The following is a 72089-nucleotide window of genomic DNA, read 5'->3' on the forward strand; positions in this document are numbered from 1 at the left end:
AAAATAAAAAAAGAACACAAAAAAATCCAAACCCAAAAACTCTCTTCTTTGTTTACAACTTATGAGCCCTTTATACTCAAATAAGCTCAAATCTTGGCCCAACTACCCCCAAGTCAAAACCCTTGAAAGTCAAAACCCTAGAAAATATTTAGGGAATAAAAGAAATAAAAAAAGAAAAACAATTAACATAATAGAAATGGGAGATGTGTGGTGTGGATTAAGAGGTAAGAAAAAGATTATAAAAAAAAGGTAGGGTTTGTGGTTTCATTTGGTCTTATATAAAAGCAAAAGAGAGGAAAAACCAAAGGGGGAGCCGCACAACAAGAGGAAGGAGGGGAAAAAAAAGAAAAAAAGTGAGAAAGAAGAAAAAACAGAGAGAGAAGTCGGACAATAAAGAAAAGGAAAGAGAAAGCATAATCGGGGGGAGAAAAGAGCAGAACCAGAGGGAAAAAGAAAATAGAGAGGAGGCATCGGACAGAGGAGAAAGGAAAAGAGAAGAAGAGGGTTTCGTTCTCTCCAGTTCTATTTTTCTGAGAGGGTAATGATTTGCTCATACTCTACATCTCTCTAGTTCTACTTCTCTGTTTATATTTCTCTGGTTCTATCTCTGCATCCCCTGGTTCTATTTCTAAGAAGGCAATAATGTACATTCTCTAGTTGATGTCTGGTTTTAACATACTGTGTTGATGTCTGGTTATTCATATCTGGTTAATATGCAGTGTTAATATACTGTATATATCTGGTTAATATATTGTGTTGATATATGGTTTTTCATATTTGGTTTTGATGTTTGACCTTGATACATCCGTTTGTTCTCTGTGTTAATAGTTGGCTTTGATATCCTTATTTGCTCACTGTATGGACATCTGGTTTTGATTATCTGGTATTTGCTCACTGTGTGGAACCCCATTCGATCAATCGAATCGTGTTTATGAAATTTTTACCCGAGACCATTTCCGATCGATCGGACGTCATCCCGATTGATCAGCCAGATCTGTATTGGAGTATGAATTTCACATTTTGTGATGGTTCAAATTTGATTTGAAAAGTTATGTTTATATGTAACATGAAAAATTGTGTTTATATGTGTGAATCTCTTAATGTGGGCTTGATTTGATTTGAATCTTGATTTACATTTTGAGCATCCAGTTTTACCCTTTCCTTTTGTTTTGATTTTTGATTAGGACCGGGCTGGACTACATTTGGGCCGGAGTGTACATTTGGAAGTTGGCTCGAAATTGAGCAACCGATGGGCTCCATGGGTTGGATTGGTCCAATTTCGTTTTAGTATCTAAAATTTAGATTTTTATGTACAATATTTGTATTTCTCTTCTTCTTATATTTTTTAGAATTTTATGATTTGATATGTATATATCTTTGTAAAAATGTAAACCATGTAAGAGGATAGTGAAAAATAGTGGAAAGTAGTGTAAAGTAGTTAATTAATTTTAGGATAATGCTTGAGACCCCCAAAAGACCCCCATTTAATGTGAAGTGTTGGATGTGAATTGGGGTCTACATGTGTGTTTTTAATCAACGGTTATTTTAATGCCACATAGATTTGGGGGACTTTTGGGGGTGATATTTTGGGGGTCTTTAGCATTATCCTTAATTTTATTTAGGGTGTTAGATGATTTAGATGCATGTTAAGATTGTTTGTATATTGCTTGTCATACGTCATGAAAACAAAAATGCAACACGCTAGTTTTCGGATTAATCCAAGCCTTCAAACCTTAATAAATACACTAAGACTAATTATGGAATCCTTGTATTCTGTTTAAATACCAAGGAACCTTCAAGATATTGGGATTCCATTGCGCGATTCATTCAGAATATTTGGTTTTCGTGGAACCAAAACACAAACATGTTTTCAGGGATTAGGAGAATTTATTTGGCGTCCCAAAGGTGGGTTTAAAGATATTTGACTCATCCAATGGATCCTAAATGAATTTTTTTTTTCTCATAAAGAACATGGTTGTAAGTATGTCTTAAAATGAATGTCTTCATTGATTGTGAATTCCTTTGGTGCACCAACAAAGTCTCCAAATTTCATGTTAATACATCCTTTTTCAAAATCATCAAAAACCACTCCAAGTGGAATTTTTCATCCATTTCAAAATATTTTTGGTCAAGCCGGGAATGGTCACGGTGATCCCGTGCACCCTTTTCAAAACCCACTTCAAGTGGGATTTTCCATCAAATTCTAAACAAACATTTTTGGCCAAGCCGGGAATGGTCACAATGATCCCGTGCATCTTTTTCAAAACTCACTCCAAGTGGGATTTTTCATCAAATTCTAAACAAATATTTTTGGCCAAGCCGGGAATGACTACAGTGATCCCGTGCATCATTTTTATCAAAAACCACTCCAAGTGGGATTTTTCATTGGAATGACCACAATGATCTCGTGCACCACTTTTTTCAAAATCCAATTGCCACACCATTAATGGGCCAAGCCCCACTCAATTGAAATATTGACTTTTAACAAATATAGAAGCTCATTAAAATAATTGAGACATACAATCATTTTCTTAAAACAAATTAGAACCAAATAGGAAAACATTTTTAAGGTAACCTTTTTCGGGAGTCGTGGGGTGCCTAGCACTTTTCCCATGCTCAATAGACCCCTTATCCATTTCGTTTTTCGTAGACCAGAATGAGTATCCAATTGGATCCTAAAAATCAATTGGTGGTGACTTCATCTTTCGTGCCGGTTACTTTAATGACAGTGTAAAAGACATTGTACCAAAGGGACATTGCTTTATTACACTGTTTTGATGTGGCGCAGACTCTAATGACATTGTTTAAATGTGGAACAATCCTTTACTACATTGTTTTGATGTTGCACGTACTCTAATTACATTGTTTAAATTTGGCACAGTTCATAATTACATTGTTTTGATATAACACAGTCCTTTATTACATTGTTATGAGGTGGTATGGTAGTTATTACATTATTTTTCAATGTAGTTACGAATAATCATTAAATAATTTAATAAGAATGCATAAAATAATCAAAGGTCTAGTTTGATAAAGCATTTTCAAAGTAACAGATATGCTAGCATAAATGGTGGTACCAAAAATGCTGAACAATTTTAATAGCAGATATGCTGCATGAATGTTTGGTAGCATATTGTGATAAATGACGTACAGGGGTATTATACATTTTAGTTGTACCAGAGACATATAAATGTATTTATACATAAAAATTAATTCATAAAAAAAAGATAATTTATTAATTTATTAAAAGTAAAGATAATTTATTAATTTATTAAATAAATGTAATTAATTAATTTATAAAATAAATATTATTAATTAATTTATAATTGAAACGGGAACAAAATAGACATTAATATCAAAATGTAACAAAAATGCTTCAAAATGATAGCATTTGGAAAAGACAATTTTATGCGACTAAAACCTTTCAGAGTACGTGCGTCGTTATGCTCGTTTGGTTGGCATGTAGCTTTATGCTCAAAACTAGCATAAATGCTAGCAGAAATGCTTTATCAAACATGGCCAAAATAAAATTTCATAAATTTCTCACAATAAATTGTGTTAACAATTAATAATTGTTCTCAACGTGTCATGTAGGGTGATTCGCATTCTTATGAGACCTGACAAAGTGTAATGGGAATATTGAAATAGCTAGCATTTTCCTTAGTGTCTTCATCAAATATTCAAAGTTTGCATCCATGAGCTACAATATTAGGACAACACAATAAATTGAAAGGTGGAATATCAAATTAAATGTTTATAACAAAAAAAATTATTTGCATAAAAACTTACATTGCTCGATATTGTATCATTATTTATGAGAGATAACATATCACTCCACAGGATGAAATTATCACCACTCCAAGCCATTGTACTAAAAACACATCACAAGTTGATTATGTGCATTTGTAATAATAAGTTAATTTTGTTGAAAAGTATTAAAATATTTGATGTGATGTTGAAATGGTGTATGTGTTTGTAGTTATGTTAGAAAATTGATTATCTAAAATAGGATTTCACTTTAAAATAGAAGAATTGTGTACCCAAAATGTAGTACAGTGTTGGACATGCTCTAACAACCTATTTTTATGTATTAAAAAAAGACTATAACATCTGTTAATAAGCTAAACAAGAAAATGAATGTTAAACATTTTTATCATATCACTTTCTTTTTTGATAAAACCCAAGATGATTTGTCCTTCATTATTTTACAGAATTAATTAGTCATATCATATTTGTTATTGGCCTTCAAACTGGACGACAAGTGGGGAAAACAAAAATAAAGTGTGGAGATGTTACCATACTTATTATATTCTGAACTTTTTTTAATGGCACCTAGAACTCACACACATGCAGTACACACTCACACACACATGCAACAACGCACTCACAAATATGCTACTCGCAAGATTTGAACCCTGCACCATGGGAAGAAATACACAAGAGTATGCCAGCTCAACTAGCACCGACGTATTATTCTGGACTTGTTAGTATGCTCATAAAGTTTAATTTTTAATTTTTTTTGAAAATGTCAAACACTTGTATGTTATTCATGCACCAAAATTTGGGCTTGTAAATCTTGAGGCCATAGAAGGGACTTGTGCCACCAGAAAAACAGCTTTATGTTTCTCTTTAGACGACTTCGTCTTTCAATACAAGCTAACCATCTGCTCTTTTAAGACATTATTAGTAGCTGACCCATAGTTTATACTTCGTGGATCAAATCCCCTCTCATTGGGATCACCCGATCTCTCTCCAGATGTGGTCGCTTTGCTTCCACTAATAACATAATCTCTGAATAAGCTTATTTTATTCAAACTCGAAACTCCGAATCATGAAAAGATAGCTTCACTGATGCAACCCAGCATCCAAGGCCCAACCCGCGCCCACATACACATGGACGGGCTGTAACCAAGGCCCAGGTCCAAGCCCAATCTCTAGGCTGGCCCGAAAACCTTGGCTATTGGAGTGAGGCAAGCCCCGCGCATATATGGCACAAAGCTTGCTCCCACTCTTCCGATGTGGGATAAGGGAGGTCTCTGCATTCACTGCATCATTCCCTCCGTCTTCACGACAACACGTGTCCCACGTGTTGGTCTCCGAGGGTACACATGCACCCACACACGGAAGCGAGCCTTAGCTCCGATACCAAATTGATGCAACCCAGCATCCAAGGCCCAACCCGCGCCCACATACACATGGACGGGCTGTAACCAAGGCCCAGGTCCAAGCCCAATCTCTAGGCTGGCCCGAAAACCTTGGCTATTGGAGTGAGGCAAGCCCCGCGCATATATGGCACAAAGCTTGCTCCCACTCTTCCGCTGTGGGATAAGGGAGGTCTCTACATTCACTGCATCATTCCCTCCGTCTTCACGACAACACGTGTCCCACGTGTTGGTCTCCGAGGGTACACATGCACCCACACACGGAAGCGAGCCTTAGCTCCGATACCAAATTGATGCAACCCAGCATCCAAGGCCCAACCCGCGCCCACATACACATGGACGGGCTGTAACCAAGGCCCAGGTCCAAGCCCAATCTCTAGGCTGGCCCGAAAACCTTGGCTATTGGAGTGAGGCAAGCCCCGCGCATATATGGCACAAAGCTTGCTCCCACTCTTCCGCTGTGGGATAAGGGAGGTCTCTGCATTCACTGCATCATTCCCTCCGTCTTCACGACAACACGTGTCCCACGTGTTGGTCTCCGAGGGTACACATGCACCCACACACGGAAGCGAGCCTTAGCTCCGATACCAAATTGATGCAACCCAGCATCCAAGGCCCAACCCGCGCCCACATACACATGGACGGGCTGTAACCAAGGCCCAGGTCCAAGCCCAATCTCTAGGCTGGCCCGAAAACCTTGGCTATTGGAGTGAGGCAAGCCCCGCGCATATATGGCACAAAGCTTGCTCCCACTCTTCCGCTGTGGGATAAGGGAGGTCTCTGCATTCACTGCATCATTCCCTCCGTCTTCACGACAACACGTGTCCCACGTGTTGGTCTCCGAGGGTACACATGCACCCACACACGGAAGCGAGCCTTAGCTCCGATACCAAATTGATGCAACCCAGCATCCAAGGCCCAACCCGCGCCCACATACACATGGACGGGCTGTAACCAAGGCCCAGGTCCAAGCCCAATCTCTAGGCTGGCCCGAAAACCTTGGCTATTGGAGTGAGGCAAGCCCCGCGCATATATGGCACAAAGCTTGCTCCCACTCTTCCGCTGTGGGATAAGGGAGGTCTCTGCATTCACTGCATCATTAATTGATGCAACCCAGCATCCAAGGCCCAACCCGCGCCCACATACACATGGACGGGCTGTAACCAAGGCCCAGGTCCAAGCCCAATCTCTAGGCTGGCCCGAAAACCTTGGCTATTGGAGTGAGGCAAGCCCCGCGCATATATGGCACAAAGCTTGCTCCCACTCTTCCGATGTGGGATAAGGGAGGTCTCTGCATTCACTGCATCATTCACCAAGTTGTGTGCGATTTTTTTTACATTTCTTTGGACATGTCGTACTGACCAAGCCGAGAAGAACAACAACAGTCAGTGGATCTCTAGTAATAGATAAATACATCTCTTACCTTTATTGACTTTCTACTATAGTAATAGAATCTTCGTTTGATGTTATTTTTGTGAAACACATATCTTTTGCAAGTCAAACCGAATGCAAGACTGCAATCGCTTTCGCTAAAGTTGGCTTTAGTTCTGTACTTTCCATCAAAGTAATTGATGCAAAGACGTCTCCCTTTTCATCCCTGAATATTATGTCAAAACCTGTTTTATTTCCTTGAGATTGTATGGTTGCATCCCAATTTACAAAATTCCTCTCTGGCCCTTTCCAGATTCCTATGCCTGTAATAAAAGTAAATGAGCTAAGGATTGATTCTTTTGCGTGGATTATGCTATAGTCGGTTGTCAAAAGTACACCTTTACTTGCAATCTGATTTAGGTATGTGAAAACACCCTCATGCACAAACTTATTTCGACGGTGCCAAATTAGATGCATGGTAACTATCATAATGGTTATCTCTAAAGGGAAAGGCCAACATAGACCTCCAGCGAAGCTGCAAAAAGGACATTGATGTCAAAGAACCTACTTTTGGATTTTTAATGCTCGCGTGGCAGACATCTATAGTAGCAGGACATACTCATCATACATGTATGATAGTCTCAATCGAAAACTTACAAATGGGGCACTTTGGATCTTTTGCAATATGTTGATTGAAAAGGAAACTTTGTGTGGAGAATGACTTTGTGAATTTTCCTCCATACAAATTTTTTGAGAAATTTTATTTGCACACCATCAAACTACTAAGTTTACACCACTGTCGATGTAATTTTTACACCGAGGAAAAAAGTGATATAAAAAGAAAGAACGTAATAAATAATACAAGAACACAAAGATATACGTGGTTTGACAACTTGTCTAGTTCATGGAGATCTAATATTTTGTTAAAGAAGTGAGTGTGTGTCTGATGTCTAAACAATACAAGTATTTATAATGTTCTGGAGGTTGGATGCGGTTAGGCAAGTATGACGCGGTTGCGCCGGTTGATCCGTCTTAACCTCCTGCAATGCAATAACAGATGTATGAAACTGCTTTCTTTGGAACTGTTGAACTGCCTTATCCCTTTGACACATATGGAAAAATAACCTTATGTACATATGTATCTTTATTGTGTACATATTTTCAAATATTTCCCCCACAACCACCTACTTCAACCTTATAAGTTCACACTAAAATTTTTTAAGTTTACACCCAAAATTTACTTAGTAGCCCAAAATACTCATTACTTGTAAAATATGAAATCGAGATTCCTTCTTTATAAGTTGTTGTCTTTAATTTTATAAGGGATTCCGTCTTCACATCCAAATTCAACCCATGTTTCGACAACTAAGACTTTGGTCTACTCAGAGATGCGGTGTTCTTCCCCAAGTGATCCACCCAAGAATCCGGACTGGTGAGGTAGATTCAAGCTTCTCAACATGAATGAATTGACCCAATTGGACCTTATCACCTACTATTGATTTTGCTAAGCTTGATTTGTATTTTTTGTGTTAAATTGGGTAATTGATGTAATTAGCAAACCATGTCTGTTTTTTTTTACAAAAACGGTTAGTCCTCTAATTTTTTTGTTACAAAATCGGGATGGTGATGTTGATTATCGATAACAAATTAGACGGTCGTGTTGATTATTGAGAACAAAATCGGGATGGTTGTATGGATTTATTTTCATTTAAGGGTATATTAGACATTTCATACAGAGATATAGATGTAAATAAAAAAAATTCTAAAAATGGTTTAAACTTAATACTTTTGTGGTGTGTAAATAAAATTTCTCATTTTTTTCTTGTTAAGGGTAGGACTTTTTAAGTTTCAAGATAATCTTCCATATACGGTTTACCTATTTTTGGTGCATGTATTCCATATATGACTAATAGCAATAAAATTGCCATTAAATTAAAGAATTCAGTCTATTAAAAACCCTTTTAAATTGAAAACCATATTATTATTATTATTATTATCATCTTTAGCTGACATCCTTCGTGGACCAAATAACCTATGTAAGCCGCTCATGTCCATGAGGACACTGGTTTTTAAGGCATTTTGGCATTCTAATTGGATTTTAGATCCACTGAATTGAGATAATTTGCTGCTAGGTATGTTAGGTAAGGCACTCTATAATTGTATAATATACTAATTACAAATTAATATATGTAGGCATCACCTTATTTCACTAGCATGCACCTATTAGCTAGCTAGGCTACGCATTTACATATGTTGATTGTTGAAACATACATACATACATATATATATATATATATATATATATATATATATATATATATATATATATATATGTAAGTCAATAAATTAATTAAGAAGAGTGATAGAGACTTGAACATGAAATAAAATTTCTCATAATCCTAAAAAAATCATAAGATATCTAAGCAAAGCAGGATTCAACATAATAATTCAGAAGTCGTCACCAATTATTGAGTAATCGCGACTTTCATACACATACACGCAATACTTATACAAGGGAGAGGGTATTCTCACCCCCTATTCAGTAATCTCATACTTAAATAATTTATTTGTATTTTTTATATTATTTTATTTTTGATTTGATATTTGATTCTTTTTATTTACGTGTGATTTGACATTAGATTCACATCCCCATAATTGATTTTTCCACTCCCAATAACTAATTAAAATAACTTATTATCTCACATCCATGTAGATTGACGGGTATATTTAATGTATGCTGTAAGTTGTTCACTGTACGGAGTAATTCATTCGTTTGCATAATAATACATGTACTGCACTTGTTGAACCAAAAGTTAAGACAAATACCCATGAACGCCCATCTGTCAAGAAAAAAGTTGACACATCTACTCTCGTGATCCGTCTGCATTCGAGTATATTGAACATGAGTTTATTCATTCACAAGAACCGGGTAGACACAACTGTTCATCTATCCACATCACTCCATCACTTCGTTCAGTTGGCATTGACAGATGATTATCCGATGTCTCCTATTATGATTCAGTGGTTTGGATACAAGTATGATACTGCAAACAAATTGATCACTCCATACAGTGAACAACTTGTAGCATACATTAAATGTATCCATCAATATGCATTGAAGTGATAAGTTACTTTAATTAATTGTTGGGATGAGAAAAATCAATTATGGGGTCGGAAAACCAATTATAAGAATATCAACATAATGTAAAATTGCACGCAAATCAAAAGAATGAAATATCAAATCAAACATAAAATAATATAAAAAAATACAAACCAATTATTTGGGCATGGGATTACTAAATAGAGGGGGTGAGGATACGGTCTCCCCTTATACAAACGTGTACATTTAGTTATGCAAACGTGTACGTTAGATTAAAACACAAGTACATTTCATGTACATTTTCTATACAATTTTGTATATCAATTATAAATATTTGTATAAATGTACAAAGTTAAAAAAAAATGTACATGTGTCAACAGGCCCCCCGCAAGAGGCACAGATCAAGTCCACACAGGGGCAGACTATCAAGCCCACACACCTCCTTATAAATATTCGGAGGAGGTGAGATTAGAACTCATGACCTGAAGTCAGGGACATGCAAAGTCATTGCCACTCAACCAATGGCTCATTTACAAAACTTTCATAGGTTTAATCTGGTGATGTATCGTATATTGTATTTGTACTTATATTAAAAAAAATGTACATGTTATTTTGTGTAATGTACAAGTTACTTAATTTTCAAAACTTTTAAAAGTGAGTATCTAAAAAGATTCATTAAAGTCAAAGCCACTAATTTCACAAAAATTTATGGACGCCAATATTTTTACAGGTCAGTAGGTCCTTTTTTTTAAATATCATTGAGAAATTTGCTTCTCATTTTAATTGAACTTTGGATACGCATATGTCTAACCCAATCAATTGTCAATCGAACCACTTCTCGTTAGTTAAGTCACTAAGCCCTACTTTTTCCTATTTCTATTTGCTCTCGTTGATATGATGTGGTCTAATATTTTTTATACAAAGTGACATTGGCTTATATACATATACATACATACATACATACATATATATGTGTGTAAGTGAATTCTCACATCAATTTTACGCATTTGAAATCCAATGACTATAATAAAGCGCAACAAAAATGGGGACCACACATTTACTATATATATATATATATATATTTGTGTGTGTGCGAATTCTCACATGCACACCAACTTTACGCATTTGAAATCCAATGGTTGTAATAAAATGCCTAAAGTTGATGCGCGTGTGACAAGTCCTTTATACATATATAGGAATTCTCATATAAGGGTCTAATGTACGGGTGTAAAATAAAGATATAACATAAAGAAACTAATATTTTTAATATTTAGTAGACTTACATTTTTTTTCCTTTTCCTTTTGAAACAATGGAGGGGGATTCGAACCTAGTCATCAAGGTGATTCACATCAATTGTATCACTCCAACTAGTGATTGGGTATTAATAGATTTACATTGATCAATCAAACCATATATTCAAGCTACTCTCAAATCTTACTAGTACTTGAATTAATTTAGTTGATTTGTCATAAACAAATCAACATAATTTTTTTTGATATTAGTAATTTACCACATGAAGCATAATATGACTATAAATTAAGCATAAGAAATATTTATCTATAAAAAAGAAGAATAATAACTATTCAAAAAATCATGAATATTTTTCATACACTCTACAATTTTAATAGGCCAACATTGAGTTTGAGTTTACCTAATTTTACCAAACTCATCTATTCATTACTCTTTGAAAAAAAAAAAAAAAGCATCAACCCAATGTAAAACAATATCAACTTCAAAAAAAAACTATAACAAAAAAGAAGATTAAAAGAAAGCACTTCCCCAAGTGCAAAACTTAAAAAAAAGAGTTATTTGGTTCACTTATAAGCAAAGCAATGAACAATTCACAAATTCTGGGAAGAACTTCCCAACCATGTCCGAAACCGGGCATCAAACTCAAAATTCTAGTTATTATCCCTCAGGATCAATCTAAATTCATAAATTAAACTTAGTATTCAACAGAAAAGAACTAACGTACGGCCACCGATACCTAATACCAACTTACCACGACTACACCTGAAGTATGTTACATTATATACAGAGCCGTCGCAGCCACTGTCCATCATTCTCCTACAGAATTCAACTCCTTTCAACAACGAAACATTGTGGCATTGCAGCCACCTTCAGGGCAGGCACAAGTTCAAATTGGCAGAAGGCTCAGCTCCCTCAGTGGATCAAAAATCCCAAAATACACAACGATATTTGCCATTCAATCCACCTGCTGCCGCAACTTTTCCCAGAGAAGCAAATTCAAGAGTTGCCAGGGGTTAAAGCACGATGAGTCGGTCGTGCCAAACCATTAACTGCCTCGTTTATCCTACTGAACACTAATTTCAGAGGTATACAAGTTATAACAGGATCCTTGAGCTTTGCCAACACCGGTTTCCTCTCTTCTTCACTTCTTTGGCCAGTCAGTGATGACAGTTTCCGGATCTTCTTAGACATTAGCCCACCTTTCTTCACTTTGGATGATTTGCTCTGAGAAGAGCGTGGCTTCCGAGACTTATCTTTGGCAGATTTTCTTCCAACCTCAAAATTTCTCTTAACGGCGTAACTGGTTATTTTGGCTTTGAAAGGAGCCAAATGAGTTGTATCATATTCAATGCCACTCATCATACGATCACAATGACCATCATCCAACACCTCAACTGTTAAGGGATGGCCCACAATTGCTCTACTATCTATCTTGCTCACAAGAGAAACCAATGAAACCTGCTGTGGCCGATAGTTGGCTTTCACCTCAAGCTCTACATCATAGAGTTTAGAATCAGTGCAAAAACTTTTGACAGGAAGGTCTGACATCTGATATTTAGGATGAACTGTAAAGCGCGACTGCCGAAAAGGAAGTGATCTTTGAGGGCTCACATAACCATGAGGCAAAACCTTTGTTTCTGCTCTAAAACCTCTCATAGGATGTAGCTGGTAAGATCCGTTCCAACCCCAGAAATCGCCTTCTAAACCGGGTTCAGATGAGGAGTAATTGTACAGAGTTTTGGATCCACCAATGCCATCACAATCAACTTTCTGAACAGCAGCCAGTTGGAGTCCATCCAAGTGCTCTGTACCTGTCAAATAAGCATTGGATACATCATCCGTGCCCACATATTTTCTTGAGTCCTGTATTCTATTTTTACTTAATTTTCTTGCATTCCTCTTTCCTTTTAACAGCCACGTTGTACCTTTCTCCGGATTCTGGCACAAATCATCAGGAACAGCTGCCAAACTGGTCGAAACAAATTCATTAAGGCCCTCGTTTTTCAAAGACATAGCTTCAGCTTGACTACTTAGACTAGATTGCCTCGCCAATGCACCAACCACGGGAGAAAAATCTGATAGGATTCAGATAGTAAATTAGTTTCAAGAGTCAGATTGCAAAAAACTACCACAGACAAAAAAGAGGAACAAGAGGCTAGACAAAGTTTTACATGCTCACAAAGTGAGACAGACTATCGGTCCCAACAAACTTTGCAGTAATGAGGAAAAATGTTTTTAGAATCACAAGTGGAAGACAATAGAAAATAGAATCGATGAACAAGATAAAACATAACAAAAGTTAACCAAAAAAGGACAAACAAAAACAAAATATCAAAGAAGGAAACAAGTCCAATTATGCTAGTCAGCTATCTAATAAACAAAAACTTTTTTAATGACACGTGCATCTATATAACCAAGTACGATTTAAAGCCATTTCCCAACTGGAAGAGGAACTTCAAAGGACTGTGGTTCCCTGCCAGCTGGAAGGCAGCACTTTCTTGATATAATAATCTCAGGTTACCAGTCATAGTTTACGCCCGTTATCAATTGTTTCTCTCGCTTTTCGTTTCTTCAAACTTTCTTCTATTATCATTCCTTCATACTGTCATCCAATCTCTATATTCTTTCCTAGCTTTTTGACACCAAATCTGAAACTCTCATCCTAAGCATAATTGCTACTGTTCTCCAGTAATCTGAAACCAGTAACATTCTCTCAAACCAGAAATTCTCTCACATAAAATTAAGCCCTCAAATCCAAATTTCCTAACCCTAAATAACTCAAACAACTTCCAGGCTAGAAATCCCAAACATGTTATGCATCTCCATTTGTTATAGGAAAGCTTCTGAGGGCCACTGCCCGTTCCACACTAAACACTGTTCGCCCGTACACATTCTTAGAATCTTAGTCATATCAATGTAGATAACTGAAACTCACATCTTCTCTAGCACCCACCACATTACTTTTCTCAGAAACAGACCTAAGCTTTTTCAAATGCATGCAAACCGAGTGAAGGTCTTTTTTTTTTTTTGAAGAGAAGGGAGTCCTTCTTTTCTCGCTATAATTTTCAATAAGCCCGTAACTTCAATGGTGGACAATTGCAGCATAAAACCAAATAGGCTCTTTGAAACCTTTGCTTCAAATCTTAGTCACCACTCATTAAATCTTTCTAAAACTGCTATCTTGTTGCTCAAGCTTGACTCCTCAACATTAATCGCAAGTCCAAATATTTCTTTTTTCGTTTAGATAATTATCATGATATTTGAAATCCTCCACAAGCTGGACATTTTATTAGTTCTCCTACATTATAAGGGAAATCATCCAATTAACTCGTAACCATACTTTATTTGCAGTCAGTGCAAATATGTAGATGCAATGATGCATGTGAGAACAAACAAATTTGAGTCAATCATTCAACTTTCAGTCTGGACCTTAATTATTATTCACTGGGACTTAACAGCTAAGCATTATCAAACCTTCAGTCTAGCTTGTCCTATATATTACTAAAACGTCCAGCTGAGAGGTTCCATTAAACTTAAGTCATTATATTAAGCACACTCGAAGGTCAACTACACTGGACTCCATTAGCAATGGAACTGAGATGGCCATATGGACAGAAAATAACCTAAAAATCCTTAAACAGCTGAATAATGATCACTACTCACTATCAGTCCTACGAGTAAACAATTGAACAGACTAAAATCATTGGATCCACAAAGAACAAATACCTCCATACATGAAAAGTAAGCTTCAAATACTCTAAATTAATATTCCTAAGAAGACCCAAGATGTAGGCCATAATCCAGCTTATTTTATTAGTGAAAAAAAGTGTCAACAAACACCTTGATAAAAACAACCAGAGCTGTAGGAGAATATCCTGGATACACATAACATCCTTCAAAATCTTAATCATTATACACAGCAAATTAGGTCTAATGCAAAGTATACACCTTTACAAGCTTCAAGAAAATATAAACAAACTAAAGGACCAATAAAATGAGGAAGTACCAAGACTCTAACAAACAATTCAATCCAAACTTTTCAGTTAGAAAGTAAAAGAACATTCAATATTATTGAGTTTGGGCTAAACACAGCATTAATAAGAGGATTAGGCGCAAAGGCCCATAAAAGCCATGCAAGAGGAGACAGAGATAGTACCTGCAGAGTGTTTTTCCTCCCCAACAAATGGGACATCAAATAACTTGTCATGAGTATCATTGGCCAAAACTGACATGCTGGAAATCTCATTCTCCTTTGTCTTGTTAATAATAAGTGAAGCATCACATACATTTTCCGAAGCATGTAAAGAGGTCTCACATGATACTCCAGTGCTGTCTGAGTTATTGTTAGTTACCAAGGAAATAATTTTTCTTGACTCATTAGATTCCAATCCCCAAACTTTTGCGTCAGGAAGTCCACACTGAGATGAACCATGTGTACTTGGAAGTTCATCACAAGTAACAGGAATGGGCACCATAGCTGTACTTTCCAAAACCTTAGTCAGTGCGCGGCAACGATTTTTCCTTCTCAATTCATGCACATTTGCTGCTTGGGACCTCCTTCCTTTCAAAGAGGAGTTGTTACCCTTGCTTCCATTGACAGGAGTCCCATAAGACGTGCCATTGCCAGGGTGAGAATCATAAAGTGGACTACAGTCATGTTTAATGAGCTCAACTGCTCCTCCTCCTGAGAGTTTTCTCTTTGATCCAACACATATTCCTAGATCTTCAAGTCCTTTCATTCGCTTTATTACTGCTGTTCCATCATCCTCGGAATCATTTGGGGTTCTTCTTCTCTTTCCTTTCCCAGATTGCACCTTTGAAGCACTGATATGATTTGGCTCTTCAAATGATATGCCAGATTGCGATAATTCCTGCGCTGAACCTGAATCTTCTTCAGAATCACTCTCTTCGTTGATCAGGTCATCATCTTCGCCAGATTGAGATACTGTAGGTGACTCTTGGGCAGAACTACTTTTCTCACGAACCAAATTCTCCATTTCGGAGTAGACATACTGATGATCCTTTCCCTGAAGAACGCTCTCAAGCTCAAGTGCATGGATAATTGCATCTTCCCTACGAGCATATTTCACCGCCTTTCTATTAGGATTGGCTGCAGAGGCCTTTGCCTTCTCAATACATTCATCATAATCCCCGCAACGGAAGGCCTTCACCCTCCTGGATTTCTCAAGATTATACCAATCCCTAAAAAAATAAGGAAAGGGAGTAGGAGATCCTGTCAGTAGCATTATATTATATGCAAGCATAAATCAAATTCTTCAGCCTTAGATCTAAAGATGATGGTATTAAATACTTAAAAGTACAAAATATGTAAGCGTGCAAGTATATTATTGAACTGTGCAAGTATGTTGTTCAACTTCTTTTATGAAAATTTCATAACGACAACTGTAATTCTTTAATCAAAGAACAGTAGATAGAACTTTGCGAGAAGTTGAAACCCACAATTACATCAAGGAAAATAAATGGACAGCCAGAACAAACAAGCTAGATTCCACTATGTAGCTGTGAGTCTGTGACCAAAAGTTAGCTACCAGCTCAAAGTTATCAAGATACATCATCAATCACGATTTTATCCCACACACTGATGTTAAAATATGGTGTTTCTTTCTCAGGATTTTGATACTTCAAATGGATTTCAATACATATCGAAACCACATAAGAATATAATTAAACGTGTCTGCTATAGCATAGCGTGCAATGCATGAATACTGTGGAGGTTGATGTTAGTTCACGCATTCAAATATGCTCTCTTCTTCTTACGGAAAAGGACAAGGAAAATATGAGAAGTTATGAAATAAAACCACAAAATGAAACGAGAAAATCCATTCTCTTAATCAGAAAAGTGATCCTAGACGGCCAAAAAAATTTGGGGGCATACCGGAGTTACATAAAAGGAACCTATCTTGCACAGCCAAACTAGAACAACATTCTTGACAATCCTTCTGAAATGAAAACCTAGACTCAACGGGCAATCCTTTTTATGTTTCCTACTCTCCCAGTCTCACTTGAAAGACATTCCTTGTCTTAACTGCTCTATTTCAACTAGAACTAGCAATGTTAGATTCGAAGTCAGTTTTTATTCCATGATCCTGTATCTAATTGCCACAAGCAATTACAAAAGAGTATATGCACTATGCAGTTTAAGTTTCTTTTTCATTCAACAGGGATCTCCATACAGGAAGTCAATACAATCAAAACTGTTGTGAGTAAACTTGTTTCCTGCTTTCTGCAGTAATCTAACTTGCCATCCATGCTCGACAAAATAGTCGTGGCAAATAGGATTACATACGTGATTTCTGAAATTTTACAGAAGAAGAAATAACGGGAGCTTGCCAATCTCGCTTATAGCCCCTCAGAAGAGATCTGCAACTTCATTGAAATTTTACACTAGCATAAATAACACGTCAAGTGACATACACACGCTACTCAGAACATCTCAGATACTATTTTGTAGCCAAAAAAAAGTAGAATGCCAAGTCCACCTATCAATAGCTAATATACTCTTCTCACAAAATTTGTTTCTCTTAATCATATACCTCACTAGCTTCATTTTTTTTTTCTGAATGACATACTCTTCCCTACCTTGTAACTGGAAACACATGACAGCGATCCTTATACCAAATAGTCACACAACAGAGCCTTTTTTTTTTTGAATGGTAAGCATTTTATCAAGGAACCAAGGCAGTGCAAAGAGAGTTGAAACAAAGCTAAGCTAATAGCCTCAAGAAAGTTGTTACAATTGCCAAAGCACCATAGCTTCAGAATATAGAAATTACCAATGAAGGCATTTACACAAGTTTTTTGTTGTTACTATAGCGATTATTGGCAGAAATTTTTTTACTACTTATTAGGACACGAATACATTAATAACCGTGAAAGCATGAAACTGAAGCAAACACGGTCAAAATCACAATTACTGAATTTCTGATTGATAGAAGCGGGTAATACAGATTTGCAAAACTAACAATTATTTGTATGGGTCACTTTTCCTTCCTGGGGATAGGAGAACCTCTTCGCAGAAGCTGGGGTGCGAGGAGCTAACCACTGAACCAGTGGTGCTCCTCAGATTTAAATAAATCAAGGCAGCCATGACGAGAAAGGGGAGTATCTAAAATAAAATAATTCTCACAATAGGTTTAACGAGTAATTAGATGACGCAGGTTAAAGTAGTGACAGAATTCATGGACGTACCAAGGTAAAATGACTCTATGAGTCAACTTTACTAATCTAGAATTAATACGAGTGATCGCTTCCGACAAAAAAATCTAATAGATCTAAACCCAAATAAAAACATACTTAAACTGACAACGAAATAGAAGTTACAATATGATGCAGTTAGCAAATTACCATAACGAGCAACACACACGACAATAAAAGCGATAACATAATTAATAATGCCACCAAAAACAATATTAAGAACCGATTAATATCTATATGGGTATTTCCAATTTAAGACAACATTACTTTGAGTTAACGATATAACTGGAACAATTGACCTCTATGGTGGAAACAATTCTATACAGCAATACCGCCAAATATTTATAAAATCCATACATGTACATTCTTTTCATCAAAGAAAAACTAGGCAACTTTTCACCAAGCACTGTAACAAATATCTGTATTCAATACATAAGTATTTGGAAACACTGTGCTGTTGCAATATAAATATTCTGTGTCTCTTCTATTTATTCTAATTCATCAGCTGGGCCATTTTATCAAACCCTAAAAACAGCAAGGCTATGAAGAAAAACAGCAATAGTAAATTAGTAATGTTAATATATATAATGCCAATCATGAAGAAATCAAATTGTCTAATAAAGAGAGCAACGGGATCTTACACGCTTGCATCCTCACGACCAAGAAGCTTAACAGGAGTGCCCGATTTCGGAGAGGCCAAGCAGCTATCAGAAATCTCATCCAGAGCCATTATCCGACCAGGCCACCATGACCCATTACGCCTCTGGACCCAAACCAACCCTCCCACAGAAGGGTCAATGCCCCCATTGTCTTTGGGCTCATCCGCTGAGCTCCCCATCTCAAAATCCCAGTAGAGCCCCCAACTTTTCAGATTCTGGAGAAACAAAACCTAGCAAAAAAAACCCTAAAAATCAATATCAATCAAACATTGCAAAATCACCATAAACCTCTCTGCTGTGAGTGTAATACACCTTCAAACAAATAAAAGGACAAATGAATAAACGAACAATAACATGCAATAGGAGACAGCTCAAGAAAAAATCTATAACAAGAAAACAAACACAAATATGCACACGAACCCAGAAAACTTCAAAAAAATAAAGAAAAAAGCAAGAGAAAAACCTAGCTAGATTGAAGGGTTTTCATGGCAGGGGGATCTGAGACCAAGAAATGGAAGATCCGATGTTTTTGTTCTTCCTTTTCATCAAAAACAGCCTTCCGGGAATTCAATATTTTTTCGCAAGAACCAAACAAACAACTTCTGTTCAAATTTCAGTGGCTTAATGAGTTCTAAGACCTCATACTTCCCTTGCCATGAGATTTTGCTTCTCCCCAAGAAAAAAACACAAAGGAAAAAAGGAAAAAAAAATCACTGGGTGCGTGAATTTGAGTGGTTCTATGTGTTCTCAATACTCAAATTGGCTTAAAGCTTGTATCTTTTTCTTTTTTTTTTTATCTTTGCTGTGGAGAACCCTCTTGTATGTGTGGTTCAGCTCTAGTGGAGGGGGTGTGTGTGAGAGAGAGAGAGGGAGAAATGGACTTCTGTTTGGATCGGAAAACCATCAAAATGAGAAAAAAAGGAAAAAGAACGTACCTTTTTGGTTTTCTTTTTGCCTGGACTGAAGATGAGAGAGACAGAGAGCAAATATAATAAAAAAGATTAGTGCATTTTATATACCAAGCTTGCCTGAGATTAGGGTGGCCATGTAAAACCAAATCCTGGCCAGGTGGTGGCTGCTTCCCTATATACACCACAATAATTCCATTTTCGGAAGTTAAATAAAACCTAAAATTTTTAAATAAATACCCTAAAAAAATAAATAATTTGAACAAATGGCATAATAATGTTGAAAAAATTAAATAATTTGAACAACCTTCTCACTATAATATAATTTATATAGTGTGGTTGTTAATTTAGGGTTTATAATGCATGATCGCCTTTAATTTCAATATAAGGCAAGAAAAATATTTGTAGGCCATGTTTGGTTTCCTTATTTCGACTGGGAATTGTGCTGGAATAAATTAGGTTGGATAGGATTGAAGCTATTGGGAAAATTCTATAAATGTAGTTGTTGCATTCGTATAATAAATAGTAGATAAATTCATCATACTATTCTACGTGAGTCTAAAATGTATGATCGCGATATACTCAATAAATCTATTTTTGTATACGTGATTTTTTTTTCATAAGTAAGAAATATATTAAAAGAGTAAATATATAAGATACGATAGGTATACCCATAACGCGGGGGTAAATCTCAACATGAAAAAAATTTCAAATCATAACCCAAAAATAAGAGACAATAGGTAAAATGTACAACATACCCTATAAATATATTTCTTTTTTTTGTATGCGTGACAATAGCATGTGAAAAAAAACAAAAGAGTATATGTAGAACGTGACAATAGGTTAAATGTACAATATACAATATAAATGTCTTGTATACATATATGGTAATTAAACTGTATAGGTACAAGAAGAAAATAATAACATAGGTACCAGGGACCAGCTTGTAGGTCAATGTTATCAAAATCATGTCAGCTCGTCAGTTAGAGTGGTTGAACCGGTATTTTAATCAATTTCAAGCTAGTTCTAATGTCATGCCTGCAAAGACTACGCACGAACCTCGATTTAACTGCAAATTGTTAGTTCTACACGGTTCGTGGGTTAAAGTTGAAAAATTAAATTAAATTAAAAGCAAGGCAAAGTAAAATGTAAACCTGTAAGGCATTTCCATTTTTCTTCAATATTCTCTAGGTCAAGCACAGAGGTAGTCTTATGCGGTTTTCATTCTATAATGCGAAGTTAAACCAACCAAAATCGAAAATTAGATCTTTATGCACAGCCCAAGTGAGATTACAGTTCCATTAGAGGAAGAAACAAATGAAGATAGGCATACCATATCTTGTAGAAATGCATGCACCTAAGAAGTGAGAGAAGAGACGTTTAACACAAAATCAAAGAAGTAAATTCGAAAGAGGTATCAAAGAAGCCCAACCATAAACAACTCAAATTACCTCTTGAACCCCCATAGTCAACACCAATTATGAAAATAAAAGGGCACAAGATTAAAATGATGAAACAACCCCTGCATAAATTGAACTAAAGAAAAGTAGTCAGGCACTGATAACATGTACGTAATTGAATCAAAAGAGTAGGGCAAAACAAAATTTTATACATGTGTTTGATGGATCGTACTTAACACAAGAGGGGGGGTGAATTGTGTCCCCAAATTCCGATAGGAATCTCTTTTTATAATTTAAAAGGAAATCAATGTCAATTAACAATTAGCACACAAATTTGAACTCTAATGATTATCCTAATCAACATTCATTTCAATGCAAGATGTGATACAATATGGTGAATGATCAATTATCAAATAATCAAGGAATTGCAAAAACAGATTTTTTCAAACAACACACTGCACACAGATTTTACAACTCAAATTTCACCTAGCAAATCAAGTCAGAATTCAATGAAATTTGGTATGCAGTATCACAACACCCTAATGAATACTATATCAAAAATTCAGATTAAAATTCAAAGTTTAGCTATGTGAACAGTGCACGGACAGACTAGTGGTTCAGAAAATTCTGCAATCAAAACACTTAATCAATCAACAAGCAAACAATGCAATCAAGAAAGTCCACACAGCAATTTATAGTAGTTCGGAGACTCTTCTCCTACATCTACTACCTAGGTTCACCAACCTAGGATTTTCCAACCTCCACTAAGGATGTGGTTTTCTCAAGAGCTCCACAAAACTCACAAGGGTTTTTAGGTCACCCTTAAAACTGAAGATTTCAAGACAATCTTCAAACTTTACAACCAAGGGTTTCAAGCACTCCCTTAAACTCAACCTCAACAAGGTTTTTGCCCAATGAAGGGACTTTTACAAGTGTTCGGTATAAATGGTTCACTCAAGGTTTGCACTAAGCAAATAGGGTTGAGGAACACTCAAGAATCACAATATCACCTCACGGGTTGGATAGAAAATGAAGAATAATGAGGATTTTCGAATCTGAAAATAAGAAGCCAAATGAGAAGCACTCCCTCTTTGCAAAAGCAAAATAGTGAGGAAGCCTTTAGAGTGGCTTGGGTAGAAGCTTGGATTCAATGGCACAAACTATCTTGAAAGTTTTGAGAGCAAGAATTTCTTCAATGTAATTTTGGCTTCTCCAAGTTGGAATGAGGAAGAACCCCTCTTTATAATTTACCAAGCTCTTGTGATTTCCACCATTGGATCTTTTTCTATCTTCAAATCTCGACCTTCAATTACATGTGCAAATCTTGGCCATTGAATGAATAGATCATTAAATCTCAACCTTGCAATATGTAGCCGTTGCACTTGCATGATTTTCTAAGTCTAGCTTTCCAAGATTTGAGTTGTCATGTGCACTTGCAGCCATCTTTGACAATTTGATCAAACTTGCACCAAATCTTGACCTTGTTATCTCCAACAATTTTGTCATCTTTGATCATTTGATCAAATTTACACCAAATCTTGGCCTTGGTATCTCCAACGATTTCCTACAAAATGTGTAGCAACTTGCAGCCATCTTTGACTCCAAAAATCAAGTAAGATCTTCTTTTAAGTCAAAAGTTTCAAGCAAGAATATGGTCTTATGCACAACCATTGGATTCACCTTTTAAATGGTCATCTTAACCCTTCAAGTCTTGTTGTAATCTGATCCATTCATAATTCAAAACAATTCAATCTCAGCCATAGATTAGTGTACCGTTGGAGCTTGTAGTCTTCAAGAATATCTTCATAATCTAAGTCTTGTCTAGTTGTAAAATATACTTTCTCATCTCTTACAAATTTCAACCATTGCATTTGTCCTTTAGCTTCATCAATTTTCTTCTCACAAAAATCTTATCATTGACCTCAATAAAGGAAGCATGTGCAAGATCTTATTTGATGAAGATAAGAGATCCTTCACATGACCAAACATGTCCCTCCAATCTTGACTTCAAACTCTGAATTTGGCAGCACCAATATATCCATATTATACAGCTCCAAGGCTAATTCCAAACATCAATCAAAATGCCTTAGTGGAAGGTTGATGAACATAGGTTTTTCTTGGTTTTCTAGAGATCCAAGCTCATACTTGAAAACCGGACTTCAATTCACTTGAGCAAACTGAATTCTGAGTGATATAACATCCTCATGATGATTAACCTACAAAGAAATAGGAGGTAGAACTCCCCAATTGCATGTAAGCTCAAAGAGCTTCATATAGAGCGCATAGGTTAATTACATTAGAAAAACAACCCAGAAAATTCGTATTACTGCATGATAAATCATTTTATATATATTAGAATGTCCACATAAAATTTCATAACAATCGGAAATCGTTTGGTCACTCAACCAAGCAAATAAGTCACTAATAGTGAAACCGATAAATTATAAGTGTAAATTCAATGTTATTTTGCAAACTCAGTGTAAATGACCTTTTATCTTGAACTTTACTAAATCAAATATGTTCATAGTGATGAAACTAAGATGCACACGAAATTTCATTTAAATCGGAGTTCATTTGGTTCACCACGTTCTCAAAGAACACATATGCACAAAATTAGGTAGAACCTAGTTTTGGCGGAATTTAAGCATATGACCAAAAATATATGTGATTCACTTAACTTCTCATGATTATAGTCCTAGAACATATATTAAACCTTCATGTGCATGTGATTCAAGTTTCAAGTCATTTGGACCTAAGTAAGATAAATTATGATTATTAGAAGATTAATGTCCTAACTTAGTCCATGTATGTTTGTTTCCAAAACTTAATTTCCAGCACTATCTCAAAAATATATAGATATCAAATTCACATATAGATATACATAAGCCCTCATTTGTATATGCACAATTAAGATATTAAACAATTAACCAAATAACCATTTAAGCATGTTTTCTAGCATTTTAGGATATGTTCAAGTCAAGCATGCTCACACACATTTTAGTATACAATCATACACAATCATCAAAAACACAATGTTGACTAGACACTAAGTCTTGGTCCAACAATCTCTTCATATTCCATTCGTATAAATATTCAAAAGTAAGAATCATCATAAACCAATATCTTTCTCAAGAAATCTTCAAGGATGGATACTCCTAACTCTCCACCTGTAAAAAGGTCTAGAACTGATGAAGGTTCTACTTCTAAAGAAGAAGAAGGTGGAGGTGATCCCAGATTCAACCTCTCCCCTATAAGGGAAGACGTATACGAGGACGATCCCCAGAAAACTATCGAATCTCTACAAGAAGCTTTGAGGGAAACCAAAAGGAGACTTAAAAAAGCAACCGACAAAGTTCAAGACTACAAAAGGCAACTTATGGTTTCAAAGTATGTCATACAAGGTGTTCGATATATGTCATGGGGTAGACAAGCAAGTACTCATGACCCAGATAAATTGCACGAAGCAATCACTGAGATCACAGTACAACTTGGATCTGTTGCAGATGGAATAGACAGTGTTCTTTATACCCTAGAATAAAATTCCTGTCCAACAGTGTTAACTAAAGAAGGCACCTCACTCGTTTTGCTATAGATAGACTAGGTGGAAGGTCTGAGTGTTGCATTTGGTGTTATAATTTTTAGGTGGATAATTTTGCTATTTACGCAGTGATTCGATCACGTTCATTGTCTGTTAATTGAGAAAATATTTTTTTAAGAATAATAGAAAAGTAAAAAAAAAAGAATGTTTATTGAATTAGAAACCATTTTGATCAAGTTTTGACTAAAATAGGTTATAGACGAAGCTTAGAATTGCAAATGAAACAAAATATTAGAGACTTGAAAATGATATGATATGTGGAAAGAGACTGAAGTTTAATACATTCTATATCAATATTTTTCATAATTTGATAAATTTGGAAAGAGTGACTGATTATAAACCCAACGAAGGTGGTAAAATATTGTAAAACCTAAAAACTATAGTATTCCACTAAACGACACTAACTTAGCAAATAATCAAAATATGCTTACCAATTTATGGTAAATTCTTTAAAGATGTAAATATCGTAAGACAATATCAAGAAATAAAATCTAAAAAGAAACCAACTAATCTTGTATACAAAACAAAATGTCATCGATCAAACAACATGAGTGTAGCTAAAATAGCATGTAACTATAAAATAACAAAGAAGTTAACAGATCTCTAATGATGAGATTGTAAACAAAAACATATTTTAGCCACATCAATTGGATCTAGTGAAATGGGAAATCTCAATTGGAATATCAAAATAGAACAATAAGCATGAGGTTGCAAACAAAAAATCAAATTTCAATCACATGATTCAAAAGGATATCCCTCTACAACCTACAAAAGCCAAAAATTTGATCTCCACACAAGAGATGTTTAGGAGAGTGAGGAAGTTGTAGAATTAATCTCACATTAGGTCTCTAACATAAGTGATCCACATATTTAAAGATCATGTACTTATCTTTCCTTAATGGTAGGAATGATATCAAGAGAACAATGTGGCTTAGGTATTGACCTATCTCCATGTATAAAGGTATGTGATTCTCCATCAGTCATGTTTTTGCTTTCATGTGTACATCATTTGATATTGATAACCTTGTATGAATAGGAGATGTCATATTAAAGTTGTTTAGTATTAGTAAGAATAAAGAATTGTCACAACATCTTATAAAACTTTGATATTTTACTTGTATATTATGATACTTCTTATCGTAGTTTATTACTTTGAGTTATTGCTTTATTCATAAAAATGTAATTACTTGAAATGATATAAATTTATTAAGAATAATGAAATTAAGTTTTTAGAAAGAAATTTCCTCAAACCCACAGTTATAGCTTAAATTTTGAAAATTTTATTATTTTTATTAAGAATAAATCTAATGCATATTGCAACCTCTACCTATATTATGGTGTAGATCTATAATTAAATTTGACATTGATCTACCTACATCAACCTCCATCAATTTCTCACTCATCGCCTAATAGTTAGCGACATTGTGTGTGCTAACACAGTAGTTAAGCAACGGATTTAGAAAGAAAATAGAGGGTGGTAACTTGATTTAATTAACCTTTTAAGAGTTAGTAGCAATTATTTATTTTTAGATGATAAAGATTTTATTCGAAATAAGAATGGTTCCTCACAAGGAGATTTAATTCAAATAAATCTATGATTTATCAAGATGATCCCTTCTCATTGTAACAGAAGTTATCCATATGATATTTAAGACAGTAAACAAGTGATAAAACAATTCAATCATGCAGTTTAAATAATCAAGCGTCAAAGCTACATGGAGCTCAATTTGAAGGGAAGAATATAATAAGCTAATACTATATATGCGATTTTCATCTCCCGATCCTTGTGTAGAACATCACGCCTCTATATTCTGACCTCCGTTACTTTGGCCCCCTCATGCTCTTCTTCGGCTCCGACTTTCAACACTATAAATATTTAAGAATTGAAAAAGGAAGGATAGAGAATCATGCATGGCGTACGTAGTGTTGCTTCCACTCTTTCATCAGTTGTTTTGACTCTACATAAATCTCTTCTTCCATCGATGGTGCTCTGTTAAAATCTCTTCTTCCATGATTTGAAGAGAACCATTTGTCATGATGAAATATCTTCTTCCATTATTGAAGCAAGAAACGATGTCTATGAATCCTAACCTGAACCCCCAATTTCATCCCTCCATGAACCCTAACCCCAACCCCCAATTTTATTTCTCTATGAAGAAATCCAAGGGTATGATTTGTGAGCCAGAAAACAAAGAGACATAGCAATCACTTCGATAAAGCCAATATGTATTGGAAGAAACATTGTCATCATTAAAGCAGAGAAGCTTAGCTACTTATTGGAAGACACGCTGCTCTGGTTCTCCTGGGCTAGGATTGAGAGTATGTGGCACTCAAAGGATCAAGGATGGACAATGATTGGTAGGGGATTCGCAGAGATAGCAGAGCCAAAGGGGAGACGATCTTCCGGGCCCTCACGAACTTCTTTAGTTGGCAAAGCCCGGAGAAAGAGTTTGTGAATGCACTGAACGACTATCTCCATGATCTATACACTGACCATCACGGTAATCGTTTGATCTTGCACTAAACGACTATCCCAGGCTTGATGGGAGTCTCTTTCTTGCTATCGCCATTCGAGATCCGATTGATGAAATCTCTTCTATCATTCACGAAATCAACGAGATTCACAAAATTTACGCGATTCTTTTTTTGTTATTAAATGTTTTTTTTTCTTTTTTTGTTATTGAATGTAGTTTTAGTTTAGTTTCTAACTTAATCTGATTTTAATTGTATTAATTAATACTTTTTTCACTTAATTATATAAATCTTTGCCATGTCATCATCGTTTCTCATAGGGTTTGTCATGTCAACAAAACTTAACAGTCAACCTGCCACATGGGCACATTGACTGTCCTAAACTAGGCCAATCTGACCGATTGTGTAATTTGGAACAAATTGAAACTTTGATGTATCAAATTGACACAAAAAATCTTTCGTTGTGCAAATTGAACACGAAAAATCTTTCAGTGATCAAAAGTGTTATTAACCCTTAATTTACCACATTGCCCCGAAGTCTGGACTAGTCAAAAATATTATTTAATCTAGATTATTAATTTATGGAGGTTATACTTTTTGAAGTGCATATATGAATAAATCAATAGAAAAAAAGACAAAAAAAAAGAGAAACGTGATTCGAACTAAAAGAGAAATTGAAGAGAGATTCCGACATCATAAATGAATTCTTGGACATTTTAACAAAATATTTTGTACAAAATACATGCTCATTTTCTAAAAAAATTCAAAATGACAAAAACAAGTTTCGCGTTTTGAGTTCCAAAAAACATTTTAATATGTACAACTCTCTCTTCTTCATTCTTTCATTTTAATCTCAAGCAACCTTATTCAAAAATTCAAAATTTGAAGTTCATCAAATCGCTCATGAATTTGAAATATTTTTTTTTAATTTTTTTTTTTCGGTTCTTATATCTTGTTCAATCTAGAAGAACCCTAGATTGAGATTCCATTTTATTATGGATAGGATAGACAAGTATTGAGTGTGGGATTTGGCAGAAATTTTTTTCACTAAATTTGTGATGATCTCTAAATTATTTGTGATTATCATCAATTCCATTTTACTATAATAGTAAAAAAAAAATAATACAAATGCTTTGCTAGTCTCTAAAAATAATTAAATTTAACGAGAAATAAGATAATAAACAGAAAAACTGAACTGCCATCTCTTGAGTCTTGACCTGATCTCCCTCCATTCCACGGCTCTGTATCTACAACAAATTTATATTTTAAAAAAAAAAGAAAGAAAGAAAAAACCAGAAGAAAATAAATTTGAGCTCAATTCGAGGAAGAAAGTGAGCGAGAAAAGAAAGAAAGAAAAGGATTTGATTGTTTGTTTTGTTTTCTTCGATTTACCCGTTTTAATCTTACTCTCCTTTGCTTTTTCCTCTCACAATCCTCTTTCTTTCAGGCTTTCCTTCTCTGATCCCTAAAAAGATTGTATTTTTATTTTGTTAATGGTTCTTCGGATCAGAGGCTACAATGTGGATGTTTGAAGCGCGAGATTGGATTTGGTAACTGCGATTTTCGATGAAGCCGCGATGAATTGTGCGGGAGAGAAATGGAAATTAGATCTGAGAGTATAAAGGTAAGGTTCGACAAGCTTGCGGGGGCTCCAAGGACACGCTTGCAGGTATGGTTTATACGAGTCTGCGCCAGCATTCTGCTTTGGACCTGTCTGGTACAGCTTGTCGCGGTTGGGGAGCTTTGGCAACCGCGTTTGATATATGGTTTTCTGCGGACTGGGCAGCCTCATCTTCAGGCGGTTGCTCGATCGCCACCGCCTCTGCTTCCCGCGAGTGAGTATTTCCTTTTTGATATATTGTACTGATTTTTTGCTACGTTCTGTTGTGTGATTTTGATGGATACATATATTTTTATAAGTAAGGATAAATCAGAGTACATTTGAGAAAATTCTGTTACAAAATTCAGTTTTTTTGTTGTTGTTGGTTTGGTGATTTTAACTTATTTGTTGAATGCCATGTTCACCAACTCCTTTAAAAGTATGCAACTTTAAGTTGATTTGGTATGCACTGCTTGTAACACTTGCCTCTCAGTTCACATGAAGAAGAAATGAGTGGACATTTAATGGAAGTTCATGGAAACAAGAATGATTCTTCGAGTTTCTTTCAAGTCGCAACATCACTTGAGTCATTTAAAGAATCCAATTAATAATGTAGGATCGTGTTTATATGAAAATGTTGGGTTTGGGATATCACCATGTCAATCTTGAGGGTCTCTAAATCTTGAACTTTCAATACTACTGAATGCATTTGTCTGCTGTTTATAATCTGGGACCTATAAGTTGGGAATTATTATAGTTTATTTGAAGCTGTATCTTCATCAGCTGCAGGAATGCAATTAATGGTTAATGTACCTTTATTAAGACTCATTTTTAGTACTAGTCCTACTTTATTCTGCAATGAAGTCAGACCTTAATAGGTGAAATTTTGCAGGAAACTATACAAGTAATGGTTTTCTAATTGTGTCATGCAATGGTGGCTTGAATCAGATGCGAGCTGCGGTATGTATTTCTTACGCTGCTTTAATTTTCAGTCCTATGTAGAGTTACTCAGCTATTTTGGCTTTTCAGATTTGTGACATGGTGACCATTGCTCGTCATCTAAATTTAACTCTGGTTGTTCCAGAGCTTGACAAGACATCCTTCTGGGCTGACCCTAGGTATATTCTTAACTCTTGGAAAGCTGACTTGAGTTTTTTTTTTGGTGATTGCTCGAAGGCCTTTACTGTTCATATTCCATTCTTCAGTAATTTTGAGGACATCTTTCATTTGAGGCATTTCATTGATTCACTAAGAGACGAAGTTCGAATCATCAAAAGGCTGCCGAAGAAATTTCATCGGAAATATGGGTTCCAGCCCTTTGAAATGCCTCCGGTTAGCTGGTCAAATGAAAAATACTACCAGGAGCAGGTTTGTTCTTTATATAGATATTTTGAATGCTCTAAGTAAAGCTTTATTGAAAGAAAGGCTGGAAGAAAATTCCAGTCAATTAACAGCTTATACAGGACATAAAATAATTATCCAATGACAAACTCTGAACACTAAAGGTAATGTCAATAACAAAAGATTCGTCGACATAATGTATCTCAGTTTCCAAAGACCCGACTAGCACTCAAGAGACACGGACACCATAATGTTTGAAGCGAAATTATAGAGACTTTTCTCCCATCAACAAAGAAGGATAAGATGAGTTGCCTTTCATCCTTTCCAGGAAAGCATCTATGGACTTGATCATTACTTCATTCCCCTTCATTTACGATTTGTCAAAACTCAAAAGTGCTACTTTTGAAGCAATGTTCTGCTTCTTCATTGATTTCCAATGAAAATCTCTTTCCTTCAATCACATTCATTCAGAAGAACACTATTTTGCCCCCACTTTAAACTGCCCTTACTTCTATAGCATTACTTGAAGACTATATTCTGTATTTATTTCTGGAGTTGGTATGTTGATACAAAGTTAATATTAACAACTCCAACTCTCAATCCAAAGCTTCTCTTGTGAACAAGACATTTTAATTTACTACTCCATTTCCAACTCTCATGTTTTCCCCCACTGAAGCTTATTGTCTCCAAATCTACTTAGATGGTGCTAGAAAATTGATGAAATTCTTCCTCATTCTTGCTAAGGCTGCGCCTGTTGGGGAGTTGAATTCCTCTCCTTTCTTAGTTATCTAAGGTGAGAATCTTACCCCAGATGGTTTTCCAAAAGAAAAGGCAAACATATGGGGGAATATTAGCTCTCTCAATAATAAGGTCTGACAGTAAACACTTTATCCTTCAAGAGGGTCCAGTAGAACCCAATCATAAGTATTTATGGGGAAGCCAATGAAATTCCTGGACTAGATTTGCTAAGGTAGTTACTCACTGAAGCATCTTTGTTGACAACTAACCTGAAAAGTCCTGGGAACGGCTTTTTAGAGGTTTATTATCCTACCAAGAACTGTGTCAGAATCTGGTTCTCTTTCTCTTGCCCACCTTGACGGTTGTGAACTTATTCCAATGCTGCCAGCCTTTTGCTAATTTAGTTCCAAAGCTCTGTGCCATATGCCTCTCTTTTGTAGTCAATAATCCCACCGGAGGCCATATTTATCAACTATGAGCCTTCTCCATAGTCCATAAGTGGTCTTCGTTGTGTAAAATTTCCATATCCCTCTATTGCACTTGAGGAGAGAAATAATACCTAATTCTCCAATATTTTTGAGGAGTTTAACAGTTTACCAGTTTTTTTCCTCCATCTTGGTTATCACCCCAAAATTTTTCTTTTGAGTACTCAGTTACTTGCAATAGAAGAAGGCGAGGGAGAAAGGAACATATAGTAAATAGGAAGCTATAGTTAGTGCTTTGAATGATGGTTAGCTGTCTGCCTTTAAGAGCAAATTTTTCTTCTAACCAGCTAATCTTTATCAAATCTCTCCGCCACAGGTTTCCAAATAGAGCTGTCCTTGAACGTAGCTGCTAGAGGAAGACTTGGGTAGCTAGTGGGTAAAGAAGTTGTTCTACCACCCATCAACTAAGTGATTAACATTTTGTTCTTGTCCGAAGGAAATGTTGTGCTTTTGCTGAGGTTGACTTTTAACCCTAGGACAGCTTCAAAACCCCAATAAGATGGTCATGGCCCTAGGATTTATAACTTGATCAAGATCAGCACCACATATTGCCGGGTATCATCTGCATCATATAAAAGATATGAACTTGCTCTTCACCCTGACCTATCTTTGTTCCCTGGAGAAAACCAGCCTCCACATCCTTGTCAATCACTCAATCATGTGGCTGAGAGAGTTCTTCCCCAAAACAAAAAGGATAGGAGATAAAGGGTCTCCTTGAATAATCTATTTCTTGGGTTCAAAAAGAATAGGACATAAGGGGTCTTCTTTGCCTAATCCCTTTCTTGGGTTTGTAGAAGTCTGGGCCTGCACCATGGATAATTGAGAAAGAGGGAGAGGCTACACATCTCTTGATCCAGTTTATTTACTTTTGTCCAAAACTTTTCCTTTCCATACAGTAAACAAGTAGTTCCAATTCATATTAAGAATTGGAGATTTTATAGTTCACAGACTGAAAAGTGTGCATATTATATGAGAAATCAGAGAAATGGGGATATTTTCAAGTCTCTCAGGATTTGTTGTATTGCATGCTGCTGATTTTTGAAAATTTTGTGTGTACGACTTTGGCTACATTTTTGCATTGTGAAACATGTTAACAGAAGACTTGGGAGTTTCAACGTCAATTTTTAGGATAATCAGAACACTCTGATATGAAGAGATGAGTTATCTTGTCTGCGTTTTCGTCTAGAGAAACTGATATTTTGATTTTATTCTTACTGTGCAGATTCTGCCTCTTTTTGACAAGTATAAGGTTTTGCATTTCAACAGAACAGATGCACGCTTGGCAAACAATGGGATTCCCCTATATCTTCAGAAACTGAGGTGCCGTGTTAATTTCCAGGCGCTGAAATTCACTCCTGAGATTGAAACTCTGGGGTATAAATTGGTTCACATTCTTCAAGAAAAGGGCCCTTTTGTCGCTTTGCATCTGAGATACGAGATGGACATGTTGGCTTTCTCAGGTTGTACCCATGGTTGCACGAATGAAGAAGCTGAGGAGCTTAAGAACCTGAGGTATGTCGAAAGATGGCAACCTTCACCAATGCGTTGCAGTGTGTAAGGATCTAAAGCAATCCTCAACCATTTATAATAACACAGTTTGTAAGGATCTGAAGCAATCCTGACCCATTTTAATCTGTCTGTAGGCCACTGTACTTTAGGATTATTTAAAAAAATAATTATTCCAATCTGGTGGATCAAATTATTATTTCTGGCTTCTACCGCCTGCACCTTTGGAAATGATGCCAAATGCTAGATGGTTCAGTGGTTGGTTTGTGGTAGCCCAATAAATCATATAATATCCCATGCAATGGGGGCTTGATTTCTGCCTCTGCTATCTAGGACATATGATGAGTAAAGACATTTGATGGAGGCAATACTTATTATTTCCATGTTCTATTGATCTTGGTGTATGCTTTCTTCTGTCTGGTCTATTATCCACGTGGTTCAAGAAGGCTTGTGCTATACTCTGTTAAATAAAAGTGATTATAATATTCAGCATTTGCTGCTCATTCATACAGGTATGCATATCCATGGTGGAGGGAGAAAGAGATAGTGTCTGAAGAAAGGAGATCACAAGGTTTGTGTCCTTTGACGCCTGAAGAGACGGCACTAGTCTTGCAAGCATTGGGTTTTGACAAGGAAACACAGATTTATATTGCAGCGGGTGAGATATATGGTAACGACGTGAGGCTTGCGGCTCTAAGAGCTGCATTCCCAAATATTGTAAGTTGAGTTATATATGTTTTTTCATTAGCATTTTCATTTATGAATGTTCCTAGTTTGAGATGAGGAGCTTCCTAAAAGCTTTTGGAGATGCTTGTTTCGTCCAAACCTTGGTTATCTGGCACTATTATTAAGGACATAAGAAAACCCTATGTACTTTGTTGTCCTTTATGGCGTATCGGTCATGGTCAGTTATGCCACTTTTGAGTGTCCGCCATGGATGACTCTTGTCAGTTAATTAATGTTAATGCTTATGTTGTTAGGAGATAACATGGTAACATATGCTTTTAAGAATGTCAAATAGCTTGGATTTTGTTTCCATTTTTATGTACCTATTTGGTTTACAGAATCTCATTGAGGCTTTGTTTCGAGTGATTATAAGACTTCAGACCATGCAAGTGCTTGCCAATTGGCCATGAGTATCATTATTTTTTGTATTCACTATAAGCTCCATTGTGGTAGCTTCTTGTTATCTTGCATGGTGTTTGGTTGATTGCATTGTTTTTAAACATCTCAGAACCAATCAAAATTTCAGGTGAAAAAGGAAATGCTGTTAGAACCAGATGAACTGAAGCAATTTCAGAATCATTCATCTCAAATGGCTGCTTTGGATTTTATGGTTTCAATAGCAAGCAACACTTTCATTCCTACATACGATGGAAACATGGCAAAACTTGTGGAAGGTCACCGTAGGTATTTTCACCCACTCCACTCTTAATAGAAGGAATTGTAATCTTACTATCTCATAAAGAAAAGAAAACTATTCCTATCGGAAATGTGTTCAAAATACTGGTGATCTCATGCAGGTATTCGGGTTTCAAAAAAACTGTCCTACTGGACCGAAAGCGACTTGTAGAGTTGTTGGATTTGTATCAGAATGGGACCTATTCGTTGAATGAGTTCTCTGTTGCTGTTCGACTGGCACACGAGAAAAGGATGGGACAGCCAACTCGTCGAAAGATCATTGCAGAGAAGCCAAAGGAAGAAGATTACTTTTATGCCAATCCTGAGGAGTGCCTTTGTGAGGGAATGAACTGTGATGACTTATTGGGCCCTGGTAACTTAAGTTCTGTTGTAGCGAGCAATCATAGCTAATCATGGCTTGAAGCGGTGTTCAACATGCAAGTTTAGAGTGCCTGCGGCTTCCCTCAAAAGTGGGTGTTACAAGTCCACACACATCCTTAAGTCTTTGGTCCTCATTTGGGCATATAAAAATTATATCTATAGAGATGCAGCACCATGTAGTTCCACAAAAGGTTGATCCCCATTCATTTATTAGTTCACCAATTTTAAGTAGTTTCTTCAATTCCTTCATGTAATTTTCAACTCATGATACCAATGAATTACCTGTGAATTTGAGCCATTTGGGTTTGAAAAGCTTATTTGAATGGAAGGCACTACGCTGGTTACATTTCATGCAATTGTCGTTAAATTTGAACGGATTGTCTCCAAAGCTTTATCGGGAAAGCAAAGCGAGATATACTGGAATTGTGCAAGTGAAATGATATCAGAAGCATTTGCAGATGGCTGACCTGCAAGGGTTATACTTATACCAGTGCCCTACACACTTCGCAGAAATGACTTGTTTGCAGAAATGACTTCCTGCACGCCAAAATGAGAGTATATCATAAATAAACGCGTAATATCAATTCATCTGTGCCATTATCAAACGTTATTTCCAAAATTAGAGTATATGATTGTTGAATCCACTATGTATACTCTCCTTCCTATCAACTAATTATTTTCCTGGCATGCTCAAACAGTCAATGTTGCACAATTGAAAAAATGTATGAATAAGGCAAAAAAGTAACTCAGTAAAATTGGTAATGTATCTATTATTTTACAAAAAAAATAAAAAAAATGAGTTGCCCAACGCAGATCTGAGCAATGCAGTGCTTTTGGTAGTAGCAGCAGCAGCCTAAAAGCTTGCAGCAGATACTGTGCTAAGTGATAAACCTTGATACAGAGAATGTCTCTTTCCCATCATCTGTTTAGCGTTTTTGACAAAAAATTCTCTTTGCAAAACAACATTCTACAAGGTATCTTACTTCTCCCAGAAGATAATTTCGCCTTCGTCCCCGCATAGGCCAAGGTCCTGGAGCCTCCTTTCTTGGTAGTACTCCAAACCATCCAATTCTGATTCTCGCTTCTCGAAGATCTCATCAACTTGCAGCAGCAATTTCTTCTCTCCAGCCCTTATTTCAATTGCAATTCGAACCCTCGAATTTAGATCTGCACATCCTTTTAACTTCTCATCCTGTAGTTCACATTCGAAGCATGTCATTACAAGTTTGCAGCAATTTAATAATTGGAAATAAACCATCTGCGTTACATTTTAGTAAAGAACTTGAAGGGGAATGACGGGACATGGGAGGGCCAAAGAATGAATCAAGAGAAAAAGGAAAAGGATTGCCTGGCAACTCTGACCAAGGATGCCAGTCTAGTTTTATTCATGATTGAACTGCGAGTATAGCTTTGGCTTCATAGTGAGAGAGGATATTTTAATCCGAGTACAACTGGTTGAGAGCGAAGCATGTCCAGTTGGATTGTACAAATCATCTTGAAAGTGAAAAAAGTTACCATGCAAGGATATCGCCCAAGCAAGTGGCGTAAAATGCATTAGTACATTAAATATATTTCGGGATTGTATAGCGGGCTGAGGTTATCAGCTCAACTTGGGAATTCTCTCATGAATTCTTTTTAGGTGTGATCCATCACATTAATGCACGTCAAAGGTAATCCACGGGATGAAATAAATAAATGGTTCGCGTACTCTTAAGTGAAAGAAAAAAGTCACCTTTATCTAAAGGTCTCTAAGTGAAAGAAAATGTCTACCTCATCAATGGTGGTCTGATAACCAGAAAGAGCTGATTTGCAAGCATCTCTAACAACTTGGCATATTAGCTCTTCATTGTCACGGCTTACAGGCAACTCAAGGTGGCCCCAAACAGAATTTCTGAAAAGGGCTTCCAAAAGGAAAGCATCAGTTCCCCCAAGTGCCACTAGCCGTAAATATGGAAGCATTCCTGGTGGAAGAGAACTGCCCAGAACTATGTCAAAGGATACAGTTTCACCAAAACCATTTGACTCAGCAATGTCCAACTTGTCTCCAAAAAATGGATCCGATTCAGGTATCCCTAGTGTCAAGGTGAATACATTGCGGTTTGGCGTCATTTCTACAAAACCATAGTCCAGAGCCAGCTCTGCATTGCTCTTATTCAAATCATATTGGATCAAAACCTATTAATGACAATCTGAAAAGTAAGTCATCACATGTGAATACTAATGATTTCATAATTTGAATGAAAATCTTTCTCCTAGGTTGACCACTGCTAACTCATGAAGCCAGATTTTGATGAGCCTCTTCAGCTCAATCATCATGATGTCAAGGATGTCTTTTAAACAAGCACAATTTTTGGTTTATAAAACACACCCATAAATATGACATAATTCAGGTGTGTATAATTATTTTATCCAATTTTGAGTCCTCAAAGAACAGCGTTGACATAGGGAAAAAGCCTGTGAGCTTAGATCCATGAGATGCAAATGTACACATAATTTCCTATCAAGTTCGAAAGAATACTTTACCTGCTCCCCCGCCTTTACCGAAACTGGTGACCTCAAAGAAAATAAGAGTTCTCTAGAGAAAAGACCAGCTCCTTTAATCTCCCATGCATAGTCTTCTGTTGTTATGGTGGGGCTATGGTTGATCTGATCAATGAGCCAAGTTCGCAGAACAATCATTTATGGAAATGATAGGCAGCCACAAAAAATAAACAAATACGGAAAGTGAATGGTTCATAACAGCTCGGAGTTGTTACACTGAACCTGGAGATTACCACTTTTAGTCTATTCACGTCCTAAACTTTTATGAAATCCCAAAAGCAAAAGATTTTGAAACAAGGATTTTAGTAGCATATATATATATAAGTTTGTATTCATTTTTTGTGCCCCTTTAATTATGTGATCTGAGGATCTCAGAGATTTAACAAATTACAACAATTCGAATAGTCAGAATTGTTTAGTTCAAGTGTTCAACACATTTTCATTGATGAAACACAATAAGGTTCACCAGATTACCAGAAGCAGTTTGTTTAAATGGAAAAATTTCATGACAGGCTTCAGCTCAGGAGTTACATAACAATAACCCCAATTTTATACTTCGAAAAGGGGTGTTGTGAAACAAACGTTAACTGCAAGACATGGAATATCATTTTCATTCAAGGATAAACAACACCCTTAACGCTGTACTTCAGCTTCCCATTTAATGTCAGAAAAAGATTGCAATTTGTATTCCATTAGATGATAATGTACCCAAAGAAGAAAGTTTTCAGGATTTTAATCACAAATTTTATTATTTATTTTACTAATGATAATGTACCCAAAGAAGAAAGTTTTCAGGATTTTAATCACAAATTTTATTATTTATTTTACTATTGTAATTTATTTTGAAATATACAGAACATTACCAAATCAGCAAGAGGGATCAAAACTAGATTTTGACCACGAAGACGTGAAAATGCCCTTGATCTGAGGATCGCAAACGCCCAGTAGAAATCACCCAATGTTATAGGGGAAGGAAATAGTTGCTTGTGAGGGAGGATGATTTCTTCTTCAACTTTCAGAAATTCACCCTGCAAATACTCTTTAACACCCAATGTTGTACTCAAAAGTTGGGTTCCTGCATGAATTAAATAAGATACTAAGGACCAAAAAGGTTACACTCTAGCAGCTGCTTCCTAGTAGGCACATTTCCTGGGTAGAGTCAGAAAGCGCAACAACATACGTTACTTTTGAAAACATGGTTGGGAATTCTACCAGAAAATAATTTGGGACTAAAGAACGGTATTTACACGTACATTTAGTTTTCATTGTAATGCCACAAAATGCTTATCTTCAGAAAGTAATACTATTCTCAAGAAATTGTGGGTACAACAGAAGGTTCCAGCTAACATGGCCATAACAAGCATTGGTGTCAGGCGTAGTTCAAAATCCACAATTATATTCTAAAGTAAATAACAAAACTTACCTTGAAGCTCCGAGAGCTCCTCTTCTGACCTGCACTGGAAACAACGGACAACATTTTAGCAATCCCAAAATCTGAAAGCCAGTAAGAGACACAGCACCATTATATATAACAATCAAGGAAAAGCAAGCCAAACGAACCAAAATATAGTGGAATCCGTACACTCGGGAAGAACATCCAAATAAGGCCGCCAGGGAGAGTCCTCTTTCATCTTCTCTCTGATTAAGAACAGAGCCACAGACACCCAAGGCTTTAACCCGCTACACACGCTCCCAATCTCTGATTCTGATACCATATCAGGATTTATCCAAAACTTCTTGGGAACCTCCAAAACAACCTCATTCCGAGCAATGTCTCGCTGTGCAATCAGCCCCAGGCCTTCGGGGACGACGCCGGGTCTCAAAGGAGACTTAGCATCGGAGACCACGCCCTGCTCACAGAGCCACCGCCAGAAGGTTTGCACCGGTGGTGGTGAATGGAGACACGTGGTGGATAGGGATCTGGTCTTGAGAAGGAAGGATGGTTTGCTTGCAATGATAGGGAAAAAGTTTATGTTTCGAAGGGCTTTGCGAGGGATAATGAATGATGAGGGTGGGAGAGAGAGTGTGGAAGGCGTCGCCATTATCCTCTGTTTATCTAAAGGATAGAGAGAGCTATATCGTGGTCTCTGGCAATTCCTTTTATGGCTTGTGCTTCGTACAAGCCGTCTGTTTGGTGCAGCGGGTGCGAAGGCGGACTCGCTGACGGAGCCGCTTCAAACAACCTACATATTTCAGCGGATCCGCTGGCACCCCAGAAGCTCCGGATAGGAGCTTCTGGGGCGTTTAACGCTTCCAATATTTTTTTTTTTCAAAAAAGTCATGTGGGGTCGACAAATCATTGCAGTTTATTTTTTTAATGAAAATATGTTTTGCACTTGTATGGTTGTACCCAATACATTTTAACCTGCACATTATTTTTTTATTAACATTTTATTTTAAAAAAATTAAAATTTTATACTTCACATTAATTTTAATACTAAATTAAATTTATATGATTACTAATATTTCAAATAATCATTTTAATTTTGATATAAAAATATTTAATAATTTTTACTTTTTTATTAATATTTACAACATTATTTTTTATTTTAACACAATATCTTAACATTCCTTTTATTAGTAAATTTTATTTAATAAATTAAATGTAAGATTAATAAAAATAAAAAATTATTATAAAATCATTATATTTATTATTTACTAAAAATAATTATTTTATTAGTTTTATTAACAAAATTATATTTATTATATTAAATTTAATAACAAATTTTGATATAAAAATTATAAAATCTACTATTATAATACTTTAATTCAACAACATTTCCGCTAGCATCAATTTTTAGTTTGTTAAACACCTCACATCATATTCCACAGCTTTAAGCTTAGCATATTTTCCACAACATTTCCGCTAGCATTGAAAATAAATTTATCCGCTCTAGCAAGGCGGGTGGCACAACGTTTCAGCTATGAGGACGCTTGGCGTCCACCGCCTTGACAAACAACGAGGCATTTACCGCTGCCTGCAAAAAAGCTCTCAATAAGAGCTTCTTTGCAGGCGTTTGAGGAAAAAATTTAATGTGGGGTACACTTAATCAAAAGAAAATCTGTCAGTATTTTACTAATTAAATTTTTTTTATTAATATAAACGTTATAGTATTATTAACTTATTTAGGTAAAAGTAAAAAAAAAACTTAGACTATAATATTATTAACTACTCCAATAATCATTTTTTAAAAATATTTATAATTATATAATTAAAATTAGTTTTAATAATAAATTATATTTATTAGATTAAATTTAATATAAAAATCATAAAATCTAATATTATAATACTTTAATTCAACAGCTTCTCCACTAGCGTAAACTTTTACTCCACCAAACACCCCACAATATATCTAATAGCTTTAAGCTCAGCTTTTTTTCCACAGTTTTTCTGTTAGCGTTGAAAATCAATCCAATCACTCTACCAAATTGACCCTTTACATTTAAACATTTTTTATGTGAAAAATTTTCTTCTAACCATTGGATAAAAGAGTTGTTTTTTTAAAGGAAATAGACATAAGAATAATAATAAAATGTGGGGATTGTACGGACAAGTGAAAAAAAGTTTAGAAATATGAACAAAAGTTATAAACTTATCAAAATACTCTTTTTAAAAGACCAAAATCACTCTCTCCTTGATGAAAGACTCGTGAACTCCTTACGAACCAGACGAACCTCAAGTTGACAAAGACTCGCCCTCCGTCAGATCTCTTTTGTTGATTTGCCAGTTGTCGATCTCTTTCTCCATCATATCCATCCTACATTGTCATAACCAACACAAGTTTCTTATCTCTTCTATTAATTGAAGTTCCTTTAGATCCTTCTTCTTCAAATAATATCTATCAGTGCAGAAGAGATAGATCTTCAAAGTAGAGATTTTGATCTAGAGAGAGAAATAGAGAATGAAAATGAAAAGGACATCTTTCGATTATCATCAGCATATCTGTCATTATATATGTTTTAATATGCTAATATTACATATCTTTTGCATATGCTAAAATTATATCTGAAAGGCACATCACAATTATTCTTTTTCTTGTATTTTATTTTTCTTCTAGTTCTAGTCATGATGGATCTATTTTAGATCTATTTATATGTTATCTGTTTTGGATCAATTGAAATTTTATCTATTTTTAAAAGTTATAGGTTTTCCAAAATGCTATATGTGTTTCATCATAATTTCATATGTCTAGAGGCACATCTTCCCTCAATTTTTGGAAAAAAAGTATCATGCGTACTTCTTAATACTCAATTTTCAAATTAAACCCAATTATTTATGTTTTTATAATAATTATATAATATGTATGGTTAATATAAAAATAATTATTGATTGATACACACTAGTACAAGTGAAAAATGCTTGAGACCCATAATATGATGTGTAACTTAATGACTATGTAGACATTTATTTAATTTGATGACTATATACATATGAAAAATGCTTGAGACCCCACAGGATATGACTCCTATTTTATCCTCAATCAATGTGAAGTGTTGGATGTTAAGTGAGTCTTACATGGTTATTTATTAACAAATGATATATATTTCATATGTCACATAGATTTAGGGGTAAAATGGGGGTCTGTAACATTCCGTTACTATATAGATATTTGTCTATTCCATATCACTTTTCACTAAATAGCCTAAAAAATTTTCAAGAGCGCTGCCCCCGAACCCCTATCAACTTTTCGCTCCTTCCTGTAAATTCTTGCATCTTTCATTGACTAAGCCCTTACTAAATCCATTTTCTAGATCCACCTATGCATATGTCATTAGTTTTCAAATGAAAATATGTGTAGGATATTTTCAAAATAGGTAAAGTTTTTGTTTTGAATAAATGAAAGCAAAAATTTACACATAGCTCTACATTAGCAGTATAAGAAATTAAGAACTCTAAGCCTAGAAAAATAGGCACATGAAACCCAAGAACACACAAAAAAAAACATCGGAATATATTGGATAGCACTAGGATGAACCTTAGAAAACTATTCCGGGATAAACCTTGACTGATTAAACAAACGAACAGAAAAGAAACAAGCATAAATGGTCTAGATCTGGGGTCTTGGCTTCCCCTTCATCAAGATTTAACGTTGGAAAGATCGATCTTCACCAGATATATGAGTCCCATCACTTTACAACATGGATTTGTGTCACTGAACCACATTTGAAAAATAGATGATCAAGAAACCACGATTTATGGAGAATATCTAGATCCATACCAGTGAAGAAATCCAATAATAGACCTTATTCAATGCAAAACAAATTTAAAAAGGTATATATACTTTTGGGGAGGAGGAGGAGTGTACTCCTCCCCATACTGTCATTGTAAAATTTGAGTGCATTTTACAGAGAGAGCCATTGGATTAAGAATTGATTCCAGCATGAGTGGAGATATTAGCACCACAATAATTGGTTCATACGCTTCCTTACATCATCTATGGGACCCATTGTTTTTTTTTACTTTTTAAATATTCTTAGGAAACAAACCTCTTTCTTGTTTCATTCTTCTTTGTATTTCCACTTGATTTCTTCTTTCTCTGGCTCAAGTTCTTAGACCAGACAAAGATTTTTGTTTCATTATTCACGGGTTTCAGTGACACAAATTTATAATGTTTCATTATTACATATTTCAATTTATTAAAAAGTCCAAAAACATAAAATTACATTCATATCAACTATTAATTTTTTTATATCGTTTCGTGCAACATTGTAAATTTATTTCCACATAGAGTTGGATCTATCCGAATAGGTCAACTCTGACTATCCGGACAGATGTCGTAAGTTAGGTATATATTCGACTTTCGCAAGATGAGAAAAATAAGTTTTTTTATGATAATAAAATTCTCATAAACAATTAAAGAGGCACTTACTTTCATAATAATAAAATTAAAGAACATACTTATTATAAAAATCAAATATTACACGTTATGTAAATTATAACACAATGGTTTCAGAAGGAAACATGGAATGACTATGTTGAACGTATGTTGCAAGTTGTTGCTTATACGATGTAATCCATGTAGTTGGGCATTCATACCTGTATTTAAATCACTGAATCATAATAGGATGCATCGGGAAATAGTATTAGTGATCACATGGTGTTTCCGACCAACAGTATTGACAGTCTCAATCATGAAAAACTTGAAAAGAGATACAAGCGCAACATGTGTTTCTTATCTAAAGGCTAAAACTAGCTACATCCAAAAGTGACTCAAATAAAATAATTGATATGAAAGTAATTTTATGTTTTTAGACTTTTTGATATAATTGAAATATGTAATAATGAAACATTAGAAATTTATGTTACTGAAACCCGTGAATAACTTTGTCTTTCTAGGGACTTGAGCCAGAGAAAGAAGAAGGGAAATTCTATATGCAGAGCTTAATTCACTAAGTGAAGACCTATATATCATAGGTTTATATGATAGATAACTGTTTGTACCACTCAAGACAAAGTGACACAATTTTTTATGAAAAAGTTCATCACATGAAGAGAGTGTATGAACCAATTATTATGGTGCTAATACCTCCACTCTTTCAGCATTTGTACATATTTTATTTCGTACCCTTTCATAACATAATTGTAGTTCAACACAACTTAAATTTGTCATCTTTACCTGATGTAGCGGGCCCCACCCCACAGAGGTCCTCCCTCTTGAGGGCGTGGGCTGTCAACCCCGAGCCCGTCGAAACCCACGCATGGGCCACGGGCCTAAGGGCCTAGCCCAACTACAACAGGCCTGCAGGCCGCACACTCCAACCCATCACAAGGCTATTACGGCCATGCAGGTTGTTGATGCTGGGAGTCGAACCCCAGCATCCTTTAACACTAAGGCGTTAAGCCTTAGCATCAACCATTGAGCTGCAGCTCAATAGGACAGTAAAATAAATAATCAAAAAATCTAATACAAATCGAGAATGAAGAACATTAATGAAAATGGAAGCGCATTAATCCATATCAAAAGAGGAAAAAATAATAGTATTTATTTGTACATTCCAATCATTAAAGTATTCGTAATTAAATGTGTCAACAAACGATATGCACAAATTGTTAATGATTTATTAATTTTAACAAGGAGTGCATGCCCTTCAGAGATGAAAATCCCTCACTGATGCTCTACAATTAGCTCCCGAGAAGCACTTGATCATGATCTAGGCCAAAAGCATACCTACATCAGGATAACTCTTCTTTGAAACACTTTGGTAGTGCTTCTGAATCGGAATCAAAATAATGAATCAGAGCACATGGAGCCGTCTATTATCTATTTATATTAATGTTATTATATTAATGTTAAGAAAAAATCATGGTAGACTGGCTGATATTTCTATCAGTTAATGAAAGAGCCCAATGCAATAAAAATGCATGTCGGGTCTTTGAAACAGTTCGAATCATTTTGACAATAATAAGTTGGATCTGTTTTACCGAGAAGGTCTACGGTTCGAGTCCGTATAGCCCTATAATATTTTAAATATAACTATCTAAAATAACTATATATGATATTAGAGCAAATGACTCTTTTTGGCAACATGGGAATGCAATATATATATATCTGTAGCTCGTTTGGCACATAATTTTTAACAACCATTTATGGTTGTTCAACCATATATTGATATAAGTAACCAACCAACCATTTTGCGACACATATTCCAAGACCCAAGACAATAAAATGACCATTATCAAATTGTTCCAATTTGGACAACTCTTAAACAATTTGATCACCATTTTCCAATAATGTCCTTCATCATTGAATGAACTTACGATGCTGCCCTTAACAAATGAACCTGCAAAGAATGGACCAGGCACGAGCTTTTTCTTCCACGGTCGGGACAAATCCCAGGCAGGTGGCCACCATCATTAACAGATATTGAACTGTTTGTTATTCCTACATTGGCCACTTATCGACATAATGGCCTTCTCATCGGCGTCGGGGAGAGAAGTTTCCATCAAGACTGGGAAGTCAATTGAATTCGGGTGTGATTGCGGCGGTCGCTTCTCCTTACCAATTGGTTTCGAGTGTGATTGGGGCGGCATTTGAGTTGGGATTTGGGAAGCCATTGTAATAAAAAGTTGTTAAAAATTATTCTTTAAATAAAAATTATTTAAAATTGTTTGCACCTCACTTCAATTATGCTAGTAGTATGCTTATTTTAATTTTTTTTTATCATAATTATAAATTGTTTTCTATTTATTTTACTATTTAATTTAATCAGTTACCACTCAATCCATAATACCCTTGTACCCTTTCACGTAATTTGCATAACAATTATAACACCATATATGCTACTAGCAAAAGTTGCACCAAACATCTACCAACATTTCATGAACCATTTATCCCCACCATGAGTAACTATTTCATAGTAGCCTCATTAGACCGTATATCTTTCTTGGTATATCCATATAATAGGTACGAGCATAAACTGAAACATTCTGGAGCTACAAAGATAGTTATTAAATCTTTAGCACCGCATAAAAACATTCCTCCTAGAGTAGCTGTTAATACGAATAACATAAACTCTATTATAGCCATTTTTGTGCATTCAATGTACTCTACGAATAGAGGAATACATAGAGTAGAACATAGTAAAATATTATTATCTACAATATATGCTACTGATCAAATTTTCTACCAAACGGAGCCATGATATATGATATCTGAGCAAATGACTCTTCTTGGTATACAACCACCAAGTTCGTCAACAGTGTTAGCAATCTTAGTTGAGGCTACTAATTTCATGAGGAATGTACACATATTATCTTATTTGGTTACAAATGTACCAATAACTATATTGCCATTTCGAAGCTTTACACAACCAACAACCACTCAAAACACTTCCATATCTTTCCAATATTCTCAAATCATTCTACCCACACCACCTACACCCATTGTTCATGCATTTTCATGTCCACACAATACAACCATGTCAAATCAAACCAACAATTACATACAAAATCCATTTGTGAACCCAAACAATTTTTATCAAGTGATTTTTCAATTAGGAAGTTAATATCATTAAAGTTAATTGGTGCTAAATATCATGTTTAGAGTTGTAATTTCTTAAATGCTTTAGAAGAAAGAAAAAAACAAAGGTTCATTAATGGTTATTTACCTGTTCCAACTGTCCAGGATGTCAACCAACTATCGAAACAAGGCAGTAGCTTGATTAAGTCTTGATTCACCAATTGTGTTACTTACCAATTTCTACCTCAAAAATAGGTACTCAATAATCAATGACACAAGGTTGTTTGAAATTTTCAGAGAATTATCAAACATCAAGTAAAACAATTTGTTTGTGACATATTATTACTAGGGCTAAAGGCATTATTGGGATGAACTCCAAGACTATGAAAAAATTCCAACGTGCAAATGTAGAAATTATCCATGTGATACTCGTAAGTTAATCTTTTGTAAATGTTTTACCAAACTAGGCCATAGATAGTCATGTTAGTAGCCAAGTGCTACGGATGTCTCCTTTTTCCAATGTTAATAAGGGCGGGTTTTAATGTCATTCTCCAAGAAGAAAGAAAACAGAAGTTCATAAGTATAGAGAGAGCTGCAACTTCTGAAAAAGTGATGACAATGATAGTAAAGAGATTTAACAATACAAGTGCCAATTATAATCCATGGCCTAACTACGAAAGTTTATAAACAAACAAAGATGCTGACATGCCAAAGAGGGAGAAATGAGAATGATAGTGCACAAAAAAAATTCCAACTTTCCAATGCTCTCAAGTTAAAAGAAGCCAAATCAGTATTAAATTAATACTATTATGTATTTTTATAACTATTATACTATTATATATTTTTATTTTATATCTTAAATTAATTATTTAACTTTGTTGATTTATTGGATAGTTGATACTTGATATAAGAGTCACACAACCATATATAATTAAGAATTTTTTTATTAATTATACTAATTATTAATATTTATAAATAAATTAAAATTATTTAAAAAATATGTGGTTTAATCTTTGACCATTCGGGTCAACCGGTTGAACCTTCAAAAACTATTATTGTGGGTCGGTTCTGATAACACTTATCCCAATAGATACAGTTAAAAACTCTAATTGTCCCAAAAACTACAAAGAGAATACCATAATCATGAATTGTTCCGTTTTGAGCGCAGATTTTATAAACGATGATCTTTGTTGAGGTTTAAGGATTATAAAAGATGTCAAAATCCCGGCCAATTTAGGATACAATCACATCGGACATAGAACCTCTCTTAACGCACACGAACAATCCCGATAAAGGTAAAAATTGAAGAAGTGGTTTGATTGAAGGAAGCATCTAGCCTTTGTTACATTGTTATTCTTTTGCATGTTGTTTCAACATTGATGAACTGATGACTTAATTTGAAGGGTCCTCCTTCTTATAGGGTCGACTCATTTGAATAAAGGACACAATAATTGAGTGGACATGTGGCTGCGTGTTTATCTTCGACTTGATTGAGCGGTTAAGATTTGAGAATTACATGCTCTTAAATTATCTCCGAATTTGAGAGTCCCGAATCCATTCTAAAGAATAGTATTTGGCTATTGTTGCAGGCTTGCAGCCCTAGCAGGTAAGATAAACTCAAACTCTATTAATTAAAACACCTAATAAATGGATTGTTGATAGTGTTTGGAAACATTTTTTGTAGAGGAAGTTTTCGATTTGGTCCATATTGACATTTGGGCCCTAATTAATTCAACTATCTTTAGATGATTTTCCTTACCTAACGATGAAAGCCTCCATATGGAGAGTACTTTTACCTAATATAGAGTACTTTTACCCAATATGTAGCTGTAAACACGGTTTTAGCTAGATTTATTCAAAAAAAAAAAACACGCTTTTAGATTAATTAAATACAAAGCAATCGACTGTCTTACCCTGAGAAAAATGATGAGATATCCTAGATTTTTCTCTCATTTTCTCATCAAAACTACTAGTGATACTCATGGTTTTTGATGCTCTAGCTCTCACATCAAACCAAACCACTTTATTGAAATCATTCACAAGGTTTGATTTATCTTTTTCTTTATTACAAAGTAAAAAAAAAATGTAGATATTCCTTCTTCGACATTTATAAATAAAGGGCCACCACAACGTGTTTGCTTCTTTTCTCATTTGAAAATTCTCCAATGAATATTCTTTGGCAACTGGAGCCAGTTAGATATAATCATAAAGAACCACTTATATATGTTTTACATGTATATATATATACCAATATGTTCATATAGCTACATAGTATCAAGGGGGTTCTTCATTTTTCACATATCCAAGTAAACCAATGAATAAGAAATGAAGTTTGGAAAGGAGTTTGCATCACAAATGGTGCCGGAATGGCATCAAGCCTACATGGATTACAATTTCCTTAAGACCCTTTTGAAAGAAATCCAAAGGTTCAATCAAAGAAAAGGCCAATCACCGGCAGCTGGTGCAAGTCGAAAGCTTGCCTTATACAGAACTTTCAGTGGTTTAATACAAAGAAACAACAATTGCATCCACCACAACCACCCTAGCAGCAAGTCCGGTGACGTCGAGCTCGATGTTGAATCACATGAAGCCATTTTGGTTAATCCATCCTACGTCAATGGCTCTAAACGGTACGAGACCATGTTTCTTAGGGCTTCTGAAGAAGGAGCGGTGGGCGAGCTTGTTTACTTTAAAAGGCTTGATGGGGAATTCAATAAGGTGGAGAGGTTTTATAAGGGCAAAGTGGATGAGGTGATGAAGGAGGCAGCCATGTTGAATAAGCAAATGGATGCTTTGATTGCTTTTAGGATTAAAGTGGAGAATCCATCAGGGTGGCACTGGAATCAGAGATCAGCTGATATGACTCGTCTTGCATCCGACATATCATCTTCCGCCGCTGCATTGGCTGCTTCTACACCTTCTGAAGCTAAGGCAAGCGCAAGCAGTAAGTATAAGAGATCATGAGTTCAAATCTCCAACTATATGCTTATATAATTCATTTATATATATGCAGGAACAGTACTTAACCAAGAAGTTGACGAAGCAGAGGAGAATAAGAGCAGTATCAGACCAGCTCCATTAGAGATACTAAACCATGTCAAGATGAACAACACAGTCGACAGTCCTCGTTCGACAATCAAAGGCTTCCTCAAAGTCCCTACACAGACAGAGCTCAAGTTTAATAGGCATAATCTTCAGAAAGTTGAACAGCAGCTGAAGCAGGCTTTTATTGCGTTTTATCAGAAGCTACGACTTCTAAAGAGTTTCAGGTAATTAATATTTAGTAATTGCTAGCTGCTTTTGATCAATAAATTAATTTCTTTTGATTTCTCCAATTACTTTAGATGGTTATTGACTGAACAGTTTCTTAAATACATTGGCATTTTCAAAAATTATGAAGAAGTATGATAAGGTAATTAATTCCACTCTCAAGTATCTGGTTATTTTTCTTTATGAATTAGAAGATGGTGATTTTATGTTATCTTCTAATTAGTTCATGCTTGCAGATCACTTCAAGAAATGCATCAAAATCCTACATGAACATGGTGGATGAATCCTTCCTTGGAAGCTCTGATGAGGTGAGTTTATAATTTCTTTATCCATTAATATATCTCAACCTCGTCCTTCGATACGTAATATATTCTTATCTTAAGATTTGTTATATATATATATATCACAGATTACCAAGCTTATGGAGAGAGTAGAAGCTACATTTGTCAAGCATTTTATGAATTCAAATCGCTGCAAAGGCATGAATATCTTAAGACCAAAGGCGAGGAGAGAAAGACATAGAATAACTTTTTCTATGGGTAACATTTCTGCTTGAATACTATATGTGAACCAGAACCACCATGCATTATTTTTCATAAAAAGCTCAAACTGTTGGTGAAATTTCAGGTTTTTTGGGCGGTTGTGCAATGGCTCTCATGGTGGCCCTTGTATTGATTGTACAAGCTCGTAATATCATAAATTCACCAGGGCAAGTCCAGTACATGGAAACATTGTTTCCACTTTACAGGTAACAAGAATTACAGTACAGTTTGTTTGTTTTGTAATTCAAATGCTTGAGCGGTTTAACCAACATCGATCGATGGATCTATGGCATGCGCGCAGCTTATTTGGGTTCATTGTTCTACACATGCTCATGTATGCTGTCAACATATATTACTGGAGGCACTACAGAATAAACTACGCCTTCATATTTGGTTTCAAGCAAGGAACTGAATTGGGTTTCAGAGAAATTCTCCTTGTTAGTTTTGGTATTGGAGTACTCGCGCTCCTCATCGTCATAGCCAATCTCGACATGGAGATGACACAGAAAACTCGCGATTATCAAGCTATAACTGAACTTATTCCTCTAAATCTCGTTATAGTAAGTTTCTGTTTTGAATTACGTACTATCAATCCCAAAAGGCTAATATCACTATTGATGACAGTAATAAATTTCTTCATTTTTATTGATGAAAGACATGGACAACCTAGGATACTAGCTATAGTAGTTTGCTTAGAATACCTATCCCAGGCTTAAGCTTAGCAGTAGCGTGTGGGAGGATTCGAACCTTGAACGTGTTTAAAATATTAAGGAGTGAGCAGACTAGGTCAAGTGCTCTTTACTTCTTAGACCAAGGTGCTTATACATTATTGTTTTTTTTGGCAGCTCCTGATTGTGGGATTATTGCTTCCCTTCAATGTCTTGTATCGCTCAAGTCGTTTCTTCTTACTTACTTGTGTAGTTCACTGTCTTCTTGCTCCCTTGTACAAGGTAATCGACACAAAAATTAATTAATGGCTGGCTAGGGACATTAATGACTTTTAGACATATAAAAGCTCAATTAAATTTCTTTCTTCTAATGCAGGTTGCATTCCCAGATTTCTTCTTGGCAGATCAGCTAACAAGCCAGGTTTGTAGATGTAGATGGTCTATGCTACATATACATACATACATATATATATATATATATATATATATATATATAAATATATTGAATTTGTGTTGCAGGTACAAGCCTTTAGAAGCCTGGAATTCTATGTATGCTACTACGGTTGGGGAGATTACAGAGTCAGACAAGACACATGCAGGTCTAACAGCGTATTCAACACTTTCAATTTCATTGTTGCTGTCATTCCTTACTGGTCCCGCCTCCTTCAGGTATTTTTCAACGAGGGATGATAGGGTCCACTTAACATCTAACACTATATAGGGTAAATTGGGATTCTCGAGACTCTCAATTTCTCTTACTCTACTGTCCCGTCTAATTTGTTAATAATATATATAGTAGACGAATTAATTATAAAAGTTTCTAATGCATAATTTTTTTGTCTTATTATCGAAAATTATTTAGTGCCTTCGGCGACTGTTGGAGGAGAAAGACCCCATGCAAGGCTTAAACGGACTCAAATACTTGGTGACTGTGATAGCCATTTGCATGAGGACTGCTTTTAGCCTAAACAAAGGGATGACCTGGAAATTGTTGGCCTGGATATTCTCAGCTGTTGCTGCAATCTTTGCTACTTATTGGGACCTTGTTGTCGATTGGGGTCTCCTGCAGCGCCACTCCAAGAACAGGTGGCTCAGAGACAGACTCCTTGTCCCTCACAAATCCGTATATTTCGGAGTCATGGTAAGTAATAGGGAAAGTACCCAATGATTCCAATGATTGGTATCCCAATTATTCCAACGGCAATCAGGGGTCATCATTTGACCCGCACATCAAATTCTGGCCAGGCCCAAAATTATATCGGGCCTAGGCAGTTCAATCCCATGCCTTGGGCTTCATTTATGGGGTCGGGCCAGGCCCGAAACTAGTCACCTCGGGTCAATTTTGGGCTGGTCCGAGCCCAAAGCTCTACCATGCATCATACATTATTTATTTAAATATATGTATATTATCATTATGTATATGTATATGTATATTATATATATATATAATACATATACATATACATATATATATATTACATTTAAATATTAAAAAGTCAAAAGTCAAAAGTCAAGCCCTGCTCAAAAATCTGAGCCTTAGGCTTTCGGTGCGGGCCTCATTTTAGGGGCCAAGTCCAGCTCGGGCCTGGGCCTAGCCCGAAGCCCGATTATCAAAATAGGGCTTGGGCCCAGGCCGAGCTGAGCCCAAAAAAAAGGGTCAACCCTGCCCGATGTGACCCCTGTAGAGTTGGAAGCAAAGTAGGGATAATTGGGATACCAACAACTAAGATGTGTATCATAACTGAATAAAGATAGTTATAGGGATTTGTGCACGTGTATTATATAATATTTTGAAATGCAGGTGTTGAATATCTTGTTAAGATTCGCTTGGTTGCAGACTGTTTTGAACTTGACGCTATTCGACTTACACATACAAAACATGACCACAATATTTGCCAGTCTTGAGATAATTCGTCGTGGAATATGGAATTTCTTCAGGTGATGATCACAAAGATTGTTTTTTTTTTTTTCCCAAAAACATTCATTTTCATCGATTAAAATCTTCTTTTTTTTTTTTAATTTTGTTGATCAGGTTGGAAAATGAGCATCTTAACAACGTAGGAAAATATCGTGCATTCAAGTCAGTACCATTGCCTTTCAGCTATAATGAAGAAGATGATGATATAGATGAGTAGCCCTATTGAGGAATAATCTTATGACTAACTGCGATTGATTTGAAGAATTCACATTAATTGTAGTGTCAATCTCATATTTATTGAAATGATTGATTGCACTCATTTTTTTTTTTTAAAATAGGGAAGAGGGATTCGAACCCTGGTGTGATATACATCATTCTTCCCACTCTAATTAGTGACTCGGGTGTACATTCAAATTATTTCCTCACATTCTCTTACATAACCTTATAAATAATATTCAGTTTTCTTCAAATTATTTTACTATATGGTTTTGGGTAGTTATATATATATATATATATTTTTTGAAAGGAGAGAAATGTATTTTAATAAGAAAAAAACGATAGAAGATCCATCATTACAACCTCCTCAAGTCAAATAAGTCTTAATTGCCAAGTTTTCACCTTATTTTATAACCTTGATTGTTATCCAATTGAAACCGTAATCTATAAAAAAAATATATTAATGAACTAATATATACAAAGGAATAAGAATGAGGATGCTGTTGTAAACATAAATAAATATAGAACTTAATTGCTCTAGTTATTAAATGGAAGAGTAATGAAAGAGAATACTTCTTTTTCGTCTTTCTTCATCCTTACATGTATTTATATACAAAATAATATCAAACGTAATTGAAGTATTAATTAATAATTACTTATTAATGATTAAACGAATGTTAACATTCAGTCTTTAATGAAACCGTTGTAGCTTTCATTCTCTTCATGTAGGTCATCCACATTAAATATTTCATAACACTCCCCCTTGGATGACCACATACACAAAGAATGTGCCTCATTAAACCCAATGGGATAAAAACCTTGGGTTATACATACAACGTTGTTTTCAAACGTGACTGTTGGGATACTCTTAACTGATTGAAGTCCACACTTTTCTTGAATATGAGAAATCATTGATTTCAACCACACATATTCCCGACTAGATTCATGAATTGCCAGTATTTTAGAATGATTAGAAGAAGTTGTTGTTATTGTCTGCTTCACTCATTCCCAAGAAATATTAGTATTTCCATAAAGAAATACATAACCAGTTTGAGACTTTGCATTGTGAGGATTGGATAGATAACCAGTATCTGCATACCTAACTAACTGAGACTTGGCATCAAATGAGTAAAATAGACCCAAATTGGTTATACCTCCCAACGAAGAACATGTTTTATTCCATTCCAGTATCGTTGAGAAGGGGCAGAACTATTCCTTGCAAGTAAATTGACAGCAAATGCAATATCTGGCCTGGTACAATTGGCTAGATACATTAACGATCCAATTGCACTCAAATATGGCACTTCTAGACCCAATAGTGTCTCCCCCTCGTCTTGAGGTCAAAACATATCTTAAAATCAAGTGAACGAACTATCATTGGAGTGCTCAAAGGGTGAACTTTATCCATATAGAACTGTTTTAACACCTTTTCAGTATAAGTGGTATGATGAAGAAAGATACCATTGTTCAAGTGTTCGATCTGAAGGCCAAGACAATATTTTGTCTTTCACAAATCTTTCATCTCAAATTCTATTTTTAAATAATTACTAGCTTTAGTGAGCTCTTCAGGAGTCCCTACTAAATTTAAATCATCAACATAAACAGCGATTATAACAAATCCATATTTTGACTTTTTAATAAAAATGCATAGACAAATCGGATCATTTGCGAATCCTTCTTTAACAAGGTATTCACTTAATCGATTAAACCACATGCGCCTGGATTGTTTTAATCTATATAACGAACATTGGTGTTTGATTGAGTACAATCCTTTAGGCTTTACTTCAAGCAAACAAAATCCTTCGGGGATTCTCATATAAATTTCACTGTCCAGTGATCCATATAAATAAGCTGTTACTATGTCCATTATACGCATATTTAGTCGTTCAGTGACTGTTAAACCAATTAGGAATCTGAACGTGATTCCATCCGTGACAGGGGAATATGTTTCATCATAATCATTTCCCGGTCTCTGTGAGAAACCTTGTGCCACAAGTCTCGCTTTATATCAAGTAATTTCATCATTCTTGTTTCGCTTTCTCACAAATACCCATTTGTATCCTATAGGTTGGCCATCTTTAGGTGTATGGACTACAGGTCCAAAAACTTCTCTTTTCGATAGAGAATTTAATTCTGCTATCGTTGCCTCTTTCCACTTTGGTCAATCATATCTACGTTGACATTCATCGATAGATTTAGGCTCAGGATCCTCATTACTTCTGGTAATGCTTTTAGCACCTGCATATGCAAATACATTGTCGACAATAGTCTTACTTCTATCCCAACTTTCTTCATGAGATATTTAATGCTCATTATTATCATTATCAAGTACTTGTATTTCTTTGGAAATATTTGTTCAGAAGGTTGGGATTTAGCAAGTATATTCTCTTTAGGAGTAACCTCTGCAGGAGTATTCTCTACTGGAGAAATTTGCTCTTCTGGAGTAAGCTCTTCTAGAGCTCTAATAAAAATTTATATATTTCTCTTTCGGGGAATTTTATCTTTAGCTCCCAGGGGTCTTCCACTTTTTTGACGTGGTTTCAAGACATCACTTGTTGTTTGTCCTTTAGGGACATTGATACGTGCAGTTGAATTTCTAGTTGGAATATATGATCATAAAACTTGTGAAGTATCATTAAATGCATCAGGTAATTGATTAGCTATACCTTGTAAATGAACAATTTTCTGAACTTCCAGTTCACATTGTTTTGTTCGGGGATCCAAATGAGACTGTGTCATAGTGTTCCAAGTAATATCATCATGTTTATATGGTTCGGAGTCTTTTTTCCTATGGAGGAAAAATAGACTCATCAAAATGACAACCAACAAACCTGGCTTTGAAAATCTCACCAGTTAGTGGTTCAAGATATCGAATGATAGAAGGGGAATCAAAGCCAACGTAAATACCAAGTTGTCGTTGTGGTCCCATCTTAATGCATTATGGAAGTGAAATAAGAACATAAACAACACAGCCAAAAACACGAAAAATGTGAAATATTATGTTGATGACCTATACTAATTGCAATGGTGAATATGAATGGTGAACAGATGGTCTAAGTCAAAATTAACGATGTAGCATGTAATATTGCATGTCCCCAAGTGTCAGAAGACAAGTTGCTTTTTAAAAGCATAGGTCGAGCAATCAATTGAAGACGCTTTGTAAGTGATTCTGCTAAACCATTTTGAGTATGAGTGTGTGCAATAGGATGTTCAACATCTATTCCTAGTGACATGCAATAATCATAGAATGCTTGAGAAGTAAATTCACCAGCATTATCCAATCGAACAAACTTAATAGGATAATTAGGAAACTGTGTATGTAAACGATTGATTTGAGTTAAGAACCTGGCAAATGCAACATTGTAAGTAGACAATAAACATACGTGTGACCATTTAGATTATGCATCTATTAGAATCGTAAAATAACGAATGGTCGACATGGTGGATGACTAGGTCCTCATATATCTCCATGAATACGTTGTAGGAAGTTAGGAGATTCTACACCTACCTTCAGGGTAGATGGTCTCACAATTAACTTTCCTTATGAACAAGCAACACACAAGTGATCCTTAAGTAAAAGAAACTTTTGGTCTCTTAACGGATATCCATTTGTATTTTCAATTATTCTACGTATCATGGTAGAGCCTAGATGAGCAAGACGATCATGCCAATGTATAGATTCTTTTGGATTAGATCACTTTTGCTACATCACAACATGTGTTTCGATCTATTTTATTTTTGTGCAGTATAAACTTGAAGAGAAAGCTGCAAGCTTTTCTATTACAAGCTTTTGGCTTGAAATAATATAAGTAAAATACATATAATCTTTATTACCTTCACTTATAGATTCAAGATATCCATTTTGACGAATATATTTGAAACTTAGTAAGTTCCTTCTTGATATGGGAGAGTACAATGCCTCCTCAATATATATTTTTGTTCCTCTAGGCAATACAATATTAGCTCTTTCGGAGCCTTTAATAATTTTTTATGTGCATGAGATTGTATCAACATCTGCTTCAAGCAATGTCATGTGTAAGAAATATTTCTCATGTCGAAGGATAGTGTGTGTTGTTGTACTATCTATCAAACATATGTCTCATCATTTGAATGACAACCACGTAATGCATCGTTATGAGTCATAATTCTAAAACAAGAAAACACGATTAATATTACTCATTGATGTAATATAATAAAATAAATAAATAAATAAAAACATTGAAATAGTTGCTATTGTAGGGATTTGATCCCGGGACTTTATAGTCACAGTATGAGATCCCTATCATGCAGGCTATCGATTTCTTGATAATACTGTATCGTTTTAATATATATAATGTACAAAAGCATGAAACATAACACACTCATCAGTTATTTCATTATATATTTAATATACTTGCATAAATTTTAATGCAACCCACTCAAACATCATAAGTTATTAAACAACATACTCAAATAAATAACTCCAACCAATATGGACTTACCATCTTTATTTTTCAAGAAATCAGAAACATCCAAATGTGTAAAATCATCATAAATATTAAAATCATCAAAATTTGCAAAGTTTGTTTCCATAAATTTTGTTTTTCCTTTGGTGGCGGCTTGATATAGATCAACCAGATGCCTAGGCGTATGACAGGTACGCGACCAATGTCTTTGAGCACCACATCTGAAACAAGTCTCTTTATTATCCTTCTGGGGTTTTTGCAAACCTTTGTCATTTTTCTGACTTGGTTCAGCATCATACCTCTTCTAGTGGTATGGTTTATTTTTATGACTTGTTTCAATATCATACCTCTTCTGGTGATATGATTGAAAATAATTACCTCCACGATTTTGATGGCCATGATCACTGCCTCGTCCTCTTTTTCTACCACGTCCACGTCTACGATTATTATATACAATCGCGTTCACTTTAGGGAATGGTGTAGTACTAGTAGGACAAGACTAGTGGTTTTTCAATAGAAGTTGATTATTCTGTTAAGCTACACATAAGAGGGATATCAATTGGGAACACCGAGTAAAATTACGATTTCGATACTATTGCTGTAGGTTTATATCCAAGAGGTGGAACGTGGAAAATGTCTTTTCCAATTTATCTACTTCAGTGATAGTTTCTCCACATAGTTCAAGTTGTGAGACAATTTTGTGTAGTACAAAATTATACTCACTAACCGTTTTATAATCCTGCAACCTTAGGTGCATCCAATCATAATGAGCTTTTTGGGAGGATGACAGTTCTATAGTATTCAACCCTCTCCTTTAAGTTATTCCACAATCATAGAGGATCTTTTACCATGAGGTATTTAGATTTTAAATCCTCATGAAGGTGGCGACGAAGGAAAATTGTTCGATCCTGCTGGGATTCGATATTTCCTTCAATGATGGTATTACTAAGACCCATAGCTTCCAGACGGATCTCAACATCACCAACCCATATTAAGTAATTCTTCCTCAACATATCAAGGGATGTGAAGTCTAACTTTGCAATATTTGACATAATAATATTATTATTATTATAAATGTAATAGAAAGTAATACTCACTTTGCTTGTTTGAAGAAATAAGGTCTAATGCCAGTAGAATGGTAGAGAACTCGTGCCGATAACATGTTGTAAATATAAATAAATATATAACTTAATTGATCTAGTTATTAAATGGAAGAGTAATGAAAGAGAATACTTCTTTCTCGTCTTTCTTCATCCTTCAACAAAATCATTACATGTATTTATATACAAAATAATATCAAACGTAACTAAATTATTAATTATTTATTAAAGACTAAATAAATGTTAACATTCAGTCTTTAATGAGCCTTTGTAGCTTTCATTGGGTCATCCACATTAAATGTTTCATAACAGATATTATTTTGTCCTACTTTAGTGGGAAAAAAATTATTGATGAGCAATATACAAAGTAAAGCAATGGCAATAATTCAAAATTTTCAATAATCAAATAGAATATATTAAAATGAGAAGATAACCAAAAATCCATTTTCTTATAAATATATGCCAATTCTACTATTAAGAATTCTCCTATGCATATTTAGAGTGTGAACTTAAACTTATCTTCATTCTCATATTAAACTTCAATGTTCTCCAAGTCTAAATAGAACTTACTGAACTCATCAATATGATCATATAAGTCCTTACCCTCAGCCATCTTAAATGCAAAGAACTTAGCCTTGAGATATAACCGGCTTGATAAATTTTTTGTCATGTAGAGATTTTCAAGTTTGAGCCATATCTCAGACAATGACTTCATCTTGGCAACCTCTCTTAGCACCTTGTCACTAATGTTGGACCAAATGTCCTACATTTTAATTGTGATGATATAATATCATTGTACTATTTGATTAAATGTTTGATTGATAAATTTATATGCAAAATGATTGAATTTGACATGCATACTTCTAAATGATATAAATATAAAATTGTCATGCATTTAAATTAAGGGAGAAGTTATGAAATGGCCCCTGAACTTTCATTTAGGATCAATTTGCCCCCTGAACTTCCACTTCCTTATACCGTTAGCCGTTACGCACATATTCTGTTTATTTTTACTGATGTGACAGTTGTTTTCCGTCACTAACATGACATGTGGTTTTCAGGCTTGCCGCTGCCACATCAATTAAATAGATGAAAATTGTAACGGATTATAGTTTTTTGAAAGTTCAGGGGCTAAATTGATCCCAATGAAGTTCAGGGACAAAATTGATCAATTCACGAAAGTTCAAGGGTCATTTCAATACTTACCCCTTAAATTAATTTTCCACTTTGAATTTATATATATTGACTAACCTATTTGCAATGTATGAAGCTCTTTTGAGCTTACAAGGATAATGTGGTGTGTAGTACACCATTTATACTTTTCAGGTTACGTCAAATTAAAGTTACCTAAATTATATGGTATCTCAAGAAGGACCTAAGAAAAGTCTAGGGCTAGCCAAAATCCCGGTAACACCTACATGAATCCACTAAGAGCAAATTGAGTCGAAATTGAAAATTACTTACATGCATGGGAAGTGACATGGCAAAGCGCGTAGATCAAGTTGAGGAATTGGAAACTTATTCTTGTGACATAATATTATGGAGAAAAAGGAAGAGCTTCACTTTTCTTATAAGTGAGCCGAACCTAAGAATTTTGATGATCTGACTTTTGCCTAGGCAATTTGATTTTTAAGAAAGAAGACGTACCATATATATTTGAAGAGATAGATTGTGGAGGGTAAAATCAAGGGTTAAAGTCCTTATGATTACGTGGGGCAAGTAATGGTCGGCTATTGAAGGAAGAAAAATAAAGAAGTTCGTCTCTCTACATGGAGCCAAATTAGGGTGTTTGACATAAGGAGATTGTGAAATTGATCAAAGCTTAGGGAAGTCAAATTTGCAACATTACGTTAATGAAAAGATCATAGACACTTACCATATTCATCTAGATGCATGGCCTACCCAATTTCATGGAGATGCATGATACATCAAGACATTATGGCATATATCAAAGCTGATTTCTATATATGGTCCAAAAGTCAAGAAATCTTAGCTGGTTGTTGGAACAAAATGGAAGATTTTTATTGCCTATTTACAAGAGATTTCATATGACGTTATTGAGCATCATTACCTCAAGAAAGTTTCCAAAGTTTAAAGCTGAATTATAAGGAGGTGTGTGTGCTTAGTTTGTCCCTACGTGAACTTGGTTTGTATTTCCTGCGTGGGGCCTGTTGACACCTGTACTTTTCTAGGCTTGATCTAGTGGTGTGTCGTATATTGTATCTGTACTTACACTAAAAAAAAAAAGCTGAATTATAGGTTTTGCATGAGGTGAGATTAGATCATTGCAAGCTGATTTCAAATCCTAGCCGGCCGCTTGTATGCATAAGTAAGAAGTCTAAGAGTGTGCTTGGATTGAGGGATTTGGGGGGAAGGGAAGAGAAGGGAAATGAAGTTTCATGAAGAGTATAATGCAAAGTCAAAAGATGATGTTGTTTCCATCTTTGAGAGAGAGCTGATTGACGAAATCAATTCAGCAAGATGCTGAAGCTTGAATATTGCCGAAATTATGTCAAGGAGATCATGAAAAGAATCAAGAGTAGCCAAATTAAAGATCAAGGAGGATCCTATGTGAAGCGCCTATCACTGATGAAGACAAGGTGCTGCACTATTAGTACACCCATCTATTTAACAACAAGAAAAGAGAAGAGTTAGCTGTGAATCATATGCATTATTCAAAGAAATTTTCAAAGCAAAGCCTTATTGTCTCTCTTCCCGTGAGCACAAATAATCTTTCTTCTTGTTTCTTATTTTCTCTAAAATCTCCTACACTTTTGAAAGGACCCAAACCAAGTTTGGGCCTTTAGAACTTCTGATAATAATAGCCCATTGATTAATAAGTCCACACTTTTAAGATACCGGTTTCCATCTTTAAAAAGAACAGAAAGGAAAAAAGAAAAGAAGAGAGGGGTGACAGATAGAGAGAAGGGGGAGGGAGACCAGTGCTCCTCTAGGACCAGTGCTCCTCTAGGACCAGTGCTCCTCTAGGAGGAAGTCGAATAAAGGTTTAATCTCATCTTCACTCAAGCAAAGGTGTAAGTAGACATATTCCTTTTATTTAAAAAGAAAATAAGTTAGTTTCAACAGATTTTTGTGGAGGAATTTAGGAAGTTTTTGTCAACTATAATGATTTCAAGGATTTAATTATTTCAAAGAATGTTTTGTTCAATGAGATATTGATAGAGTTTTCCTATACATTTTTGATATGGACAAAATTTTATTGGTGATCTCGTATGATTTCGTACTATGAATCCTTCTTAATAAACTGTCCGGAAGTGTATGTGAATTGACAACAAATTTTAATGCATATTGTTTTATGTTTCTATTGGGTTCGTGAGAATTGACTCGTTACTCAGGGGGCTAAACTGAGTACAATGACCCGTTACTTAGGGGGCTAAACTGAGTGCACTGACCAGTTACATAGGGGCTAAATTGAGGGTATTGTAACTGTTATTATTGTATGACTGTAATTGGGACTGTAGCAAGGCAATAGAGAAAAGTTTTAAAGTTTTTTCTTTTTGAATTTTCTACTTTGTCTATTTACGGGCTTGAAACTCACTGTTTTGTTTTCCAAATGTTTTCAGATGATGAGGCTTGAGCATAGAGTGCATGGGAAGGGAGATTGAAGTCATGTTATTTTTATTTTGTCAAGAACTTAGTTATTTTACTTACTTATTGTAGGAAGTTTTGAACCAGGTGAATTTGAATAAGTGTCAAAAAGTTGATAGATTGGGATGTTTAAATATATTTAAGTAAGTTTCAATTTTGAAATGATAGATAGATTATTGCGTTAATTGTATTAGTAGATTTTGAGTTCATGTTAAGAGATACTTTTCAGCATTGCGTGCTTGTGGTGTTATCCATGAGTACGCGATGTTGTCAAGCCTTTTACCTTCGGGTTGGGGGTGTGACAATTTTATAATACATATCCTACCCGTGAGATATATATAAAGAAAAAGATTTAGAGTTCCATTACACTGTCTTGTATCTATACACTTGAGCGGAACCTTTGAGCCTAAAATTGTAACCTTATTCGGGTAACACATGTTAACATATATAGATGATTATAGTTCCTAACCATCAACAATAAGTTTTCTTAGAGGAAAACATCTTCTAGTAACTCCGCAGTTAAGTGTGCTTTTGCGAGAGCACTATTGGGATGAGTGATCTCCTGGGAAGGCAAAATTGTGCGGGCCCTATGTATCCATGGGAATCGGACAACCCAAAGCGGACAATATTATTGATGTGTATATTGGGGTTGGAAATTTCTAATATGGTACTGAAGCCAGCTCGACCCATCTGGGCCACCTATTGGGCCTTTTGAATGTCCTTATGAATTGGCCACCCATAGGTGAGGGGTATTTATTTGGCCTTTCGGGTGTCCAATGGATGGACCATCCGTAATTATGTCCTAACCTCTACAGTCCACTTGTTAGGTCTGGTATATCCAATCCACAAGTGCGGGGGAGTGTTACCATATATAGATTGTAGTTCCTAACAATCAACAACGCGCTTTCTTGGAGGACAACATCTCGTAGTAACTTCGCAGTTAAGCGTGCTTCTGCGAGAGCACTATTGGGATGAGTGACCTCCTGGAAAGGCAAAACTGTGCAGACCCAATGTATCTACGGGAACTGGATAACCTAAAGCGGACAATATTGTTAATGTGTATATTGGGCTGAAAATTATAATAACACCCTTTGTATACAAGTTTGTGGTTAGTTTAGAAAGCCCCACGTGATACAATATTGTTGATGTGTATATCGGGCTAAAAATTCTAATAATACCTTTTGTATACAAGTTTGTGGTGAGTATGGAAAGCCACGTGATACAGTATTGTTGATGTGTATATTGGGCTGAAAATTCTAATAACACCCTTTATATACAAGTTTGTGGTGAGTTTGAAAAGCCACATGATACAAGTATTGTTCATGTGTATATTGGGCTGAAAATTCTAATAACACCTTTTGTAGATAAGTTTGTGGTGGGCTTGGAAAGCCACGTGATACAATGGATTTGAAGATGCCAAGTGTTGATTATTCAGTGGAGCATGCGCACCACATTAGTGAGATGACTCGGTGTGCACTCCCACTGAATATTTTATCAAATCTATGTCCCTCATCTTTGGCCCAACAAAAAGAAATCAATAAATTGGAACCATTGTAACACCAATATTTCCATGGCGTGGATGGCCCCCATTATGTGGCTGCTCTAACTGAAAATACTCCTTGCCCCATCAGCCCTTCCTCCTCTCTTCTCAGAGCAATCACAATGGATAGTTTTTAATGGATCACGGATGCCATTTGTTGTCTATTGTAATGGCGCATGTGAAAAAAGAGGTTCCAATGGTGCATTTGTGTTGTCCTATTTTTACTTGGAACAACATGGGGGAAGGGAAGGTGGATGGCCTCCATATTGACTCCAACACATGGGTCCCACTAATATCACACTCACAACATATCCCCAATCCATCAAAATCAATACTGAGTCTCACCTCTATTACACAAAAAGTAAAGCCAACAAATTTACACCATTGTACCAGTACATTTTGTTAGCCTAACCCCCTTAGCAAAACACATCCTCGAATACAATCACATCAGCAAAACACAAATTCTCATACATTATCTGTGCCCAAGCAAAAAACCATGATTGTGGTTGCTTTTAGCAATTGCAATGGTGTAATTTTGTTGGGGCTAAGGGCAAAGATAGAAGGGTAGAGTGGGGTCAAGTGACCCCACTCAATTTTTTTTGAAAAAAATTAATATATGTTATACTGTGTCGTTTTAATTTTTTTTTGAAGAAGAGAAGTATAACCTAGTAACTGTAGCAGACTATCTCTATCTCATCGAGTCTTCTCTGATCTCCCTTTCAAAGAAAAGCTGTCGACACTATGTAGTACGCACTTCGCACTTGGGCAGTCGGGAGACGGGCGCATCATGATGACACTGCTCACTGCTCAGTTACCTCAGTAGTCAGTATGCTCTTACACTTGACAGTTGACAGCTATTCTCTATTTTTCTTCTTCAATCTTCATTGACTCTTTGTTCTGCAGTAGCACTGCCGGCACAAGAACTACACACAACTTATTCGCTTTCGAATTTCGATCACGATTATCTTCAAAGGTCTGTCCTTTTTTGTTGAATACTTGAATTGTTGTTATAGAAAATTAGAAATATAGAATGCAAGTTTTGTCCTATTGAGCCATACATATTGTGCGAGTGTGCGACTTTCGAAAATTTCACTGGTCTCGTCCATGTTAAAACGGGACCAAAAATAGTGCATCTACAAACTGTTAGATGCAGGGTTGTTGATCTTAGCCGTTCATCAATAAATATGATTTTTTAATTTGACAAAAAATATTCACGTGACTTTAGGTGAGTGAATTGTCTTCCTTGCCCATATTCTCCGTTCAGTTAACGTCTTCTTTCAAATTTTTCATCTTCGTCTTCCAATGAAGCTCTTGATAAACAAAATCAAGAAAGCACCACACTCCATTGAAGCTCCCGCACCCCATTTGGTAAGCTCCATTTTGTCTTGCTCTATTAACATTCTACTGCTTTCTATATCCACATGATAATGCCCATTCAATGTCGTTTGATCACCTCAGTTGAAGAAGCAGAAACCCTCCGTTCATTCTAAACTCCATTTGGTACACTGTATTTGAAGAAGCAGCAGTATAATCAGGTAATTAGAAATTAATATTTTTGTTGAGTTTAAGGAAATTAATTAGGGATTTGCGAATTAGGGTTTTGTTACAGTGAATTAGGGTTTTTCAATCATTTGTATTAGAGCATTTCATAGTTTGGCATTTGATTTTCATGTGATTGTAGTTGTTATTATCACAGATTACTTATCGGTTACTTTTTTTGGCATATGATATGAAGAACATTAATCCATGGTACAAAGGTTGTGATTTGGGGTTTTTTGACCCTCTGTATCAAAGTAGTTATAATGGTGAAGACTAGGAGTTCAGGGGTGGTAAAATATGACGAGTCAGCAGCTAGAGAGTATGAGGTTGAAGGTGAAGAGGGATTTGATGATGAAGAAGAGGTGGATGAGGGATTTGATGATAAGGAAGAAGTGGCTTTGAAGGCCACGAAGAAGAAGGGCAAGGCAGTTGCTCATCATGGAGATGTAGAGGAGCCTTCAGAGTTCAGAGAAAAAGTCTTGTAAGAGGAAGAGTGAGGCAAAGGAAGACAATGGGAAGAAAAAAAATACTAATTAGTTGATTGTGTTTAATTTTTTTTGTCAATTGTGCATTAATATAAGCCTCGCATTGAATTGATGTCTGATAAGGACTTCTTAAAATCTGGTGTATTTTTACAGAGACCTAAATACCATAACATGCGGTGTGCTCCGATGAGGATATATGATACTATGGTGAAGATTAAAAAGGACGACACGAAGCGTAAGGACATTGAAGATATAAGACTTGGTTGTTCGATTGAGATGAATGGTTTCATTCTAGACCGTGGCCTTATCAATGCACTTTTTGGGCATTTTGAACCAGAGAATATGGTGTTGAGGGTTCATGGACTTGAATTGAATGTATTTGCCAAGGATGTGGAGCATGTGTTGGGGTTGAAGGACAGGGGTCTGAACATTAAGAAGTTGTGTTCCCTTGATGCTCAGAGTGATTTGTAGCAATGCAGAGCTAATCTTGGGTTTGAAAGAACAGGAGAAATATTTGCTGGTTATTTGGAAGAAAGGATAACAAGTCTCCCAGTTGGGCTGAAGCACAAGGCAACATTTTTGCTATATGTGCTGCTCATATTCCTCAGGGCAAAGACTAGTATGAAGGTTTCCGATTTGATGCGTAGGTTCCTACCTCACATAGGTAGGTTGAAGAAATTCAACTGGGCTAGTTATGTCCTGGATGGCATTGTGGAGTGGGCTGAGAAAGTTGCAGAAAAGCGTAGAGGTTACATCGGTGGATGTGGGCTCTTTCTAATGGTAAGAAAGTATGATATCTTTCATATTATGTCATAGAACATAACAATTAACATATATTTTAACTTAATTGTACAGTTGTTTTACTTGGAGAGTGCACCCCTTTTGTCGTGGGATATACTTCTTTTGACTGAGTTGCCATCTCCCCGATTTTGTCATCTGGGGAAGATGTGATTGATGGAGCTGCAGAAGGCATTGCAAAACAGGGGTGGCATAAATGAACTTCATGTAAGTATACTTAAATTACTAATACATCGTTTAAATTTTTTTGGAGGCAACTTATTTAATTTCTTTGTGCTTATTGCAGATGAATTTTTATGATCCTAAACCACGAACCCAATCTATGCCTGCAAAAGTAGATCATGGAGGTTCGCCTTTGTTGTCTAGTACAAATAACTTGGAGGAGAAGTTCAGCGTGTTGGAGCAGAGGGTTATGACAGTGGATGATGAGGTCAGCTTGATGGATTGGAAGGTCGATATAGTCATGATGGAATAGAAGCTGATTCGTTCAAAAATGAAATCGATGTTTGATTTGTTATGTACAACTATGGAGAAGATTCAACGTGAGATTCCTGCAACTGATAATGCCGTCAGTGAAGAAACTGATAATGCTTTCACTAAAGAAAAAAAAGAAGCCATCACCGAAGAAACAAGAAAGCAAAACGCCATCACTGAAGAAACAAATTAGCTCACTGAGGTGCAGGCGGACAACGCGCAAAGTGCATGGAAATGTCATCACTGAACAATCAAAAAAGATTGACAGTACTACTACATTTGAATCCTATTTACAGTAAGACATGAGTTTATGTAATTTACCTGGTAGAGTAGCTGCTATTTTTTTGTATCTTAATGTTTATGGCTGAATATATATAGAAACTTATGGAGAAAATTGTCGGAGGATAAAAGGATTTCATTTGCATACATCGACTGCTTGTGGTTTAGCATGTACATGAATGCTTCCACAAAAAAAAGGTGTTGGGGTGGATCAAGAAGAAGCAAATTTTTTCGAAGAAATATGTTATTGTTCCTATAGTCATCTGGTAGGTATTTCTGGAATCTTGATCCTTCTTTGTTTTTTCTTATACATGGACAACCTGACTTGACTTCTCGTACGAATATCCGTAGGAACCATTGGAACCTTCTGATCTTCTGCAACTTTGATGAGAGTATGCAATCCAAGACCAGAACTCCATGTATGATGTTGCTGGATTCTCTTGAAAAAGCTAACCCTAAGCAACTTGAATCGGATATAAGGAAGTTGGTCTTCTTCTTTTGCAAAACACTGTTTCTCCGTATCTGTAAAATTGATTTCCTTTTACATCTCCATTCTGTTTTCCAGATTTGTATGGGACATCAATCAAATAGAAGGTAGGCCTGACGACAGAAAGTTGATCTCTCGAATTCCATTTTTGGTGCCCAAGGTTAGCGTAAGATAAGACGATTCCTTCACTGGATCCTTGCTATTGGACATTAAGCTTACATTTTTAAACTCTCTGTAGGTGCCACAATAGAGAAACGATGAAGAATGTGGGAGTTTTGTTCTCTACTTCATAAACAGATTTGTGCAGGATGGATTTCTCGTACTTTGTGATATTTTGCTATTGTTGCCATGTTTATTTCTTCAAATATGTTGACACTCTTCAATGACTAGTTGTTTTTCGCTCTGGCACTGCAGATGGATCGAAACTAGTTCAGTGCCGACAACGTCAATGGCTATTGTGACAAGCTTAAGGACCTTGAATTGTGATTATCTTTTCTGTTGGCTGACCTGGTGTAGTGATTTCAAGCCTACTGTAAATTCTAATCGGCTCTTAGGTCTTAACTCTGTCTTTTTGCTAGTGTTATGTGCTTCTAGAAGATATTATGCTTGGGCACAATTACGATTAAACCATTTTACATCACAAACCTAATTCATTAGGGTTCAAAACCCTAATTTTGCCGTGGTTATATATAAATATATATTTATATTAGATAAAATAATTATTTGTAAAAATAATCAAATGTTCACTTAAATATTTTAAAAGTTTAATTGTTCTCATATATGGATTTTTATAGTGTATTTTATATTGCAGTTCGTAGGTTTAAATTCCAATATGATATTTGGAATAATTAATTTCATTTATTACTTGTGAAATTAATGTTATTACCTTAATTAATTCAACATAAATATTTTCAAGTTATTTATAACTAAAATATAATAAGAATAGGCACAAAACTTGATTAATATTAATTGGTAGTGAGGACGTTTTGAAAGAAGAGAAATGGAGAATTCTAATGAATCCACATGGCAACTAATTTGATAGATATATTGTCCAAGTGTCAAATAAATAGAACAATTGGCTAGAGCCTTTGCTTTACATATATGTATAGATAATTCAATCTATCATATTGTATGTTATTTTATAAATCATAGTTGTATAATATTACCATCCCATATAACAATTGACAAGTTCATAGGTTAAATCTAAATACAATCCCAATTTATTACCATGCTAAAATATTATAACAATCTTTAAACCTTGAACCCTAAATCCTTATTGAATGACCCTAATCAAGTAAAACACTAAACCCTAACCCCTAGAACCTAAACCTAAATCTGTAAACCCCAAAGCCAAAACAATGAAATCGGTGATATATTGGATTTTGATATGCCACTTATAAAACGACCCTAAACTGGAAAAACCTAAACCCTAAATCCCTAAACAAATGACATATTACATGTTTGAACAATAAACGCATTGTTCTTTGATCCATGATTTGAAGAGAGTAACATTAGTCCACTTGATCAACTTTTCTAATGTTTCTAAATGAAATGGATCCTATTTCATTTAGAATCGTGCAAACAAGAATTACATTGTTATTGATAATATTGTGGCTAATAATATTAATAATAATATAGCAAACGACTTGAAAGGAGATAAACCCAAGACTACTCGAGCAATTATTGTTCAATAACTTGAATAATAAAATTATCATACTCAAACACAAGAAACAAACCACTCGAAAGGAGATAAACCCAAAAATACTCGAACAATTATTGTTCAATAACTCGAACAATAAAATTAGCATACTCAAACACAAGAAACAAACCACTCGAAAGGAGATAAACCCAAAACTACTCGAGCAATTATTGTTCAATAACTCGAACAATAAAATTATCATACTCGAACATAAGAAACAAACCACTTGAAAGGAGATAAACCCAAAACTAGTCAAACAATTATTGTTCAATAACTCGAACAACAAAATTATCATACTCGAACACAAGAAACAAACCACTCGAAAGGAGATAAACCCAAAACTACTCGAGCAATTATTGTTCAATAACTCGAACATTAAAACTAAAATTATCATACTCGAGCAATAACATGATCAACCATTATTAGTTGTGTCCATGTGACTGACAATTGTAACTAAAATATTGTTTTGCGCCTTGCCTAGATTTGATAGTCCCAAGGTTTTGAATTAATTCATATGACAACAAGATTAACTGCAAAATTCTCTCTCTATTTCTCTATTTTTTTGAATCTCTGGAACGAACCTCAAACTTCTCAAGCTTGCACTTACGAATCAATGGAAGAAGTCGAGGCCATCGATTCGCCAGAGGAAACATCTGAAAGGCATCTTGCTATTCTACAACCAGAAGATGTGGTTGGGATGACTTTCGAAGGATGACAAGAAGCGTATGAGTTCTACAACGAGTATGCTAGAGAGGTTGGATTCAGCACCCGAACTAAGGATGTGAGGAGGATAAAGGGTGAGGTCAAAATGGAAGAATGGTCGTGCAACAAAGAGGGTGAATGACGCGAGAAAAAAAGAGAAAAGAGATACTACTGGGAAAGTAGTCGAGGAGAAATGGACCTTACAAGGTGCTCCCGTAATGCACGAATGCATGTGTTGCTGGAGAGGGAGAATTCTCTATGGTCGGTGACCATTTTCGAGGTTGCACACAACCACGATCTAACCCCACTGAAAGAAGTGCGTTATTTGCGGTCTCACAAGAACATTAATGATTGTGATAAAGATCAGATTTTTAGTCTTTACGAATTGGGCATCAAACCTTCAAAGATTATGGATGTTATGCTGAAACAGGCATGTGGTCGAGCTAATCTAGGATTCAGACCAAGAGACATGTACAATGTATTGTATAGTCATTGTGTCACTGAAATAGACCACAGAGATGCAATGAGAGCTATTGGTTATCTCAATTCAACGAAGGGGTTGAACGATGACTACTTTCATGAGTACACTGCCACTCCAGATGGTTGTTTGGGAAATCTCTTCTGGTGCGACACCATGTGTAGATATGATTACTCATGTTTCGGTGATGTATTGGCTTTCGATGCCACTTACAAAATGAACATCTACAAGAGACCTCTAGTCATGTTGTTGGGTGTAAATCACCATTTCAGAACCTGTTTCTTCAGGTGTGCCATTCTCGTTGACGAGACGACTGTTACTTATACTTGGCTTTTGTGAACGTTTATAAAGGCTATGAATTTCAAACGTCCAAAGTCTGTAATAACGGATGGATGCTTGGCAATGGTGGCTGTAATTAGGTTGAGATGCCTAACGCTAGGCATCACCTATGAGATGTCGTAACTGTTCCCCAATCGTAACCCTGACAACACCCATATATAATAAGGGTTAAACCCTAAAGTATTTGTAAAAAAAAACCCACCATTTATAGAGAGAAAGGAAATGGTTAAGAAGTCCAAAAATTACCTTTCTGTGCGGGAAGAGATGACTGCACTCAAGGAATCCATCAACGCAATGATGGAGAACTTCATGAGAACCATGATGGAGAACATGTCCAACTTTTTCAACAGCTAGCAGGGATCCCCGTTACCTCGACAACAATCATTGTCGGGCGATCAAGTCAACAGCTCGCCATAACCAAATGGTGACAAGAAAAGAAATACATAACACAAGCCTACAACAGCCTGTAAGGTATATTATTTTTTTTGTCTTTAGCAGCAGAAGTGATAAAGATGGACAGTAGAACTTAACCTCTTTCAACACTCCATTGTGTAATGTTTTATACCTCCAAAAGCTCGTGCTACAAATGGATAGTAGCATTAATTGCGGTGCTTCGACTGCAATATCTCCACTGAAGAACGATTTCAATCACGACACCCAAGAGAATGTTGAAATCTCGAAGGAAAGCAAAGAGATTCCATTGGTGATATACTTTTTATAAGTCAACCACCGTACACATATGATGAAAACTTATTTTTAATACATTTTAATTCGTTTATTTCGCCTTCAGTTACTCCTCACTCGCAATGTCTCCTATTATTGTGACGGTGACAACGGCAAGAAGAAGGAGGACATAACGAAGTCATACATCTTCTCTCAAAAGCTTAACCCGGAGTGAGTTGTTATGAACAAACTTGATTAAACTTGTAAATTATTTGGAAATGTTTAGATTCTTGTGGATATAATAATAGTATATACCGTATGACAATGAGTTCAATTTTGTTGTCCTACAAAGTCAAGTGATCGTGAAATTATTCGATGTACCAACTTCTGTGAGAATGAGGGACTTGGCCTGTCTTGAATATGGTCAACATGTAACAGAAACGGTTCATACTCTTATTGCAACAAGCATTTAACAGAAGGATAACTTAATTGTAATATTCTGATAATTTTTTTTTAATAAAACCCATCAGATGATGAATTTGGCAAGTTTGTTATTCCAAGTCGAAACAAGGTGATTAACAGAACGGGGGCTCTACTACTATTTCCCAGCTGATTTTGCGGTTTGTGGCTATTGTCAATACATTCTTCTTCTTTTTTTAATTTTAATATTGGCGCCATGGTTCGTGCTTAACTAATAAAGTATTCGTTAATTTAATATTACAATTTACAGATTGGAATACTGAATGAT

The 72089-nt window shown here is 35.5% G+C and overlaps 4 protein-coding genes and 1 pseudogene across 7 annotated transcripts; 3 read left to right on the top strand and 2 right to left on the bottom strand.

Moving 5' to 3' along the window:
• Positions 1 to 11396: 11396 nt before the first annotated feature.
• Positions 11397 to 19811, bottom strand: LOC120002223 (uncharacterized protein At1g51745-like). Of its 3 annotated transcripts, XM_038850899.1 has the most exons (5): positions 19223 to 19634; positions 18742 to 18989; positions 15042 to 16087; positions 12811 to 12960; positions 11397 to 12696 (listed from the first exon to the last, which is right to left on the bottom strand). In XM_038850899.1, the coding sequence occupies exons 2-5, from the start codon at positions 18936 to 18938 to the stop codon at positions 11882 to 11884; spliced, it is 2208 nt and encodes a 735-aa protein (XP_038706827.1). In that variant the 5' UTR covers positions 18939 to 18989; positions 19223 to 19634; the 3' UTR covers positions 11397 to 11881. The 3 variants fall into 3 exon arrangements, with proteins under 3 accessions (XP_038706827.1, XP_038706826.1, XP_038706825.1); XM_038850898.1 differs by lacking the exon at positions 19223 to 19634 and adding an exon at positions 19695 to 19811 and having other exon boundaries at positions 11397 to 12960; XM_038850897.1 differs by having other exon boundaries at positions 11397 to 12960; positions 19223 to 19633.
• An 8580-nt stretch (positions 19812 to 28391) lies between these two features.
• LOC120002854 (rhamnogalacturonan I rhamnosyltransferase 1-like) lies at positions 28392 to 34945 on the top strand. 2 transcript variants are annotated; one of them, XM_038851703.1, is made up of 8 exons: positions 28394 to 28972; positions 29630 to 29697; positions 29767 to 29855; positions 29943 to 30105; positions 32524 to 32813; positions 33320 to 33524; positions 34060 to 34217; positions 34331 to 34945. In XM_038851703.1, the coding sequence occupies exons 1-8, from the start codon at positions 28735 to 28737 to the stop codon at positions 34617 to 34619; spliced, it is 1500 nt and encodes a 499-aa protein (XP_038707631.1). In that variant the 5' UTR covers positions 28394 to 28734; the 3' UTR covers positions 34620 to 34945. The 2 variants fall into 2 exon arrangements, with proteins under 2 accessions (XP_038707630.1, XP_038707631.1); XM_038851702.1 differs by having other exon boundaries at positions 28392 to 28972; positions 29767 to 30105.
• Positions 34946 to 35318: 373 nt separating this feature from the next.
• Positions 35319 to 39217, bottom strand: LOC120001376 (fructose-bisphosphate aldolase-lysine N-methyltransferase, chloroplastic). Its single transcript, XM_038849671.1, has 6 exons — positions 38691 to 39217; positions 38554 to 38582; positions 37994 to 38205; positions 37113 to 37235; positions 36360 to 36764; positions 35319 to 35781 (listed from the first exon to the last, which is right to left on the bottom strand). The coding sequence occupies exons 1-6, from the start codon at positions 39170 to 39172 to the stop codon at positions 35569 to 35571; spliced, it is 1464 nt and encodes a 487-aa protein (XP_038705599.1). The 5' UTR covers positions 39173 to 39217; the 3' UTR covers positions 35319 to 35568.
• A 9158-nt stretch (positions 39218 to 48375) lies between these two features.
• LOC120002799 (phosphate transporter PHO1 homolog 3-like) lies at positions 48376 to 52807 on the top strand. Its single transcript, XM_038851628.1, has 13 exons — positions 48376 to 49034; positions 49104 to 49359; positions 49454 to 49502; positions 49597 to 49668; positions 49770 to 49899; positions 49988 to 50108; positions 50204 to 50462; positions 50748 to 50852; positions 50947 to 50991; positions 51090 to 51239; positions 51433 to 51711; positions 52372 to 52508; positions 52603 to 52807. The coding sequence occupies exons 1-13, from the start codon at positions 48416 to 48418 to the stop codon at positions 52703 to 52705; spliced, it is 2325 nt and encodes a 774-aa protein (XP_038707556.1). The 5' UTR covers positions 48376 to 48415; the 3' UTR covers positions 52706 to 52807.
• A 13976-nt stretch (positions 52808 to 66783) lies between these two features.
• Positions 66784 to 67889, top strand: LOC120002557 (annotated as a pseudogene).
• Positions 67890 to 72089: the final 4200 nt, after the last annotated feature.

Source organism: Tripterygium wilfordii, chromosome 7, assembly GCF_013401445.1.
Source record: "Tripterygium wilfordii isolate XIE 37 chromosome 7, ASM1340144v1, whole genome shotgun sequence".
Taxonomy (NCBI): domain Eukaryota; kingdom Viridiplantae; phylum Streptophyta; class Magnoliopsida; order Celastrales; family Celastraceae; genus Tripterygium; species Tripterygium wilfordii.

What these genes read in the sequence shown, in the direction of transcription:
- LOC120002223 (XM_038850898.1), bottom strand. Translation starts at nt 18,938, where the DNA reads ATGGGGAGCTCAGCGGATGAGCCCAAAGACAATGGGGGCATTGACCCT. An exon ending in GGTCGTGAGGATGCAAGCGT is followed by an intron (nt 16,088 to 18,741) that starts GTAAGATCCCGT and finishes TTATTTTTTTAG; the next exon opens with GGATTGGTATAATCTTGAGA. An exon ending in GGAGGAAAAACACTCTGCAG is followed by an intron (nt 12,961 to 15,041) that starts GTACTATCTCTG and finishes GAATCCTATCAG; the next exon opens with ATTTTTCTCCCGTGGTTGGT.
- LOC120002854 (XM_038851702.1), top strand. Translation starts at nt 28,735, where the DNA reads ATGGAAATTAGATCTGAGAGTATAAAGGTAAGGTTCGACAAGCTTGCG. An exon ending in AAAAATACTACCAGGAGCAG is followed by an intron (nt 30,106 to 32,523) that starts GTTTGTTCTTTA and finishes CTTACTGTGCAG; the next exon opens with ATTCTGCCTCTTTTTGACAA. An exon ending in CTTGTGGAAGGTCACCGTAG is followed by an intron (nt 34,218 to 34,330) that starts GTATTTTCACCC and finishes GATCTCATGCAG; the next exon opens with GTATTCGGGTTTCAAAAAAA.
- LOC120001376 (XM_038849671.1), bottom strand. Translation starts at nt 39,172, where the DNA reads ATGGCGACGCCTTCCACACTCTCTCTCCCACCCTCATCATTCATTATC. An exon ending in ACGGATTCCACTATATTTTG is followed by an intron (nt 38,583 to 38,690) that starts GTTCGTTTGGCT and finishes TTTCCAGTGCAG; the next exon opens with GTCAGAAGAGGAGCTCTCGG. An exon ending in TGATCCCTCTTGCTGATTTG is followed by an intron (nt 37,236 to 37,993) that starts GTAATGTTCTGT and finishes CTCATTGATCAG; the next exon opens with ATCAACCATAGCCCCACCAT.
- LOC120002799 (XM_038851628.1), top strand. Translation starts at nt 48,416, where the DNA reads ATGAAGTTTGGAAAGGAGTTTGCATCACAAATGGTGCCGGAATGGCAT. An exon ending in AGCTAAGGCAAGCGCAAGCA is followed by an intron (nt 49,035 to 49,103) that starts GTAAGTATAAGA and finishes ATATATATGCAG; the next exon opens with GAACAGTACTTAACCAAGAA. An exon ending in CAGATCAGCTAACAAGCCAG is followed by an intron (nt 50,992 to 51,089) that starts GTTTGTAGATGT and finishes TTTGTGTTGCAG; the next exon opens with GTACAAGCCTTTAGAAGCCT.